Source organism: Chinchilla lanigera, unplaced genomic scaffold (genome assembly GCF_000276665.1).
Source record: "Chinchilla lanigera isolate Chin_1 unplaced genomic scaffold, ChiLan1.0 scaffold00016, whole genome shotgun sequence".
NCBI classification, from domain to species: Eukaryota; Metazoa; Chordata; class Mammalia; order Rodentia; family Chinchillidae; genus Chinchilla; species Chinchilla lanigera.
In genome coordinates, this window is record NW_004955417.1 from 20,928,430 (window position 1) to 20,992,153 (window position 63,724).

The following is a 63,724-nucleotide window of genomic DNA, read 5'->3' on the forward strand; positions in this document are numbered from 1 at the left end:
TGTGTAAATCACAGAATACAAGGTGGGAACTGTATAGAATAAAAATCAGAAAACAACTTTCATCTGAGTATAGTTAAGGAGAGTGCACTACATTGAAAAATTTATCTAAATTTTACTGTAGCTGTCTTTCTCAAGGGAGAATGGCATAAATCACCATTTATGCTAAAATTTCAATTTGTCCCATGCTGTAAATACTTATCTATATTTAGCTATGTTTATATATGTAAACATAAAAGAACATATTGCAATTTACATATAACTACACATATAAGGATATACATACATATATATAACATTATCTTATATATCTGAACTATACACAATGAAATTTATTTTTTAAGTTGATGATACAAATAAAATTCAGTTGTAAGTCATGTTGAAGGAGCTAATTTGAGTTATAAAACCAGTTGTTATTTTTTAATCATTTGTATGTTATTGCAAAAGCATATTTTAAATAGTATAGCCAAAAATATATTCTTATAAAATTTCTGTTCCCTCTTGTAACTCAACATTCAAACATTCGAAGATTAAATTTCATAAAATGACTATTTTGGGAAAACTGAAATACGAAGATTAATTTTGTAACTGTTTCAAGAACTCAGCCAGTTGTAGGATAAAATAAAGATTTCTGATATCTTACAATCTTGACAGTCCAAATATATTTAAATATAACTCAACAAATTCATTTTATTTTTGGCACTAGTGAGGAGAAGCACGTGTAAGAGTGCTAACTATTTCAATAATATAATATATGCACAGCCTTAGAAGGGAAGGTTTTTAAGTTCTTACTTAAGTATGTGAAATTATTGCTGCATGAATTCTAAAAATACAGAACATGTATCGATCTACCTATCAATTAGTAACTGATCTCTCTTCCTCTCTGTCTGTCCCACCTCTTGCCCTTACTCTCCCTCTCTCTCTCTCTCTCCAGTTGCTATACTTTGGTTGATGAGTGGTCCCGCAAAGGCCCACGTCTTGATGTGTTGTACCCCATCCCATGCTGCTCTCCGAAAATGCTAGAACCTTTTAGAGTTAGAGCCTATTTGAAGAAAAATCATGGAGGCCATGCCTTTGAGTGGAACACTGAAATTATAGACAATACCCCTTTCTTTTTTGCATCCCGGCCACCATGAAATGAGTAGCCTTCCCCTATCACACAGTCACACCATGATGTGTTTTGCTGCTACAGGCCCAAAACAGTAGTACAAAATGACCATGAACTGAAACATCTGAATTCATGAGCCAAAACATATTTGCTTCCTTTTATCTCAGGTATTTGTCACAGTGACAAAAAGTTGAATAACAGCCTTAATATACAGTAAACTTAAAGTGAATTTAGACTGATAGTTGCAACTCAGCTACAGAACCACTGATGTCCTTATAATGCTGCTTTGCTTACTCCTCACTTTGGGAAACCTAAATCAACCTTACCCATTCATGCAGTTCAGCCTCAGAGCAAGTGGCTACATTGTGGGATCCACACAGAGTTCCGATATCTTTGGGCCTTTTGTGGAATATTATGTTACTTGGTGTCCTCAGTTTCCTGATACATTGAAGTGTAGTGGATTTACAGATTATCTGGCTTTAATAGGCTTTTAGAGTAAGAATAAAATGATGATTGCTCATCATAATTTCTCATTTGAACTAAAACTGTTCATTTTTTTATTTTTACAGGGATAATTAACTCATGGTTTTCAGCCATCCTTACCTTTTAATATATATTTTAAAGCTACACTCTTAAGTACTACTAATGTAGCATAATTTTCTGTTTATCTATGTGTTACACATAGTGTATCTTTAGTGTCATCAGAGAATACATTCTGGGAGAACTTGAACTTTTAATTTTTTCACTTGTAAATCCAGGTTATAGCACAGTTCATGACTGTGCCAGGGTGCAGAGACGAGAGATTACTAGGAGTCAGGACCTAATTCAAACTCTGAGAAGACCCAGAGGGACTGCCCTTAACCAGGACCCCTCAGCACGAGAGACTCTCTTAAAGACATCCCTGAGTCGAAGTTTCTATGGTTTTTATTAATAGAACCACGAAGAAAGGATAAAGGACAAAAAATGAATCTGGGCAGGAACTCATGTAGGGAAAAAGGGAAGGACAGTGGAAGGTCAGGGTGATCTGTTACATCACTGACCTTAGGTGATAAATCAGAGTATGCGGAGGAAGAGACCAGAGCATTCATCCCATAAGGAGATGCGTTTTTATCCTGTTGGGACTTGTGGCCTTATAGTCTATTATTTTAATCTCCAACCAGTACAATGATATGATTAAGAACTGATCCCAGAGACAGACAGTCTAGTTTTCAATTTTAAATTAAGCTTAAGACAATTTCTCAAGTTTTCTGACTCATGAATTCTTGAACTACAAAACTGAAATAAGAACAGTATTTAATTCATGAGCTGTTATTTATTTTAAGTGAGATATTATTTATAAAATATCTTGAAACTATTCATTGAACATACAAAAGATTATATAGTTATGTCTTAAATAAACCTTAAACTCTAAAGATATATTTAGATTTAAGTAGTGGACAAGAGAATGAATGTATTTATGTAGCTTAGGAGATTTTGAAGATGACAAATTTCCTTTCTGAGCATTTTAATTGGTTCCCACATTATTAGAATGACAAAATACCTTTAGGATCCATCAGCTGTCTTAGATATAAACAGCTTTCTCAAACATGATCGCAAAATTGTCTTTCTTTCATCAATTCTTTCCATTGATGTAGCATAATTTTCTCATTTAAACATATTAAAATATATGTTTCATAGGACAATATTGATAAAAATATTTGAATGTGGAGAAGCAGCGCAATACTATTTTCATTTAAAAAGTCTTTAGGTTGTGAAATCATCATTTTTACTTGTGTATCCATTTATGTAAACTAAAATATGAGATATATATAGATGTACAGATATATATAATACAAACTCATTAGCAAATGTTCTCAGTATGTCACATTATTAAACACAATGTCTTATTTTTCTTTTCAAAAAATTACATTATATTGAAAATATCATCAAGTTACTTCCTTTTCTCTCAGGAAGTTAACACCACAATTATGAATATTAAACTTTATGTCATATATCGGTAAGAATTGTCCCTTTATTAAAAGATTCATATTACATTATGAAGTTCACTGATTCACTTGTCCTTTCTGAATTATTCGTGAATTACACGAGCTCCTTTAAAGGTCAAGTTTTTTAATGTCTTTATAGCCCAAAGCTAAGTTGGTTAAATCAACTGTTATGATACATTTTCCTTTTGCTACTTAGCCGTGAATGATGTGCACATCGTTTGCTGGATATTATTTGCTTTGTTTTTAAGTCTTAGATATGGAAGTGTTTCTCTTAATAAAATTTAGTATCTGATGGTCCATAAATTTGTATCTCTGGATGTTGAAATTACGATCTTGCATAAGGATTTTATTTTTAATGAAACTTTATATATACACCTGGACTTTCTCTTTGCATAATTATTTTCATTATGTTAGTGGATATATATTAATATTCCTTACCCCCATGAAACTCTTTAACTATTCCCTATCCCCAAGAAACTCTTTACTTCTTTAACTATGTAGAAATTTAGCCAAAATGTATTTCAGAGGGCAATGACATTCTGAAACTCTTTGGACTACCTTGAGATACTACCAGGTTATAAACTAATTTTGCTAATGTGGTCCCTGAGACCTAAAATGATATGATTAATGTGCTCAATAATAAGATTTATGTGAAGATCAGTCTATGATGAATGGAATAACTTAACCTTTCAAGATCATTCCAGGGCATCCAGTCCTATTGCACTAGATGAAATATTATTAACAAATAGTTTCTAAAATATTTTCAAAAACACATATTGATTTTTATTATATTCATATAACTCATAACAGAGTAACCCTCCTGCACCTTATAAGTATAATAGTTTGACAATTTAAAAATAGTAATCTGAAGGAAGTATATGGTGAATGAGAGCGCAAAAATTTTGGAGATGCTACCAAGGCTATCAAAAAGAGAATCAGGTAAAAAGAGAAAAACATTTCATGATGTTGACCTCATTTCAAGCCACATGCTATACTACATACCACAGAAGAAATAATTTGTAAGCTGTAGGATTTTTCTAAAGAAATGGTGTGATACTCAGTAAGTAAAAACGAAAACACAAGTTCATAAGAATGAAATGTTATAAGTAAAATTGTGTAGAACTTCATAGTAAACTACAGGGACTTAGTGTTTGTACTAGGAAAAATGTCTGGAGTAATTAAAAATTGGATGACAGAACTTTTCCTTGGTACATCCTTCACCAGAACCTATCATTTCTTGAAAGATATTAGGATCCTCTGTATGTTTCATTTGTACACAAAATATCAAATAAGTGAGACAAAACTACTTGCACAATAATAGATAAATGGAAAAGCATAGCACATTGATATAATAAGTATTTCAGAAAAGGGAGAGAGAATTTATCTTATTATGCCAGTAAGTAATGTGATTATATGACAAGGTTCAGGTTGATGATACTGTATCTGAAATATTTGGGACAAGAATTATTTCTTATTTTGTACTTTTTTAGTATTTGCATTTGAATAAGGAGATATGTTGGGAATGGAAATGAAATTTAATACTGAAATTCCTTTTATGTGTTTGTTTAATGTGTACTTTATTCATACAGTCTGAAAGGAATTTTATACAAAGTTTTTAGTATGGTTGTCTTGTGAGGTCAAGTGTAAACTCTTTGAGTTGTTTTAGCACATTATCCTTAAACGTTTGGAATTTAGAGCATTTTGCATTTTCACGCTACGGATGTTCAACCCAAAAACTTAAAAAATATGTGATATAAATTTTTTTTTAATGTTAAACTGAATTGTAGAACATACACAAAGTAGGCTACACCCTAAACATTTTAAAGGCATCTGAAAATTCATGTAGCTAACAGTATTCTTAAGGTTCATTCTCACCATTTCTACTAAAGAAATGTATTGGAGAGATTATCCAGCACTTTAAAAAGATCCTAAAATCATAAAGATATGACAGAAATAAAATTGTCTCTATTTTCAGAAATGTTTGATCATATATAATGAAATTTGAACAAACATAAATTAAAAATAAGTGAATTTATTATGACATAGAAGCAAGTCAAAGTAGACAAATCAATTATATTTCTTATACTAACTACAAAATATACAAAAATATACTAACTACAAAAATATAAAAAAAAATTAAATATCCACTAGGAATGGTACCTTGAAAACAAACACTACAAAAATTTCTAGGAATAAATTTAATAAAAGCTCTCCAACATCTCTATGTGGAATATATTTTATAAAACATTGCTAAGAAAAGTTTTACATGTTCTAAATAAATGAAGGGCTAATTAGTTTGATGTTTTTGTTGTATTCTGTTTGGGTTTTCTTTGGTACTAGGAATTGAATAACTCAGGATCTTGTGCTTGCCGGGCCAGCCCTCTGCCGCTGAGCTATATCCCTGACCTAGGATAATTAGTTTTTACTTTATCTAATAGTATTGTATAGGGGAGTTTCAAGAATAAAACAGAAAGTTTCCATATTCTGCCACTATATTTCGTTTAATGTTTCTTCTAATGGTGACCTATTCTACTTCCGTGGAACAGATAGTAATGATATTATATTGTTAGCGAAAATCTATATTTTGTTTAGATAGCCTCAATTTGTCTTAATGTATGTCCCAGGATTCTATCAAGAATACTACATTTCATTTGTTCTTTCTCTCTTAAACTTGTCTTGCCAATACGACTTTTCAAGGCTTTCCTTGTTTTCAAAAACTTTGGTAATATTGGAGATTATTTTTCATATGTTTTGTAGAATGACCTTAGCTTGAAATTTCTACATGATTTAAATATCTTACTTATTTTCCAATTATTTTTTCATTCAATCACTGATATCTAAATGGATTTGTACACATTAATTTTATGCTACAGGCATGATCCAATATCAGTTATTGTTTTAACTTTTAGTCATAGTACAGTACTACAGGATTATTCTGTGTCATTTTATCCCAGTGCTGGAATCAACATTTTCTTTTCTTTTTTTTTTTTTGGGGGGGGGGGTTGTTTTTTTTCCAGTACTGGGAATCGAACTCACAACTTTGCACTTGCCAGGCAGGAGCTGTGCCGCTGAGCTAAATCCCCAGCCCCTAAAATCAACATTTTGTTAAGGACCTCTGGTCCCTCATATGGAGAATAGTTTTGAAAGTACAGATACAAGCACTGGGGTTGCCCTTTAGTACTTGGTTATCCTTGTTTATTGGAGTCTGTGTGTGGACAAAGCTAGAAAATATTGTGTATTTATTAGCCCATATGAATACATATATCGATAATATAAATATTGTATAAAATATTAAATTGTACATGAGAAAAATACACTGATTTCTCAAATTCTAGTCAATTATATAGAAATAGAATTTTAAAATCTGTGAATACATAAATACTTCAAGTAATTGCTCATACCAAACTTTTAAATCTACCACTACTCCCTATTCTGTCAGTACAAGGTTCCCTGCACAGGGAGTTGGTATTCAAATACCAGAATTTTCAGTGACTTCCATTTATTCTTCCATGATTCTTAACCATGTTCCCTAAAACTGTCATTTATGGACTGGAACTAGCTTTTCAGGATGGTAATGTTCTTTTTATAATAACTATTGCATTTCTTGGTAGAATAATAAGTCTTAGAATCCTAGAAATATAAATTGAAAGCTGCCATCATATAATTTTGTAATGTGGCAAAATAAAATGATAGAAGATGCATTCTAAAAAGGAAGACCAAAGAAAATATATCATTTTGCCAAATATTTTTTAAAAGTATATCTCTCCTGTGTAAAACTGAAGTAGGTTCACAGTCTCACTGCCTTGAACGGGAAAGGGTTTTGTGAACAACAAAATTTCTTAGGTTGCGAGTCAAAACTTACTCTATTATAATCTAACACCTTGGGGGAGTGATAACTTTTTTTTTCCTAGCTATAAAAATAAACTATTTTTAAGTATAAAAAAGAAAGCAAAAAAAATGTAAGAAATTCATATATAATCTAAATCAGAAATACTTTGTATCACTATTGCAATTCATTAGCAGTCTCATTTTTCCTGTGTGTGTGTATGTATTCATGTACACAAAGAACAAATACTTTGATGCCTAATACTTGATTACAGAAAAATCACAATATCAACATCTTTGGAAGATTCAGATAGACCTACTTAGCTTGAATTATATTTAGATTAAGATGTTATAATATAGGATTAAAATTATAGAAATGCTTAAAATGATAGAGGATCTGGGTATTCTACCAAGCATGTATTGTTCGTGCAATTTTGTTCCTAGTTTTGCTTCCAGCCATTTTCTGCATTGTGAAGACACTATCAGAGACGTATAAATTATATACACACCTGCAAACCTTTAGGCAATGCTTTTTGTTTTATATATACATTTCTTCATTTGTCTCATGAATTTGGTAGACTGTAATTATCTTACAGCGTGAGTCAGACTTCTGTCTTCATTGATTAATTCCTCCTAAGTTGCAAAAGACCTCGCGAACACTATTAAGCTAAATTTATGATTTTCTTCCCTTCAGAAAGCAGGTACAATGTGGGTGTTCTTCCTCTGTGCTTCCATGGCACCTCACACCATCCTTCATTTTAGCACTTATCTCACCTGCTGTAATTATTTGTTTGCATTTGTCTCTCGCATTAAATAATGATCCCATTAAAGTAGTACCTATTTCTTCTTCACCCCTAAATTCTTGGCACCTAGCAAAATTCTTGGCATACAGTAGACTTCAGGAAATAATTGTTAAATGAATGAAACTACCAAATCTCTTAAATCACTGTCACCAGCTTTAATGGCACAATTTGTAAGGCAGTGTTGACAGAATAGCTTGCTTTCATTAAGTTGTCTTTAGAGATTTCATAGCTGCTCTACACATACTGAATCACTCAAATTTAGCAATCTCCATCCAAGCTTACAAATTGTTAAAGAACTTGTCATGGTATTTGTGAGCTACCTAGGTGAATAATATGTTTACAATAACTAATTGATTTCTGATTGGTCTGTATCAACATAGAAAGAAATAAGAACATTTACTTAACCCACTTAGAAAATTACACTGCACCTTCTTTCTATAGTGGTTTTCAGACCCTTTCTACATTAAAGAGGTGAATTCGAGTAAGATGATCACTAATACCTGATGAAATGCTGTTCTACAGAAGAAAAACACCTTTAAAATTTAAAACGTATTATAAAATAATTAACCTACTTTAAATAATGGTCTATCCCAGGCATCCAATTTAATAGCTACAGTGTTCATGTAGTCAGCTTTCTATTACAATAGCAGGTACTTAAATAATTTTGGCATCTTTGATTTTGCTAATGCTCAGTGCATATTGAAATCTACTGTAGCTATTACAGGACTGAATGCTATATTCAGTTAGTCACTGTGTTGCTATAGTGACAATCAAGTTCTTAAGACTCAGAACTATAATACTGAATGATTTTTCATTGTAAGAATGCTACATTAACTTTACATTAGTTTAGCAACAGCATGTCACATTATAGGACTGTGAATGACAAACATGACATATTTTACATAGTCTAAGAAGGCTAGCCAGGAATTATCAGAGGATGCCTTAGTGTGAAAGGAACAAATGCAACTGCAGTTCTCTCCATAGTGGAAATGACTTAGATATAGAGCTGGAGCTGGATTATGTAGGTCAGTTAAATACAAAGAATGAAACTATATAAGTCAAACTCGTTTCATTTAGAATTACGATATTTAAGCAGATCTGGTTGATTAAAAAGTAATTGAAAGTGGGATATTTGGAAGCTGAATGGATCCCGGTGGTATTGGTGGGACGATAAGTACATTGTTCAATTTACTGTTAGATTTCAGACAGAGTTAGGCAAATTTTCTCTTTGTTCATATCATAGTTAATTTGGGATTATATAATAAAAAATATTTTATTGTTATGAATCTAAATATACATAGTTGCCTCTGCTGTTCAGTTTTCTACTCCTTTATGCAAATGTGACACAAACATTTCCAGAAGATTAGACAAGCTCATGACTGCAGAGACAAAGAACTATACTGGTTGAAGAGTCAGTAATTACACTGAAGGATAAAAATAAATTTTAAACTAATTATTTTTTATTTGTTTGTTTTTGTTTTTCTTCTGGTACCGGGAATTGAACTCACAACCTTGCGCTTGCCAGGCAGGCGCTTTGCCAGGCAGTCGCTTTGCCACTGAGCTAAACCCCCAGCCCTCTAAACTAATTATTTTTATATTACAAAAAGTAATTCTAATTTTTGTTATGTTTATTTATCACCTAGGGCATATGGTGTAGCAAACAGTAAAGAATATACTATAGTTAGACTGGTAAACATACTTTTACCTTTCAAGTAACTTTCAAAGAATGGTACTTAGATTGAATGTTACTTAGATTAGATTAGTTACAAAAATACTAATGAATCACATTTCAGAAGGAAATCTTAAGCACCTCCCTTTCATGCCCTGATACAGACTTGATGAGTAGCTAGAGCCACTATGTTCTAAAATACTAAAGCAAAAATATTGCAAATAGGTAAACTTTATATGGTAACTAACAGAAATGTATGCATGATCGACTTAATTATAATGTATTAGTAGCATTGTAATTTAGCCAAAATATAGAAGTAGACTGAACTATATTAATTATAAATACATTTTCTCCTGATTTTGTAAATACTTATGTATATGGTGTCATATATGTGTTTTAATATTTCAATATTACTATAGTTAATGTAATATATAAATAAAAACATGTATATCCAAAAAATGAAAGGGAATTTCCACTTTATAGCCATATCCAGTCTAATCTTTAGCGACTAATTTATTAAGTGTCTGCAGTTTCAGCATATTAGTCATTTCCCTTTGTTCGAACAGTTTAAGAAGGAGAGGTTTATTTTCACACATGTTTTCAGATGGTTGGCTCAATCCGTGGTTGACTGGTTCCAGTGCAGAAATGTAATGGTAAAGAGTACAGCAGAAGAAAGCTATTCAACTCATGTCAGCCAAAAGCAGAGAAAGGGACAGGAGTCAGAGAAGGGAACATACCCTTTCAGATCACAGCCCAAGTCACCTGCCCCTTCTGCTGAAGCTCTATCTCCTAGCAGTACACTCAGCAATAAATTTATCATCATACCAATACCCCCATGATCCAGTCACCTTTCAAATGGCCCTGCTCCAAACACATGTGAATTCTGGGGGGACATTTTAGAGCATAATATAAAGTTACAGTCCTGGACCTCAAATTCACATGTCTCTATCAATATGCAAATTGCATCAATCCATGTTTTACAAATCACCGAAGACTTCACAATCATAGTATTGCTTAAAAGTCCAAGTCCAAATTCTTGGTGACTCAAGGCAAACTCTTAGCTGTGATCCACTGTAACACCAAAAAGAAATTTGAACATTTCCATCATACAATGTCACGGGGTAAATATTTCCATTCCAAAAAGAAGGAATAGGGGTATAGAAAAGAATCAGACTACAATAAGACCCAAATCCACCAGAATCAACACCAAATCCCATAGCTCCAATTCCAGGCCCAGAGACATTTTATATGAGGATGTAAAATCCAACGGGCTCTGGAAGTCCTGTCCCTATGGCCTTGCAGGGATTGTATCTTGCATGATCTCTGTCTTGGGCTGGCTGCACTAACAGACATTCCTCAGCAGGTGTTCCTTGTTTTTGGCATCTCCAACACTCTGAGATCTTCATTGCACCTCCTGCTTCACTCTCAGAGTCTCATGCATCACCCTCCCTGGGACACATTCTTAAGCCTCCAAAGCCTTCCACTGAAATGTAGTTAGAAGAATCCATGACCCCACAACTCTTGCCTTCATCCTTTCTGAAAAAGCAGCACCTTATAGATGAAACCAATGTCTAGTCACTTTCTTTTCAAATGTCCTCAAGACATTTGCTATTGTCTTGATGCAAGCACTGGGTTTGTTTTTAATATTAATCTTTTAAGTAGCCATAGACTCCTTGGTTCCAGGTTTATAAGTTGTCTTAGTCATTTCTTCATCTCTGGGACAAAATACCCAGCATCTGCAACTGAAGGGAGAAAAATTGTATTTTGGTTCGTGTTGTGTTTTCAGTTCGTAATCAAGCAGAAAGAGGATAGCAGAGGGCAATAATAGTGGAAAAGCTGCTCATGTAATGGCAGCTGGGAAGCAGAGTAAAGGGAGGAGATAAGGAAGGAGATAAACCCTTCCAGGTCAAGCACCCAGTGCACTGCCTTTTCCAACCAGGCTTCTCGTCCTAACAGCACACTCAGTTCCTGATCTCCTTAGTGGGTGACTCTACTGTAAGTGTCCCTGCCCATGATCCAATCACCTGCCAGAAGCCTTGCCTCTAGGCACATGAAAATTTTATGGGGCATTCTAGATCTAAACCTTAACATTCTTCCCCTGAGCCCCACCCCACTCCAAAGATGCATATGTCTGCCCTTCTCTGAAATGCTTTAAATCCATCTTTAAGAGTCTTCAAAGTTTTATTAGTTCTAGTATCACTGAAAAATCTGAGATCAAAGCCCTCCTCTGAGTCTCAAGGCAATCTCTTACCATGAGTCCCTGTTAAAAAAGAAATTTTAATTACAGGGTAAACATCCTTAGTCCAAAAAGAAGAAATAGCAGGATATTTTAAAAAGCTCAAAACACAATCAAAACCCAGCAAGGCACTCTGTATCTAGCATCCAGAACAAGTTGTACTTAGGTATCAGTTCTAAATACATTCAGCATCCCTGCCCCTACAGTGTTTCCACTTGTGGACAAAAAAAAAAACAAAAAAAAACAAAAAAAAAAAAAACATTTGGGGGTAACTCTGCTCACTGTTGACAGCTTTCTTCATCAGGCAGTCCATACTCCTGGCTTTCCCAACTTCCTGGGGTCTCCACAGCATTTTCACGTCACTCTCAAAGGTTAATGTACTGCACTATCAGAGTCAGACTATCTGCCTTCCTCGCAGGCCTTATGAAACATGAGCGAAGTCTTCCACGATCTCACAGTTATGGCATACCTGTAAAGTGAGGACTGTATGGATGATGTCAAGATATGCTACCAGCTGGAACAGTAGTCAGGTGCCTTTGTATCATGGCTGCGGAGACCTCTGAGCTCTTGATGGCTGAGTACTCTAAAACAAAACCTCAGGGAACCAATCTCTAGGTGGGCACGGTGCCCTGGGAATCTCTTCTCGAGGCAGGCTTTTGAAGGAGACTTTTACCATTTAACACTCACAAGCCTGGGGAAGGTGGACCTTGCTGATTTATGAGACACTCTCAAGGCATCTTTCTTACTGTTCTGATCCAAAGTGCTTGGCTACTTTTTAATGCTAATATATATGGCACTACACTCACCCATGCCTTGACTTTGTAGGCACTTTCTGACAAAACTACAAAGATTTTCCTATCAGCTCTTTGCTCCTTAGGTTCATGGTAAATCTGGAGTAAAACAGCCAGTAGTGCCCAGGCAACAACATGAACATTGAGCTGCCTTGAAAATTTCTCCATCAGATAAATTAGTTTACTACCATTAATGTTAGTCTCCCACAAAGTCTCAGGACATAGGCAAAATATCAACAAATTCTTGGCCAGAGCATAATATACATTGTCTAAATACCAATGGAGTCCTTGATCCCAATTGAAACCTGTCAAGCCTGGCTTTTACTATTTGTGTTTCTTTTATCATACCACTTTTCTTGTAATAGACCAGAGTCTTCCATCAGGCTAGGGCTATCGCCAGACATCCTCATGTTAATGGATGAAAAGTTTATTTTGACTCACTTTTGCAATCCATGATTGGCTGGCTTCAAAGCAGAAGCAGCATCATATGGAGCATAGCAGAGGAAAAGCTCATCATGTCATGATGACCAGAAAGCGGAAAGTGAAGGATGGAGATAGTGAGAAAGGTACACTCTTAAAGGGCCTGCCCTCTTGAACCTGATATTCCAACAAATTCCCACTTCATAATAGCTCCCTGAGCTCCTGAATGCATGAGCCTGGGCTTTATTGTCTGCATTCCCACCGATATTCTGCTCTTCCGTACTCCAACCAGAATTATTCACCTAGCTCAGTTTATAGCACTCTAGGGTTTCTCTACCTGGCATTTTCAAAACTTCCCAAGCTCCCTCCACAAAGCAGTTCCCAAGGTTTCCAAGACAGTTAACTGCTAAGTTAATTTAGGTAAGAAATGCCCACCTGATTGCATTAGCATGGTTCTGGTTGTGGCTGGATGGATTTACTGAAGATGGAAAACCCAGCCTGTAGTGGATTACAGAGATTAATGACACTATCAAGGATTGGAAAGATATAAGGCTGGTGGTTCCCACCACATCTCCATTTATTTCTCTATTTGGCCAGTGCAAAAAAAAATGGATATGTCTTGGAGAGTGATGATGGATTTGTGTAAGCTGAATCAAGTGGTAACTTCACTTGCAGCTACTGTACCAGAATGTTTTGCCTGAGCAAATCCACTCACTTCCTGGTACTTGGCATGCAGTTATTGATTTGACTAGCACCTTATTTGCCCTACCTATCCATAAGAAACAGCGTACACAATTTGCTTTCAGCTGGTAAAGCCAGTGATACACATTCACTGTCCTACCTCAGGTTTATATTAACTCTTCAGCCCTGTGTCACCACTTGGTTTGCAAAGAACTTGATCACCTTTCTCTCCCACAAGATGTCAATCATACTAGTCCATTATATCAATGACATTATTTTGATTGAAACAACTGAGCAGGAGGTGGCAACCAATCTGGACTTGTTACTTAAGCATTTCTAAGTGAGAAGATGGGAAATAAATGCAGCTAAATTTCAAGGTCTTACCTCAGTGAAATTTCTAGAAGTCCCACAGTGTGGTACATGCAAAGTTATCCCTTCTAAGGTAAGAGATAAATTGTTGATTGTGGTTCCCCTGCGACAACAACAATAAAAAGGATGAACAACACTTAGTGGGCATATTTTGGTTTTAGAGGTAACACATTCCTCTCTTAAGTGTTTTACTCGACCCATTTACCACATGACTGAGGAAGCTGCAAATCTTGAGTGGGGCCTACAATAAGAGAAGAATCTTCAACAGGTTCAGGCTGCTGCCCAGGCTGCTCTATCACAGGGGCCATATATGATCCATCAGATTCAATAGCAGTTGAGGGATCATTGGGAGTTAGAGATGCTATGTGGAGTCTCCGTCAGGGCTCCATAGGTGAATTGCAGCAGCAATTTAAGAATGTGAAGCCAGTCTCTGTTATCATCGCAGATAACTATTCTCCTTTTGAAAAACAGATCCTGGTCTGCTACTGGTTCTTAAGGAAAATTGAATGCTTGACCATGCGTCATCAGGTCACCATGCAACTGGAGATGCCCATCGTGATCTGGGTATTATCTGATCTACCGAGTCATAAGGTTGGACATGCACAGCCACAGCCCATCATTAAATGCAAGTGGTATATATGTGATGGGGCCAGAGCATGTCCAGAGGGTACAAGTAAATTTCATGAAGAAGTCACTCAAATGCTCATGGCACCTACTGCTGCAATATTGCTTAACCCAGCATGCACCTATTGCCCAATGGGGTGCATGCTATATTGGCTGTCAGTGGACAAAAGGCTAGTGCCTGGCTTGCAGATGGTTCTGCATGTTATACAGGCATCACCTGCAAGTAGACACTGCAACATTAGAACCCCTTCCTATTATGCCTGCTGACAGAAAGAACTTACATGATTACTTACTTTAAATTATCACACTGTAATTCTTATGATCACAACTTCTTTTTTAAATATCTAGACCACAATTCATTAAATGACAAGTGAACCAATGAATCCATAGAGTCTCATTCATAGTTTGTGAGTTCTAATGAATTCTCCAGAAACGTAGGATGATACTTACACAAGCAATCCAGATGGGGGACCCCAGGGATTTGAACTGAAGCAGGCTGGTTAGTAGATGAGCAGAATCCTGAACGCATACAGACAGAAGCAAACCCAGAAAGAACTACCTGAAGGCCTTTAACACTGGAGTGGAAAGTAGGATTTAGTCTTTCTTGCTCAGTTTGGCAGCTTCTGTTTCCCCTGCACTGAATCGCATATTAAGTATATTTTACAAGACAAAAATGAAAAATAAGCAATTTTATAATGTGAAAATATCAATAGATGAAGAGTGTTTGATGTGAATCAATGTAGGCGGCTTTCGTTAACATTCTAATACTCATTCTTCCTGATGGACGTGTTGATTTCCTCATATTGAAGATGCTAAGTGATTGGGGTAATTAAAATTTCTGAAGCTAGAAACACTGGCTTTGAAGTGGTACACACTGCCACTCGGTGATGGTTTCCTTTCCTCCCACTCAAGTGTTATTTCCTCTTAGAGTCTCTACATCGATTGCTGTGCTTTGAGAATGATAAGGGTTTGTCTTCTCAAAGAATCAGGTGTTCGAGTGGTCCTCATCAATGTGGCAGTGAGACAAGGACTGGAACATTTAAAGATCGGGGCCTGTTACATCGCAGATTGAGAATGTCCCCCAGGCATTCATGTGCTTGTGGGTTGGACTTTTGGAAGGCGGTTGATCCTTGGGGATGTGATAGCTGACTTGCTGTTTCGAGGTAGGGTCTGGTTGGAAGAGCCAAGTCCCTGGGTGTGGTGTGGGGGTGACCTGGGAGGGTTTATTCCATCCCATGCTTCTCTTTTCCTTCTGTGCTTCCCGGTCGCCATGACATGAGCAGATTTCTCTCCTCAGTGCACCTCCGCTGTGCCATTTTCTACCTTGGAGCCAGCCTGCCATGGTCTATAACCATAAACCCAAATAAATATCTTCTTCTTTAAATTATGAGTGTCAGATATTTTGTCCCATTGAGGAGAAAAGTGGCTAGGACTGGGCCAGCAGAAGATTCTTTGGTCCATGGTGGTGATGGCCTCGGAGGAAGTGCAGGACTCCAGACTCGTTATTTTCCCGTAGGGAGATGTGCTCTCCTTCTCACACCTCCTGGCACCATTGCCATCAGCAGCTCGCTGGTGCAGACATGGGTAGTATCCCTTGCAGATCTTCCACAGGGGTATTTTACTCTCAGAACCTAAAAGTTTAACTAAAGAAACCCTTTTCTTTACAAGGTGAGCTTCTTCTAGCTAATTAATTATAGCAATTATAAAAGGACTAATATAACTATCATGCAAAATATACAATTAAAATATGCTTTTTCATTAATATATGATATTTATGTATGTTAATTTTAGGGATTATAAAAAATAAGGTAGTAGTCTTAGAACTCTTTCAACATATAAACAGCCATATCTATAAGGGTTTTGTTTTTTTCCTTTCATTGTTTTTGTATTTTATCTTTGTCATCTTTGACCCATTTCCTAAAGGTGATGTATATATTGAAGAAATTCATATTTTTAAATGATTTATAGCCCTAGGAATTTTTTGCATCTTGAAAAACTATTAAATAGCATGAAAGATTGCATGCAACATTGTTTGTTTCATCTTCTTATTTTGTAATTATTTTTATAGCCAGTTGTTTGGTTCACAAAGCTATTGAAGAGATCATTTACCTAGTTTCAGTATTGTCAAGTATGTAGTCCCTATAACAGAAAAGCCTATTTAACAATCAAAACTGAATTTATTAAACCTTTGTATATTAAATGTAATGTGGATAAAAACAGCAGGGTTCCCTGTCTAAGGCTGTGATTTCTGAGGTGAAATTTGCAACTGAGGCCTTAGGCCTGAGCATTCCTCATTCTATAGTAACTCCGGATTGCTGGACACAGCAAGTGTGAGTCTTGAAGGAATTTCAATGGAGGATCTGTTAATTTTGATAAATGAATTCATTTTTGTTGGTTTATTATTTTAATTTACTGGAGAAATAGTTCCTAAAGCAAGAAATTAAACCACATTTGCCACTTCTCAGTGCTGTTTTTTCCCACTTAGTAAAAAAGAGTGCACATATTTTCAGCATTTTTTAACATAAGGAAATGAAAATAGGTCTGAGCTCAGTACTGCTTCCCCTTGGGTACAAAGTTAAAGAAACTAAAGTTTTTTTTTAAATTATTTGTGATCCTCTTTACCTTTGCCTCAAGGAACCAACTGAAATTTTCTTTTTTTTTTTTAACCTGTGATTTTTCTTTCCTTTGTCTATTGCAAAACACTAAAATATAATCAACACTTGCAATTCTTATCTAATTAATCCAGGTAAAAATAATATTCCTTTTCATTAAGGAGTCCATGAGCATTTACTAGTGTAGCTCATCTTGCGTCATTTTGTTTCTATTTAGCTGTGCTCAAATAATTTACATGGCCTTTCTGACATCTAGCACCTTTTCAGCACCTGGTCTCCTTTCAGTCGGTTCTGTGGTTGCCAAGTGTCTCATTATCCCCTCTTTCAGTTCCCGTTCAACAACTGTTTACACTGCCTTTATTTTATTTGTGTTGTAATTTTGCAATATTGGGCTCTTCTCAGTGAAAGAATAGCGGGTTTACACGCAAAAGCTGGATTTATTCATATTTTCTTTCTTTGCACTAAAAGAGACCCTGTTTATGAATTATCAAAAAAAGACTACTTTAAAAAATTTTAATTGTAACCCTCAAAGGGAACACATAATGAGGATGGTTCCATTAAGCTGGTTTTTATTATACAATAGAATGAGTAGTTTCTACTTTTTGGAATGTAAGATAGATTTTTCTTTTTTAGTTCTTTCAAAATATGAGAAGTGCCTGGTGTGGTGGTTTACACTAATAATCCCGGCACTTGGGAGCCTGAGGCAAGAGGATTGCCATGAGTTAGAGGCCAGCCAGGACTCCATAGTGAGTTCAAGGCCACTCTGAACTGCATAGCGAGACCCTGTCTCAACACAAAATATGGGAAATATTTAAAAGATTATTATTTTTAAAAGATTATATTTTTAAAACTTGGTAATTTAGCTTAACAATACAACATGTTTTAACAGAAAAATAATATAACGTTTATCCTATATTTGATACTTACAATTTTAAACAACATTTCTATCATCTGTCTATTCCACATTTTCATTTTAACCCTCTCACACTTGAATATTTGCTTTGTGTAATATTTTTAATTTTATACACTTGAATGTCAATTTGAAAAGTAAGTGCAGGATATATTTCTTTTCTATTCATCTGAATTCTAAACTAAGTTCATCAGTATTCCTCGAACTTAACTTGCATGTTAGTTTTTCACTGCCTTGACAGAATTCCTGAGAAATTCCACTTAAAGGAGAAGCTTTTAGTTCCTGCTTTCTGCGGTCGAACTCTGCGGTCTCTTGCCCAGTACTGTTTCTGGAGTGAGAGCAAGGCAGAGTATTACGGTGTGAGACAGACAGTGTAACCAAGATGCTTGCCTCCTACTGGCTGATGTGAAAGAGAGAGCTGGCCTTTCTAGTAAATCTCCTTCCTAGAAACACACGTTTGAATCCATAAATGGGTTGACCCATTGACGCGTACACAGCGCTCAAATCTAATCACCCCCAGAACATCCCACCTTGAACATCGCTGCATTGGGACCCTTCAACTAACTCATGAGCCTTTCGGAGACCATCAAGATCCAAAGCACTAAACTCATCATGTTCTTGCTGTGAAACAGGGACCACACAGGGTACGTTAGTCACTCTCCCATCACTGGGACAAAACAACTGACGAGAGCAATCTAAAGGAGTAGAGGTTTACTTTGGCTGGGTTCAGTCCATGGGTGGTTCTCTCCAAAGCAGAGATGGCGTGGCAGAGGGGTGTAGAGGAGGGAAGACACTCAATCCACAACATCCAGTAAGCAGAAGAGAGAAGTGAGGAGCTCAGGACAAGAATGCAGATGGATACACCACTGATGGAAAGTGCCCTCAGGAGCCAATCCTCTAACAAAAATGTGACACTTTGGGGAGACAATTCAGATCTAAGCCATAACATGGTGGGGAAAATCTCCCATTCCACCTGGTGGTTAATTGAGGTGGACCAAAATTTATTTCTTAATGGTAAGCTTAAATTTTAAAATTTAAACTATAATCAAAAGCAAGTGTAGCATACACCTAATTAAGACAGTATGAAGAGCACTGATTCATACAGTTAAACCTATGCTTTACTCCTACTTGGGAGAAAGCACAATATAAATGCCCTCCAGGGATTATACATACTGCTTCCTAGGTGGCGGTTTCCTCATCTGTGAAGAGTAGTATCTCTGTATGGATACTGTAACTTTGACAATAGCACACAGTATCACCTGCTGTTACTATAGCAGCTGCTGAATGGTGCAGTAAGTGATAAAGTGGGTTAATATCATGGTCATGGATCCTCTTCCACACTTCATTTGTGTTAAGTAGATCTCTTCATTTGAGGCAAGGTTATGTACCAGTCCATACTGTTAGATCTAAGACTCATTCATATGAGGAAAAAAAATGTCACCAGGCTTTCCAAAATTGAAGAGGCTTACTAAAGTCAAATTATACCCAAAAGTCCAATTTCTCTCTTTGAAACATGGTTCCAAAATAGGACCCAAGCATTTTGTACCACTGTTAGTTAGATAACTCTAGTCAGTTGTTGTCCATGCTGTCGGGTACATCCATGTGTATGTATGCCTGCTGTGAATATATTAGAGTCGCTGATTCCCAGGCTGGCTGGTATCCACCTCCTATTGCATTGTTTCCTGCCCTTTCTTTACTAAATGTACTTTGGTGGGCATTTAACACAATTCATTCACATTTTTGCCTACTCCTACTACATCCATCTTCATCACCTGTCCACAAGTTCCTTATCATCAGTTTTCCAATCTTCAAGCCACCTTCCATTGATCGACTCTTCTCTATAATTCATGATTCCATACTGGCCCTCCACCCACCTCTTTGTTTACACACATGAGAATAGTTACATGTTCTTCCTGAAACTCACTCTATTCGGATAAATTTTGCTCTCACTTTATGCAGAGAAAATCTGCATAAAAAACTCTGCAAATGAGACAGAGTAACGTAGCTGCAATTCAGGTCTTGACTGAATTGACACATCAAGCCTGCTCTTTCATGAGCCAACTATGAACTTTCTTCCTCCTTAAGCTCAAAGACAGACACTAGAAAAACTGTAAAGAATGCTATAAGACTCTGAACCTCCTGCTATGACCTCTGCTACTTGTTCTTATGATGGAATTATTACATCTATTTTGCACTTGTTGCTGAACTATATTACAATTTGATAGATTTTACACAACTACATTTATGATGAACAGTGTCAACTGCATGATTGCTTGTTGTTTTCACTAAGATACTCATCTTCCCTGAGAGCAGATAGCATATTAGAAGTGAGTTGTTCTTCAGAACCCTATGTTCATGAAACTGATGGCATGGGTTTGTCCAGAACTTCAAGGTCTTGCATTGTGATTCTTTCCCTAAGTCTTTCTGAAAACTCTACATGGCATCATTTCCTACTACATATACACCTAACTCTGTAGGGAGCACCAGGTCCTACCCACCAAGAAACTAAAATGCTTACTTGATGAAGCAACCCATCCTGTTTTGGGCTAATTCAAAATTAACAACATTTTCATGCAACAGGATATAGTTGGCAGCCCTATACTTCAGGGTGGACTATATCCTCTCCAGAACCCAAAGAGACTGACCAAGTGTTTTGATTTTTGTTTTGCAGTATAAAGTTCAAGTTAAAATAATTCATCTTTTGCATTGGTGAGGATGTTCTGACATGCTCCTAATCAGTAAACACTAAAACCTGAATAGATGTGCCTGACATCTCAATCTTCAAAGATTTAATCTATCACCATCTGCGGAACATGTGCCTTACTAATGCTATACATTTCAGCGATGGTGATGACTCGCTTCAGTGTTCTGTAAGACATTAAAATGGTGTGGATGTTTCCAATACATAATTTTAAAGAGGGAAAGAGAATCAACATAACCAGAAGTAAAACACTTAATGATGTTGCTAATTATAGAAGAACACAAATTTTTTCTGATATTTTGAATGGCAGAGACAGAGTAGAATGTTTTTGTCAAATGCCATATATTCAATGCATATTTAGCACACCCTAGAAGGGAGATAAAAACACTGACCTCAGACAGGCAGCGATGTATTGAGTTTGAAGTAGCATACAATTATTCACTGGCATCCACTTGATTCCTCAGAAATCAGATTGGTCATTCAAAAATATTAGACTCAATACCCCCAAAACTGTTTTATCTACAAATGTGATATCAGTCTCTGACAGTGGGAGTAATAGTTTTGAGAAGGTTCAAAAATTTCCCCACAATCTGGACTTTTGAAATCTAGGTTTCCGGGGCTGGGGATTTAGCTCAGCTGCAAAAGCACCTGCCTGGCAAGCGCAAGGTCATGAGTTCAGTTCCTGGTACCGGAGAAAAACCAAAAAAAAAAAAAAAAAGAAATCTAGGTTTCCAAGAACTTCTAGAATTTGGCAGATTAGATCTTCTTAAGTTGTATGTTGAGTTTCATTTTTTAAGTTTCAGACATTATTACATTTAAGCCCTAGGCTTTAGTGCTCATTTTCTCTACTATCCCTGTATCTATAATGAGTGTTTTTTGTATTATGGCAAAGAGAGTTTCAGGACATCACAGCCAGAATTCAGTCTCCTGTTACTCCTATTAGCCATTTATTATGTATTTATTAAAGATATTTTGCGATAGTAAGTAAATTCCAGAGTCTTCATAGCTATTATTGCATATGTATATATATAAAACTATTTTTGCTTCAATGTTAAATTTTTGAGAAAGGGTCTCACTAAGTCACTAAGTTTCTCAGGCCGGGTTCAAACACCACTATTCTCCTGTCTCAGATTCCCAGAATACCCTGGGATTACGGGTGTGAGCCACCATATTTTTTTATTTTTGCTTCTAAAACAGGGCCTCACTATGTTGCTGAAGTTTCCCTTGAATTCCCAGATTCACATGATCCTTCCGCCTCGGCCTCCTGAGTGTTGGGACTACAGGCACATTCAAGTGTGTCCAGTTTGAAATTATTAATACAACATACATATTAGTGTAATTACTATGGGAAAGCATTCCAGTCCCTCATTAGTAAGATGTATTGCAATTAGAGTCTCAGGTAATGTCTTCATTTTACTAATTATTAGTGATGGATACCTCATTTCATCTGGACAGTCTCATAGCTGCAAAATCTCCTTTTGTCTTCTGTTTTCTAAAACCATGTTTATTATTAACTCCTGCAGCAATGAATCTCCAGAAGCAAACTCTGAGATACATTTTAGGTTGGAAAATACTAACTTGAGACAACTCCAAAAGCAAGTAGGATTACAAAGAAGGAAGTCATATTGTAATATAGATACTAGAAACATCATGTGTTTGGAAGGCCATTGTGCTGTCGGGGCTCATCGGAATGGATTCTTCCAGCCACAAGTTCATTAGCAGAATGTGCCATTAGAAGCTTGGGTCTGGTAGCAGGTGGATGACTGGGAGATTTAGCTACAAGGTTGTGTTCTTATTGCCAGCAACTCCCTTTTTCTATTTTCCAGGTGCCATGGAACACCTTTTCCTCCATCGTGGCCCTCTATCCTCCTGTTTCTTCTCTGTCCAACCAGCACAACTGGACTGAAAGTATGAACCAAAATTAATTTCTCCTTTAAGCTATAGGTTTTATCACAGAAATGGGAAAGTAACTAAGACAGATTTGGGTATCAGAAAAAGTGATGATTCCTACAACTATACATGATCCTATGGTTTGGAAGTTTTTGGAACTAATTTGTAGGAGGAATATGAAAAGGTTTGTAGATGTGGGTTAGAGAAGTCTGAGATTGCTGTAAAGAGAACTTGGTAAGAGATTCTGGTCAGAGGTGAGAACAGAGTTCTGATAGGAATGAAGACACTAATGGTCAGATTCAGAAGGTTTCTATTAGGAATAAATACTCCATTGGCAGGTATACTAGAAGTTATGTGATTTACATAATGGAAAAAAAAGGTATTTTTTTTACAATGTTTTAAGACTTCGCATGAGATTAAGATTAAGGATGATGGATAAATTTTTCTGGCAGAGGAAATTTCAAAGCACCTCAACATTTAGGCTGTGGCATGAGTACCTCTGGATACTTTCAATCCTAGCTACCATGAGTACCAAAAGGAAATAGATGTAAAGACTTTTCAATATTACCAGAGAGGAAGTACCTGCAAAGCTGGGGTCATTGAGATGATGATTGCTGAAAATATTAGCATTAAAATAAGACATGTATGTTACATCAGCATAGTAAGAGAGATAACTTGAAGGTATCTAAGGAATCAGGAACACCTCACCCTTCACAGCTCCTGGGAAAAAAATTGTAAAGTTTTCCTTTAAGAAGGGACACCTGGGCTCCCTGCTCCAGAAGGATCACCTAAGAAATTTGCTCCATGGGATTTATTTCACAGTGCTCAGCCATTCAATTACTCAAAGGGCTCTTTAGCCACATTGCAAGAGGGCCTGGCTATTGCTTGAGCTGTTGGTATACCTTGGTGTCATCCACCTAGTATTTCTTTTCCAGACATCAGAATGCAAGCTTGTTGAGTCATGGAAGTTTCTACCCATATTTCAGAAGGCCAGGAAAGCAGGAAGTTTGCTCCTAACAGTAATAAATGAAGCTGTGAGAATTAAACCAAAAGTACAGTGGCAACCCCAGCTAGTTGGAGAGGCCAGGAACATAGAATATCTGCTTATAAAGGCTGCAATCAATGAACAGAGCCACTCAAAGAAAAAGGCCACTGATTCTATATTTGATCCTCCTGCCCCTATCTCTCTGACCTACTTCCCCTGTTCTGTTTTCTGGCCAGCATGAATTAAGCACCTGTGGTTCACCACAACCTCCTAACGTGATGTTTTTGCCTTGGAGGCTGCTGGCCAGAGCTGAATTCCCCATAACTGCAAACTTCATAGAATTTCTCCTTTAAATTGTGTCAGAATTCATGTCTCAGGAAGAAGACAGATGACTTTTACATAATATACACAATTGTTGATTAATTAGTTTTACTGTATTTGACCTGAATATTTCAGAGGCCAGGAGGATTTCATTTCCAGAAGTTGCATATGTAGCAGTCCTTTGCTTAGAATTGTTTCATGGTTTATCTAATCTCACAGCTGTACAATGGAAAGATGAACTAAAGCTACATTGTGTGAATCTGGCCAATTTAACCAAGCCTGGAGCAGGACATCTAGAATTCCACAACCATATCACATATATTCAGAAATGTAGAACTTGTTTCTTACTGTATTATTTTGCAAGCCTGGCAGTAGTTAATCTATGAAGACTATTCTCACCATCCTGAGATGTGCATATCATATATTCATGGAACAAGCACTTATTATGTGTCCATTAAAGAAGTGGTTTTGGAATCACTGAAATGTCTAAGAGAAAGCCTTTCCACAAATAAAATCCTTCTTCCCTCATGTGAGCACTAGTATTACAATATAGCAGAATATCTAATGTTGTTTTTAATTAGACTTCCCCAAAGCAGATTAACTTACTTTGACAAATGAAGATTTCAAATCAAATATATTTTTGTTTCAGTTTTATGGAAATTAAAACAACTTTATTAGTAAAATACACAAAACTTTTAGAACAAATGAAGACTGTAGTTGGCTGTTTTTAATTTTTACAACACTGAATAACAAGTTTATACTTCATATTGTAAGTGAATTTTATAAAAAGTCCATATATGTAAATTTCTCTGTTTCTCTCTCTCGCTCTCTGTCTTCTCTCTTTCTCTGTCTTTCTGTCTCTTTTTTATATATAATGGAGATATAGACAGATAGATATAGATATAAAGAGAGAGATATAAATATATAGATTGATGTAGATATATAACCATTGTGTTTTGTCAATTTGATCGAGCAAAATTGCTTAGCAGGCCCACAAACTGAGAGGGAAAGACAACAGGTTTGTAGCCTGGATAGAATGAAGAAAAGAGAAAAAGAAGGTGCTGTGGTATTTTGAAGAGTTCCCCACTTCTGGAGTAAGCGCATCCTTGTTTCCATGGTCTCTGGACATCAATCTCTTGGTCTCCAGTTCCTCAGCTTCCAGTGCGGACTGACACTGATAACCTCAGTGACTTCTAGGCCTCCGAGCTGGGATGGGCGCTGAATCACTGATCCCTTGGAATCTTCTTGGCTACACAGTAACTGGGGTTTCTGGATCTTCAGGGCACAGATGGCTTCTGTAAACTCTTCTCCTGATGATGCTCTAAGCCTGTTTGACAAATCTCCCTACATAACTGTGTGTGTGTGTGTGTGTTTATATATATATATATATTTTTTTTTTTTTTTCCTTACTGGTTCAGTTTCTCTAGAGAACCATAATGCATATCTGTTTAGCATTGATTTGTAGGCATTGTTTATTTGTTGGTTCTTATTTGTTTAGTTTTTACCTCGAAGAAAATTGTCTCTAGATTTGCTAATTTACTGATTTATATAGTCATGAGTTTCATTCTCTGATTTTTCTCTTAAGGATTATATCTACCAATCATTCAAGAAGCCTCTCTCTGAATAAATTACTGTACATTTATAGTACATATTCAGGTAGATACTATTTTGACCTTATAGAGACAAAGGGACAGACGGTTTTTCGTATACATTGGCTTCTTGGCTAGCCTCTTTCTATAAGTTTGATTACTAGTGTTATATTTAGTTTCTCTATAGTTGAAAATATGCTTTCTTAAATTTAAAAACGCTGCTAGCCTCAATGTTATTACACTTCGTTATTCACATTTGCATTTCTTAACCTGCACTTTATGCCAACCAGTTTCTATCTCCCACATCTTACGTAATGCCACAACCTACCTTTTCCCATCTCTCCCTTCCCGCTTTCCACTTCCTTTACAATGCTTTGAATTTCTCTCTGATCGCTCTGCACACGTCTGAGAACCTTACAACAGTATACGTAGTACTTCTCTCTGCATTCTATTTTTGTACTACTATTTTTACATCTCTTCTATATACCTTTAAAATTCCCACTTCAAAATACTTTTCATTTTAAAAAGCTAAGTTTGTTCAAAAATTTTCATAACATTATTGTCATAGTCACACCTTTATGTTTCAATTCAAATGCCCTTTCCTTATCTATGCATTTCTAGTGAGCATCGTTTCTGGTTCCCTGGAAAAGCACTTTCATCATTTCCTATATTTCTGTGGTGATGCTGATAAATTTTCAATTTATTTGTCTAAAAAGTTCTCATTTTTTCATTTTAAAATTTCAGTTAACAATTTTTTCCCATTGGCATTGTGTTGCTGTATAGTCAGTTTCTGTCTAGGGTGACAGGCCCCGAGAACGAGGTGCCTGCAGATGAAAAGAAAAACAAGAGAGGCACAGTTGTGGGATCAGGGGGCTTCAAACTCTTGGACTGAGGCCCTATTACCATTTTCCATAACCTTTTATTGAGAAAGAACAAAAGCAGCAACAGGGCAAATGGGAGGAATAATGAACAGGATTAGCGAGGACAATACAACTTAATTATCACAGGAATGAGACTTGACTTAGTTAGCCATCATGTTTGGCATATCTCAGCAAAGATCTAGCCTTGTCCCAGGGGCTTTCCACAGGGACACAGGTCCTGCTCTCATTTCCTTTTACAATAATGCTTGTGCTAGACTTCCTCCAGAATCAATCACATGGCTTGGCCAGGCCCAAAATCTCAAAAGGTAATACATTAAAAGATAAATGAAAGAATGTCCTCCACAGCATTGGAAAGACGGTCTGTTATTTTGTTCTAGTATCCAGTTCTATATTCAGAAGTCTGTCTTCAATTTCATTCTCTTTTCCCTATGATCTATTTTCAGATTTTTTTTTTCAGCAATTTGTATATGATTTTGTGATTTGGGGAAGTTTGTTTCTCTTTTTATTTCCATATTTTAAAAATATATTCTTAATGCTATTCATTTGAATCTATTTGTGCCTCTGTAGTGTATCTTGTTTACACTCTAATTCAGGATTTTACAAAAGTCAGTAAGTTAATTTATTTCCTCTAATAAATGCATGGTTAGATTAACCAATAAGAGAAACATTACATCTGCTGATGCAAAAAATAAGCACTAGTTTAATATTTATGATTATTATACCATAGAACAAAGGAAAATGTGTTAAACTTGATAAAAGTGTTTGATGAAAATATAATGCAAATAATACAGTTATATGAAGGAAGTGCTTTTAATTTCAAGTATTCCCATGGTATCTTTTTATCACTGTGCTATATAGATGTACACATGATCTAAATAAAATAAACATCACCCTAAGAATTGAAATGGAAATTATAAAGATGTCAGGTCTTCAGTTACATGTACCCTTTGCACAATCTAGAAATCAGCAAATAAAATCTTATTAGAGTACATTAAGAAGGAAACTTAGAGTGGAAGGAAGAAGTAAACAAATGATGAGAAACATGAGGGAAGAGAAAAAAGGAGGGAAAGAAAGATGGAGGAAGGATTCCCTACTTGAATAAGCAAGGATAATATACAGTAAAGTGAGGAACTTTGATAATGATAATTAATTGCAATGATACTTTGATAATGATAATGATAATTGGCCATTGATCACACACACTATCTAAACTAAGGGGATTAAACCAAAGATATATTTTTGTGCTATCTCATTTAATGTATTGTTCAAGTCATCTCAATTTCTGTGACCTTAGCTTATTATTTATTAATATCTGAATGATACTAACATCTCACACTTATACCTGGTGGCTACAGACTTAAGTGCCCAAAGAATACACTCCATAATGACTTCTACCACCTCTTTAGCAGAAACTAAGGATCATAGTTTTAGATTTCCCTGTGCTTAATAAAAGATGCATTATTGAAGGGTCCTCCATCACCCGAGTTTTTCCTAAAATGCATTTAAGTCAGGTGATAAATAGATACCTAAATAAGGGATATAATTATATTACACTCTAATGAAGCTTTGAGCTGTGGCTTAATATCAAATCTTCAGATGCTGGAGCTTGACTGACCTATAAATATACTCAAATGCATTGGCTAAATTAAGAAATGTTTTTGCTGTTACTAGTCCTATAAAGCAATATCTAGTTAACTCAAATAAACAGTTAACTAATGTAAAAAAAGGAGCAAATAGCTGAGTCTGAATAGTATACTCAAAGCATTAAACTGTCTCAAGAAGCCTTTAACCATGTGATAGCTAAGTGATCTTGGTTTTGTATTTTTCATTTTACTGATATTGATAGCTTACTGTTTTTCAACACTTATGGATGAACTAGATTGTGAGTGATACACTTCAGGTAACTGTAGTTCCAAACTACAGAGTACATACTTCAGAGGAATCCAATATTATTTTCTGTTCAGGAAGAAGGAACACACTCATTTTATGTAAAATAGACTTGAAAATAACTGAAAGCACAAAATCATAGGCATTATACCACCTGACTTCAAAATATACTACAAAGCTATACTAGCTAAATCAGCATGGGATTGGTATAAAAACAAGTAGCAGAGTAGCCTGGAATGGAGAAGCTAGAAGAAAACCCATGTATCTTCAAACAAAGATGCTAAGAAGAAGAGTAGGAGAAAGGACAGTCTTCTCAATAAATTATACTGAGAAACCTGTATACCTAATGCAGAAAAAATATATTAGAACCCTATCTATTATAAGTTACTAAAAAGGATTGATAGTTTAAATATAAGACCTGAAACTAGGATGTTAGTAGAAGAAAACATGTGGTAAAAGTTTTATGACACTGCGATGAGGAAGGATTTTTTGGAAAAGACTCTAAAAGTACAGGAAATACAAGCCAAAATAGAAAAAAAACGGTACTATAGCAAACTAAAATTGAGCTACTCAAACCTCACAAGCACAGAAAAGAAAATCTTAAATGGGCAAATAGAGTTATAATTCTTCTACAATATCAATAGAATGGGAGAAAATATTTTCAAATTGTACACCTGACGAGACTAGAAATGAGAATATATAAAGATGTCAAACAACTCAAAACTCAAAATCAGAAACAAAAACCAAAGATAGATATTTCACTCAAGCCAATTATTCCCTTTCTATGTATCTTTCTGAAAGAGACTTTTTATCATGCAATATTTGAACACCCATGTTTACAGCAGCTAAACTCATAACAGCTAAACTTTGAAGGAAGCTTATATGTCCACAACAGGTGAATGATAAAGAAAATGTTGTACAGTATTTATACACAATGGAGTAGTACTCTATCATAAAGATTGACAAATGTGAGTCATTTGTAGGAAAATTGATGAGCCTTGAGATTTAATGTTAAGTGAAAGAAGCCAAATTCACATGCTTAATTATCACATGGTTTCTCTTATATGAGAAACTCAAAATAAATGACAAATAAGAAGAAATAGGGTGATAGACTTTTGCAAATAAAACAAGTGGACAAAGAGATGGAAGGAAGGAAGAGGAGGCGAAGGGGACGCAAAGTGATCTCAGACATTTCATGTACATGTACCTAGTCCCCATAAAGAATGTACTCATTATGAACTGCAAACATAAATCAATGATAATTTAGAAATTAACAAAAAATAAGCTGTAGATATCAATAGGCATTGGTCAAAGGAAGACATGCAAATGATTAACAGGTACATAAAAGTGCTCAACATCGCTGATCATTAGACAAACGTACATCAAACTACAATGGGCTGTCACTTCACTTCAGTGTCAATGGCTACTGTCAAAAGAACAAAAGATAATGAGAATAAATGAGGATGTGGACAAAAGGAAACCTTTGACACTGCTGGTACACATGTGGCACACTATTGACACTATGGAATAATGTATGGAGGCACCTCGAAACCTAGAACTAAAACCACAATTTGATTTAACAATCCCACTACTGGGTATATACCCAGATGAAATGAAGTCAGTCTGTCAAAATACATCTACGCTCTCAAGTTCACCCAAGCACTGTTTTAAGTAGCTAAGACCAGGAAACAACTCCAGCATTTATTCACTGACTCATCAATGGATACTGAAAGTATGTACAGTGTGTGTACATATACACAAAGGAATACTGTCCACCCATTAGAAGGAAGGATACAGTGTTGTTCTTTCTGATGGTATGAGTTGAACAGGCAGTATAGAAAGTCTAGTACCACATGATTTTACTCCTCTGTAAAATTTAAAAATAGGGATCTCATAGAATTTCCCAGGGGCTGAAAAGAAGGGGAGATAGGAAGAGATGAACTAAACTTGATTATCGGAGAGTACGTTGGGCTGCATAGCAACAGGAGTTCTGTTTGCAAACACAATATTTAAATATTGGTAATAAATTCTTCTTTAATCTGCTTAGTTCATTGAACAAGAGATTTAGTTTTTAAAATCTTTCAGAATAAATTTTTTCAATATACTTGAAACATGCATATTTGAGTTCATAAATAATTTCTTTAGATGATATTTGGAAATTGAATTAGAAAATTATTAGATCAATAAGAAACCCCAAAGGCCAAAAATTTAAATTATAAGAGGTTGAGAGTTATGAAAAACTAAATTCCTTCTTGAATAATTAAGATGGCTAGAATTTAAGGCAAATGGCACGTTAGTTATGATAGCATTCATAAAATGCAGTAGAATTCTATATGTGTGCAGTCAACATTTGAAATAGAAATGATGTAGAGCTTGATGTTATAGTTATGCTACATATCCAACGACTCCATTTAATGGGAAACTTTCATAAAAAACCTTATATTATATGAGTCCTATTGTATGTAAAGTCTAAAATAGTCAAAAGCATGGAAGTAGAACAGAGAACGTGCGTATGGGGGTCAGATGGAGAATTTGTTGCCCAGTGGTTATAGAGTTATATTTTACAAGATGAGCAAGTTACAGTGATCTATTGTACAGCATAGTGCTTATGAGTTACAAAAAGGCATTATGCACTTTAAACTTGTTAATAAAGTAGACCTCATGTTGTGTTCTCACCACAATAATAGAGGAAGGTGAGGGATACAGGATACACTTGAAGGTCATAGATTTGCTTATTATCTTAATTGTGGTGATGGTAGTATCAGTCAGTGTGTATGTTCATGCTTATCAAATTGCACACATTAGTTATTTGAAGGTTTTGTATATCAACTATACCTCCGTGAATTTGGGAACAAAATAATTTCATGTTGTAGAAAATAAAAGTAGAAAAATAAAATAGGAGATAATGTAGCAGCACACAAAAAATCCTTAAAGAACAGAAACAAGTTCGATGGAGAAAAAATTATAGACACATTTTCTTTATTACCTTTGAAATTTAGAGAAGGTGGGTATTTTAAGTTAAATTATAATACAAATTTCAAGGGAGATAAAAACTAGATGAAAGGCTAGGGGAGAAATTCAAAGTAAACAGAGATGACAGGAATGAACAAGAAGAAGGTAATCTTCAAAAATATATTTAGTAAAACAATTTTTATGCAGTTTAGTAGATACCATTAGTCCTGCTGTTAAAATCAATTAAATCAGTATGAAAAAGATTTGAAATTATTGCAGGTGTCTCTGAACAAATGGATCTTCCTAATCAACAGCAAGAAAACAAGCCTATGATACATGAAATATGTGTCTGGTTAATAAACACACAATTTGAATCTTACTTCTCCCTAAATCCATCTTTTTAAATGGAACAAGGTATAAATACAAAGGCATTCACGTTTCATAAGCCATCTTTGAGTATAACCAAGATATTTTGAGTAAAAAATTGTTGTATGTTATCATATTTTCATTTCCTGGTTTTTGCAGATAATACTAGTATTGCCATTGAAATTTTATGAAATCAGTTTGGAAACATATACCATTTTCGCATCCCTGTCAGAGAACAGCTGTTATCTCAGACCTCTGGGTTGGTAAAAGATAAAAGAGAACTCAAGAAATTCAAGGGAGAGATCAGGTGGTCCTTTGGGCAGGGGAAAGTGGAGTTTCCTTAAGTTTTAATGAAATTTCAATGCATTTTTTATCATAGACTTAAATTGTAAATGGCAATTGAGTGTTTTTCACTAATGCCACCAGATTTTAATTCCAGATATATAAGGAGGCAGAAGGCAATTGGGCTGATCAGAGACTAGGAAATCTAAAATCTATTTATTATTTCATTAAAATGAAACTGTGTTTCACAAATTATTTTTAAAGACAGGTTTGCTAAGATAAATTATATTTAATGTAATTTTCTCTTGCTTTAGATTATAAATTTTTGTAGTACAGGTATCACATCTAACTGAGCTGTTACAGTGTTCCCAAAGTTAATCTCATGCAAATTCAGAGTAGAACAGTGGCTTCTTGAGACGGGGGAGACAGCAAGAGGTGTAGCCAGAACCCAATCAATGGGCACAATTGTTAAGTGTCTTGGTTACTTTTCTCTCACTGCTGAGACAAAATACCTGACACCCAGAATTAAGGAAGGAGAGGGTCTATTTAGCTCACAGTTTGAGGAGTTTTCAGTCCTTCTCAGCTGGCTCCAAGGCAGCATGGCACATGGCAGAGGGCTACAGTTCATGGCAGGTGGAAGACAGCAAAAGCAGCAAGAGCAAAAAGGGAGGAGCAAGCAAGTAAGCCTCTTTCCCGCTCTTATATTGTATGCAAACTACATGCCCCAGGGCAGGTGTAGCACTCACACCCATAATCCCAGCATTGGTTGGTAAATCAGTCATGAACACTAGAAGCTCCCCCTCATTAGTGCATGAGGTTTGGGAGGGGTACATCCAGACAGAAGCCATAACATTAAGGAATACATGCTGGTATTCTGTGTCATAGCAGAGGGATTATAGTCCGTAACAAGGATACCTAAAAATAGCTATCAGAGAATTTTGAATGTATTCCCCAGAAAAAGATGATGAAACTTCAAGGTGATGGATATGCTACATACCCTGATTTGATCATTGCCCATGATATGCATGAATCAAAACATCACTTGGTAGTTCATAAATCATATGTTGATGAAAAGTAATGAGCCCGAATGTGTAAATAAATGAAACAAAGCTTTACAAAACACACTTACAATATCCTCTGACCATACATTGAATACAGGTCAATATCTGCATAATTTCTCCTTTACCAGATATATAAATTGTTTACTCAGTCCCTAATTTATAATCTAGTACAGTTAAAAATATTTGTGTATTTTTCTGTCTCTCACTCCTCAGGGATTTAAAGGAATACAAAGAAGCACCAGCTTTTCTGGTTATTATGCTCTTTATTTGGACAGAAAAAAAAAAATAACCTTTAGAGCCCTCAGTTCCTCTGTGTGCTAGTGATGCCTATCCCAGAAGGAGATGAAGGATTCAATGTAAATACCACGTACAGTCCCTTGATTGTCCCTTAATGGTAGCGTAATTATTATTATCACCTTCCGTGTGGCTGTTAATTACTAGGGTAAGTTCTGAACTTGCTGTAGAGTTTCCTCAAACTCCCTTTATAGCATGAAGAGTCTGTCCTCTCTTTTGGATGCTCCCAGTGTTTCTGCCTGACTGCTTTCTCAAACTTTGCTTTCCCTCTTCTGTCATTTGCCTCATTTCCCTTGCATGGAGAACTCCAGGCACCAAAGGAACCCAGACCCTTGTCTATCACTTCTGCAGCTCTGGGACCTTCCCTAATGCCATGTATCCAGTGAGGTGAAGATTCTCAGTTCCACCAGGCTGAGGTGAATGAACCTGGGCTCAGGCATTATCTGGGATACAGAGTGATGATTTTCATTTCGGCCATTCATAAAGTGCCATACATGATACAAAAACATCTATTCTATAATGGAAATCTAAACACATCTTTCCAATTTGTCAGATGAAAATGATCAGTTCTCACTGCTGTGTTTAAAAAAGGTAAATATTTAAACAGTAATTAAGGGAAATCGACTTCTCTTTTTTCTATGTAGAAAGATCAATTGCTAGCCGCTCTCTCCAGTAGTTTGTGAGTGGTGGTAGAAATTCCACTTTGAAAAAAAAATGTAAAGACCTCAAAAAAAACCAGATTTTTTTTCTAGTATGTTCCAGAGAATTTGTTTTTATTGGGCTCAAATCCTAAGAAAACTGACTCTGCACACCTGATTATAATTTTAAATCATTATAGCTCTTTGAAATATTAGATCCAAGAGGGGTAATATGTCATAATGTGGGTTTTCAAACCACATTAAAATATTGTTTGGGGTTGCCAATATTTCTCTTGCCTGGGAAAATAAAGTAAAATAAAAGTTGTATTATCAAGATTTTTTTCCCTGTTTTTTAAGTTGTTCTGTGTTTACTTGGTAGGGAATCTTACCAAAGCAAACAATTCATTTCATCCATATTCAGACATCCTCCTACTTTTTCATCAAGTGGCAGGCTCACACAGCATCTCACACATCCTCTCCTTGTGGCTAAAGTGGTTCCACGTGACAGCACAAAATGCAGAGTTTAATTTAAAAGAAGGCAATAGAATATTGGCATCAGCCAATTGTTGATGTCAGGAGAAAAAATGCAATAAAGGCTTGCCTATTACTGAAGGAATCTAAAGGTGATTTGTGAATCCCATCCACTGTTGGAAAAAAAAAAAAAATCATATAAATCCCAATGCCATTACCAACAGCAGTAAACAAGTTTCAAAGATTAGGTAAAGTCAGCACTTGAGCCCAGAAGGCTTAAAGAGACTTTCAAGATGAACTGAACATAACGTCAGAAAATCTTCTGAAAACTAAAGCACACCATCAAATTTGTTTACCTTAAAATGAGGTGAAATTAATGAATGTATAATCAAATATGATTTTGCATGCTAGGTGACATAACTCAGAAACTATGTATAAATATTTTAAATAAAATATTAAACTATTCAGAAGAACAAAAGAATGGTTGAAATCATCAGCAAGTGACAGTGTTTTGAGCAAACAAGATAGATCTGATATCTGTGTGGGATGTAGGACCTGTGACACCATATGGGGCCTGCCCTATGCAAAGGCCTCTGAGCACTGACTTTTTATCCTTTCCTATATTAAAATCCTAATCCTCAATGTGATTTTATTAAGAGGTGAGGCCTTTGTGAAGTAATTAGGTCGGAAGAGTGAGCTTTTATGAATCTTCATGAATGAGAATACTACCCTCTTAAAAGGAAAAACCAGAGCTTATTCCTTATCTGGTCGCTACCAAGTGAGGATATAATGCAAAGATAGTTGCCTGCTAGTGAGAAAAAGTGCCCTCATCAGATCTCTTGGTACTTTGATATTAGACCTCCCAGCCTCAGTTTTGTGAAAAATAAACGTTTGGTATTTAAGCAACTATACAGTAGCCCAATCTGACTGAGATAAGACTTTCTTGAAGCATTTCACGCACCTAGGTAACACAACTTCTGATCATGGCCACTGAAGACCGGAACCGACATTGGAGACCAGGGAGGCGTTGTTAATCTAGCGTGTACTACAGCCTATTGGAGCTGATTTACACAGTGGAACCATGCACAGCAAATAGCGAGGTTGGTAGAGAAGAGGCAAATTCATTCTTAAAACAAATTCTTAGTGATTTCAGCACATGTTCAAGTTGGAAATCACTAATGTAAAGCCCTTGCTCTCAAGAGACTTACCTTCTAGAGGTAAATTACAAACAAAAAATTATACTCAAAAAATAAAATCTTCACTAGACACAAAATGTAGTATTTATAGGAAAAGGGGATAAGTTACCTTGCCATGTTAAGTGAAAGCATGTTTCATGAAAAAGTCACATCTGAGACAAATTGTAAAACTGATACAGATTTTACCAGGTAGAGAAGAGCAAAGGAAGCACATCATGAAACTCATGTAAATCCAAATGTACAAATAAATGAAGAAGGATTTTGTGTGCAATTCGGACAGACATTCTGAACAATCATAAAGTGAAAAGAGAGGAGATAATTAGTAGAAAGAAGAGGCATGGAGAGGAAGGCTTAGAAATCAAAAAAGAAAATTTAGCAAACACTAGATAATGACACAGAGATGGTTAAACCAAAACTTACTTTTTAGATTCTCCATTTTCTTATTTATATAATAGATGCATTAATACCTTGGTTCACGAACTCTGCTGTTTGGGATCAGTTCGGATTGTGAACAGAACTGCTTTAGGTGAAATTTTGCTTTCTTTTGTGCATCAGATGATGAACACAATCTGGGCTATCGTCCCAAGGATCTTACAATCAATTAAATTTGTGAACCAAAGTACCACATCATTGAAGCAACAATGCATTGTGAGAATTAACTGAAACTCCAATCATGGAGAGTGTCATATGAAGTCCCTACAAAGAACACCCTCATTTCCCTTTCCAGATCAAAAAAAAAAAGAAAAGGAAAAAGAAGATAGGAAAATGGAAACGTCAGTGTAACATAACATCTCATTTTAAAAGGAGTTTAGAAGTGTTGTGAAAGAAATGACAAAATTTAATATTTTCTTATATTTTGTTTTACAAAATCCATTATTGCTATTGAGCACAAGAATGTTGTAAAATATTAATATTTCAAAGAGAAGAAAAGTCTGAGATGTCAAAGTTAACCCCCCTCTTAAGAATAGGTGATTTTTTGATGTTTTCCAAAAAGATGATTTGCCTGGAAGAAAATATAATTTTATTTGAATTTTTATTTTGGTTACAAATTCAGAGCTATGTTTGCCAAAATTCCTTATAAATAAATAAAATGCATTTAAAAGGCAGAAAATCATCCAATATAATTCATTTTGAAGAAATTATTATCTGTTTATATATATATACAAATCTGCAAATTAACATTTGCATGAGGTGATTAATTAAGCTAAATTCAGTATGTATTCTTGACTGCCTACTATAGGCCAGGTGCTTTAGTAGCTTTAGTAGCTTTCATAGCTGCTATATGTTGATATGAATGTAGGTATGTTTTAGCAATAGATATAATCTAAAACCACACACAATAAGGAAAATCAAGGATTGCATAAAATATGTAAATGTCAGAACATGCAAATAGCATGATTTTCTGAAAACTATATATAATCTATTGATATTGAAAAACTGAAATCTCAAAGATGTGAGATGAATTATACAAATAATGTAAATTGCTAGGATTAATTCATTTTAATCAATCCACAACTTGGTTTAAACTAAGCAACATGATGCACTTTTTTCATTTGCATTTTTCTTTCTTTTCTTTTTTTTTTCTTTCTGGTACCAGAAATCGAACTCACAACCTTGTGCTTGCCAGGCAGGCAATTTGAAATAATTAATAACATTGTGCATAGCATGGTAATCTGGAGTTTTAACTCAACATGTAAAAATAAGATTAAAAACATGATGGAAAAAGGTAAAAGTGCTTGGAAACATAGCAGGTAAGCTCATAGTTTGCTCTTGGTATTAACCAGTAACAGAATGCACTGGAGAGGAAAAAATATTTGAACTAGATTTAAAATCATGAAGGAATAAGGAAAGGGTGAAGACACATTAGAAAGAGAAGATAACTAACTGCCAGCAGCTCCATAAAGTTGCATGACGTGAACAGAGAATGGTGAAAATTTTACCACTGTGAAGATAGAGAAGTCATAAAAGAAAGTGCAAAAGGAGGTTAGGCTACATAGTAAGAAGGCTTCAACACCAGGTGCAGGAGTTTAGATACCATTCTCTATGTGACAGAGATCATACTAGAGCAGTGGTGGAGAACACTTTAGAGAAGACTGCCAAACTGCAATTCAAAACCCGTTTATTTATAGCAAAGTGCCAGTGCTACAATTAAAGGAGTACTGTGGTTTTCGTTTAGAAAAAACAACTCATACACTAACATCTTTTGTCTAAAAACGAATAACATGCATGCCGTACATTTGCCACCACTGTACTAGACAGGTTTATAGGTACCTTAGCAGCCTGGCTAGAATCCTTTTGTAGGAATACAATGAGGTCAGCAGTGAGAAGGATGGAAAGTGGGATGGGCCAGGAGACTGAACATGCTGGTTGTAACATCCCCAGTGAGAAGTTAGGAGAAACTAATCTCAACGAGAAGCCACGGAAAGGAGAAAACTACCTGGTAGTAACCGAATGCAAAGGATCTTTCGAAAACATACTTAGTAATGCTGACAAACAAGCACCTTAGTAATAAATGTTGTATCACATGGGTTCTGTGGTCCTTATTTCAGAAAGGAATGATAGAGGCTTTTGCCCATTTACCCAAAATAAAATATCCTTTAAAATAGCAAGACAATGGCATATTGTTTATGTCTCATCCACTTCTATATTTTCTTTTTTGCCAGGGAAGTTATGCAACATTTTTGTCTTCTCATTTATCTTCCTTAATGTACAACATTATTCTTCAATTGTTTTTGTTTCCCTGATTTTTATGAGCATATGTACAACATCTCTATATCTCCTGACCCTGCAAATTTCATTTCAGAGCATTGGTGACAGGGGACACTGGAATGAAGGTCATCTAGAATACTCTTCGGTAGAATTCAAGATAGAAGAGAAAAACCAAAGAAATGGAATAGTCAGTGTGGAAGCAGCCAACAGAAGTAATGAACACAGCATATAAGGAACATTCAAATGTGAAGTTATTTTAGGGAAAGTGTAACTATAGCGTTATTATGAGTTTGCAGTCTTTTAAATTGGATCAACTTGTAAAAATCCTCCCATAGTAACAACAAATTAGTTTAGGATGGGAAATTTTCTAAGCTAAACTGGCTTAATGAAGATGGATGGAGTATGCTCAGCTTTGAGATTATACTTGGACAGACTGTCTCTGACAGTAAAGTATCAATTTATTAATTGTATTATAGATCAGATGTTCAAATCATCCACAGCTACATAGGTTTGTAACCATGATCCATTAAGATAATCTTATAATGAACTGGATTTTTAATGTGACATGCCTCTAATGAGCCATAAACAGCAGCAGAGAAGATTCTCTGTAATTTATTCCACAAGCGCATCCATATCGCAAACCAAAAAGTAAATTCTTCATCTTCAATGACATGCATTTTTCCACACCTTGATTCTGCAATGATTTCCAATTATCTTACCTGTTACCATAACCTGAATATGTTCATTGATATTTGGAATGGAGCAAGAAGCTCGGGTAAAGTCACAGTGAGCTCACTTCATTATTATTTTGACAGCAACTACGTATGGACAAACATTTGTAGAATTTAAACAAAAACAGTGAAGAAGGAAAATATTGTACTATTTTGTTGTTCTTTTAGAGAGTGAAAAACATTAAATGATTTTAGGCAGTGATAAAATTATTTTTGTAGTGTTGTATAATCATAGTAGGCATCAAGCTGGATTAGAAGGAGTTAAATTCAAATTAAAGATGATTTAAGAGGCTATTTGATGAAGGAATCAGAAAAAAAGTGGCAGAAAACTGGAAAATGATGAGAATTAAGTATCCTAAAACTATTCAAACTTTGGGTGATACTATGAACATATTGAACTACTTGAGTCAGTTGAGTGAAACTCCTACTTAAATGGACTAATAGAGTTCACAAAGATAGTGCATGTTTGGAGAAGGTATATATTAGTATATTATTCCACTAGACAATAGCCCAAAGATTGTAACAATTACATTATATATTTTAATAATAAAGAAACCAATACATTTACTTATGTAAGCATGGAATCATCTCATATGTGACCACCCGGATGTACCCAGTAGACATACTAATAGCAAAAAGTTAGGAACAGAAAAATAAGTACTAATGATCTCAATTTTTGTGGAGGAGAAATGCTTTGATCTCATAGAAGTTGAGGGTAGAAGAGTGGTTAGTACTGGGCTGACCCAGGCGGAAGTGGGGTGGGGAGAGTTTGCTGAAGCATGCACTGTTGGTTGGAGAGCAGTCCTGCAGTGCTGTGACCCAGTAGGGAGAAGGTAATCAGCAAAATGCACTGTATATCTCAAGGCAATGAAAGAGGAGAATCTGAAAGTACCCACCATAACGAAATGATGAAAGTGTATTGTGATGCATATGCTGATTATCCTAACTTAATTATTACCCAATGTATGCATAAATCAAAAAAATCTCACTCTAGTACCTATGAAAATTCAAAAGTTAGGCATTGAGGAAAGATAATGCTTTTTGTTTTTTTTTTTTTTTTAAGTAGAATCAGTCTGTGCCACAGACTTGCTGACATGGAGACTGATATATTGCAAAATATCTGGGTCATTCACACCTGGAATCCAGGAATCTGTGTGATGGAGGCAGTGACAGTGTTCGGGAGGAGCAAGTGGGAACTTAGCGCCCGCGAAACCTGGTTTCCTTCATCAATGAATTTTAAAAAGTGTAATAATTTCCAGGGTTGTGACTTTCTAGCAGTTCTTCAGCCCCAGTGTGAGGAATGCTTGACAGAGATTTTATATACATGTGTCCAAATGGAATGGGTTTTATAGAATTGGAAATTTGTGTATTAAATGGAAGTTTTAATTGCTATAGTCATTGTTGTTTTATTTATTTAATACACTGATAACATTTTAAAACAAAAGAGAAAAATGTGTGCAAAATGATCCCTTTTATTTTTCTAAAATGAACTATAAGCTTTATACATCCAGAGTTATGTTTGACTACATGTTCTAAATGAAATTCCTATAGAAAAGTAAGGATTTAACATTCCATCAATGATCAAACAAATAAGAAATCCACACCTAAATGCAGCTAAAGTAAACAAAGGCCTTGGAGTTACAGCTAAATTGACAAAACTAAAGATAAGATTTCTCCTTTCCTGGTTATTGATAAAAGCATAGATAAACTGCGGTAAAAAAAAAAAAGTCCTAAAGCAAGCCCAAGTAATTCCCCCGAGTAATATTAAGTAGGATGTGAAATATTAAGTAATATTAAGTAGGAAGACAAAAATAACAAAATAAATTGAGCCAGTATGTCTAAGAGTTACAAAGATGTATGACAAATATAGTCACTTGCAATAACTGTGTATATTGCTTCTTTCAAAAATAAAATAAAAGAAATGTTTCTGTGAAATATAAAAGGAAAGATAATTTAGAATAACAAAGCTACACACTTCTCAAATGATAATTAAAATACAGTGATGAAAGAATTCATAAGATTGAAACTATAACCAAATAAGTTGTTTCACATACTTGAAAAGCAATGGGGACATAATGAGAAAGTATAAAAGCTATCTTATAAGAAGATTATAGGAAGAAATATAATCAAAGAGATGCACTATTCACATGTAAAATGAAGGGGCTGGGGATACAACTGGGTGGTACAACACCTGTCTGGCAAGCACAAGGTCCTGAATTCAATTCCTGGTACAAAAAAAAAAAAAAAAAACCTGGCAAGCACAAGGTCCTGAATTCAATTCCTGGTACAAAAAAAAAAAAAAAAAACTTAAAATGAGGACATATTTTTCAGAAAATAACAAGGAATCTGAATCATATACAGAAAGATTTTGTTAAAAGCTGTAAAGAATAAATGCAAAGAGAATAATTTAAGAAGAGCACCAGTCAGATAAGAGCAATTAGATGGATATAAATCTAATAAGTAGTTAGGTAGGTAGATAAATAGACAGACTCATAGGTACAGTAGACACATGATAGTGTAGACTACTAGATAAGTATGAAATATGCAATGTAATCTTTAGTAAAAAATCATTGCAATATAACATTGCAAACCTAAGAAAAAGGGATGGTGGTGAAAAATAGACATTCACAGATATGTGTGGTATGGATTATTCCCCACAGATCTGTATCAAAAGCTTTTATAAAATGTGATATGAAAAGAAGGAAAATCTAGAGTTAAAATTTTATTTACAAAACGTATTGGAGTAAATGTACTTTGTCTACACACATATATACCTGTTATATTATTGTTGCAAATAAAAAAGCAATAAAAGATGACAATAGCTTTCTTTAACGGAAGGGATCTTTTCTAAGTTTTTCTATTGTTATGTTTGTTATTAATGAAATATCCTCCCATGGATATGTCTTAATTATGTAATACAAGTAATGGTCATTCATATATGAAAAGTGAAAATTATAAAGCTATGATAAAGGAAGGCCTCAAAGAAGTAGAGGGACTGTTAGGGGACAGGGAGGGAATGAGGGGAGTGAGAAGAGAGAAGAAGACAAGAAACGGTCAAAGACATAGTACACGATCAAAGCACGACATAAGCAGGTATGGAAATGTCACGGTGAAATTCACTAACTTTTACATATAATATGCATTAATAATTATGATCAAATGATTATTCAAAAGCCAAGATAAAGTATTTATATTTAAGTAAATATTTTATAAACTAATTTAGACTTTTGATTAATCTTGATGATGGATGTTACAAAGGAAAACTTAAACATTTTCCTCCTTTTTCCATTTCATGAGGGTGAGCTACTTTTTCTACATGCACACACATGCAAGCACGCCCCCACACATGTCAGAAATGTAGATACTTAAAGTCTCTCAAGGGCTAGACAGGCTATGGTTACTAAAGGAAAGCACGTTTCAATTATATGATAACATTCAGGGTTTGTTTTTATTCTTTTTCTTTTGCAATTTGTAATAAGAAAAATTGAACAATCATTGTATGTCACACATGTCAAATGGTTGTTGTGATCGTCTGTGTCTAAATTTTGTGGAGATAAGAGTAAAACTCAAGAGTTTCATGCATGCTAGGTAATTATTCTTTTGCTGAGCTAACCCGACCCTGGCTTGATCCAAAGTTTTATATCTTAACTATAATATTCTAAACATATCTTTTGCTTTTGGAATGTAGGGGGCAAGTAGGATTTACTGTATGTCTCAACCCCTAGAATTTATGGACAGTTTTTCCTACCTGTACTTTATTTATTGATAACTTGAAACTTTCAGAAGATTATAAATAATTCAAGTTCTCAATGTTATTATTTTAAAAACTTTATTTAAATAATAATTTCAGGGGCTGGGGAAATAGCTCAGTGGCATAAGCGCCTGCCTGGCAAGCACAAGGTCATGAGTTCAATCCCCGACACCACAAAAAAAAAAAAAAACAACCAAAAAAATAATAAATAATAATTTCACATTACAAAAGGGCTGTAATGACAGCTTTTATTTCCTAGAGACTTTGCCTCTTGCTTCATGAGGAACAGGGAGCGTTTACCAAAGCTAAGGCGACAATGGTGAGTACTCACAAAAGTAGTATTCATTGGAATTTCAGAAGCCTTGACACTATCACACCTTCTTCTCCCTCATTCGGGGTCCAGTCCAGAATACTACGATGCTTTCAGTCTGTGGCAATGACCCCATCTTTTCATATTTTCCTGAAAATGTGTTATCTTTTAATGAAGGTATGGGCTAATTTATCTGAGCCACTCATGGTGCTGAATCCAGACTGCTATGGAGATATATTCAGGACTGTTTTTCTCGATCAGACAATGATGTACTGTCACTTATTTTCATGTTTAGAAGCCAGACAGATTGAGCAATAAATGGTTTCTCATATTGGCAGTAGGGTAACTGCTCTTCCTTTATTAGATTGAGGTTTAGTTGTCCCTATAATTTTCTTAAAAGTTTTTTAATATCCATATTTTCACATTACCTCAAATATGTCTGTATATATACATATGCTTATATATTACTTTAGAAAGATATATCTATATCTATCTACATATATGTTTATATTTCTATCTATCTATCTTTTTATCTATCTATGGCTTTGGTGGTAACAGAGGACAGAAGTAGAAATCAATGATCAAAAAAGACTGAGTGATATTCAAAGGAGTGGAATCCCAAAACAAAACAAATCAAAATAAATCAATGAAGCAGAAAATATAAATTGACTATAATCAAAGTTACTTTAAAAATAAAGAGAGATTTACACATGGAAATTGTTCACTGAATACTTGAGAATAGTAACCAAGAATAATGATCTCTAAACTTAAATCTTCAGTTCCTCCTTCAAAAATTTCAAGTAACTTACAATATCTTTTGAAAATGTATTTTAATTCAATAATTATCCTAACTTCTTGGTTTATTTGTGCTTTCTCTTGCCATTTTAAGAAATTCAAACTAACTTGTAGTTTATTAAATTTGCTATTTCCTTCGAGGTATAGGAATATGACTTAGTAGGTAGGTTTTCTGTTTAATGCCTCATTTATTCCTATTTATGTCTTTATTTCTGATGCCCATGGCTCAGGCGTTCATCTGTATGTAAGTACATGCATGTGCATGTGTGTGGCTTGTCTGTTATTCTTTTTCCTTGATAGCTGAGATAGAAATTCCTTCTAGTATTCTTGAAATCACATAGCTGTGTGTTGGTAGACTATTTTTGATATTTGTTTTTTATGTATGGATTCTTATTTGAAATCATTTAATAATTAAATTTTTCCAAAAATTCTAAAATTTTAGTTTGTATTTCTGATTACATGTAAGTTTTTCTTTGCAGAATTTGTAATAAATTCTTAGGGGAAAGGTCTTCATCATAAATCTCAGGATGGCTGGAGTTTTATTTATCTACCCATTGAATGTGACTGTGAACTGCTTATTGTTCAGGGACTCTGTAGATGTGGTGGAAACCAGACTGAAGAGCAGTCTATGATAAACTCCCATATTGGTCTTTGCCTTTCAGTAGATCACATCCCAAGACTGTGTGAACTTGACCATGGATTCTCCCCCACACTCTCCATTCCTTTTTCTGGCTGCAGCATTCACAATATTTCTTTGAGGCCCTGCAATTTAGCAGTACACTTTTAAATTCCTCTTAATGAAATAGAAAAGCTTGAAAGAGGGGAAATAGGAGCATCACACTTCCTCAATTGTGACAAGGCTCTAGCGAAGTATTTTCTCTTTAATATTTGATGTTCGTTTATGAGAAGGCTCTGGTATGTTTCTCAGCAGCTACTCTGTCCCCACTCCCTGACACAGCCATAGAGAATACATCTCAGATTTTCAGTGTGAGAACTGCTTTGGTTCTTGAAGATAATCCATGGAAGTATGTATGCTCCTGCCAAGGGGTGCTGTCCATGGCTATGGGTCCCAGCATCCATCTCTGTTACTTTAGTCTATACTGAATTTTCTGCAATAATGAATGTACATATTCATGGGTCCAATTTGCTCCATGTAAGGAGATCATCACTCTACAAGCCTACTTTTCCAAAATTCAGAGGATGGTTTGCCTGAACTCTAACCTTATCTGATGGTTCTAAACAAAGTCAGTGATTTCTTCCACTTTCTTAAAAACTCCAAGCTCATTTCCCCCATTTTTCAAACTTTTCCCTTCCTTATTTCTTTAAATTTGTTGATCCCTCCATTATATCAGGGGTCTTAAAAACAAGTCATTATTCCTATATAAAATACTTTTAGTTAAGGTTATTCTTTACACTTTAGAATATATTTTGATCTTTGGAAATATTTACACATACTTACTGGTAATTATACATACATACTTACTGTTTACTATTTGTGCTTTAAAGGGAGTTAGTCCTGGATCAGGGAAATAGATCAGTGGCATAAGTGCCTGCCTGGCAAATGCAAGATCCTGAGTTCAACTCCTGGTACCAAAAAAAAAAAAAAAAAAAAGGGAATTAGTCCAACACTGCAATAAAGCACTGTAGTCTACAAAATCTAAAATAAACAGTCAGAAATGCTGGCCAAATAAGCCAGAGTAAGAATATAAAAAATTAAGTTGAAAGTTTTAGCCAACAAACTTGAGTTTTGTCAAATACAACAGAACTTGTAGCATAAGAAGCTTCAGGATATGTGTAGGGAAATCTAGATTCATTCCTCCTCTGTATCTATCCACTTAGATTATACACTACTTACAAATTAGAACTGAAAAGTTTTAGTTCATTTTGCTGTTATTAAAAATTGTTCCATTAGAAAAGTATATTTTATGATTATAATATGAAACCTATGTCATTGCATATGTTTCTGTAATTTGAATAATATTAATTTATGAAGTTCAATTTCAAATGAGATACAATAACTTATTGAGAATACTACTTCAGACAAAATTAATAAACTAAGAGGGAACATTTAAGAAGTACAGAGATAATTCAGCATGTTAGGGCTGTCAATGTTTTATCATCCATCTAGTTTCTGTACTCACAGAAGTTTTTAAAAGATTAACTAGATCCAAATAAAATGATTACTTAATTTGACCATCTGAAAATTGCTTTCATTTTTTGGACAATTTTGTCAAAATTAGAAAAAACAACAAACTTGATTGCTATTTGTTAATGAACTTTCTTCAAAGTTGATATTAATTTTTTACAATATTATATAAATAAAATATTTTTGACTTGTCAAATCCCAATATTTATTTCATGAGAAACTGAGAGAGAATATGCAAGGATAGTGTCTTGGTTACTTTTCTCTCATTGCTAAGACAAAATACCTGACACCCAGAATTAAGGAAGGAAAGGTTTATTCAGCTTACAGTTTGTGGAGGTTTCAGTTCATACTTGGCTGGCTCCAAGGCAGAGTGGCACATGGCAGAAGGCAAACGCTCACGGCAGCAGAAAACAGCAAAGGCAACAAGAACAAAATGGGAGTGAGAACAAGCCTCTTTCCTTCCCTTGTATTGTAGGGAGGCTACCTCCACCCAGGGAACGTTTAGCACTCACATAATCTCCATGCCCTCCCCTGCCACAGGCTCAGGATGAATGCAAAGTAAGCACCCTGGCTTCCTTCTGAGTCACATAGTTAACCTTCCAAACTTCTCACACTGACGAAATGAAGAACATCCCAGAGGGTAAGGGCATGTCCTTTTCACCCCAAGATGCAGAAGTGCTGAGTCACTTAGCCAAACCACTAGACTCCCCAAGTTGACACATATATCAACCATAACATATAGCACATGGTCATCTTTGCACTTTCTAATACCTTCTTTCTTCATTCTTGGCTGATAGGTTGCACATCAAGTTTGAGTACACAGTCTTGTTGTTTCGATTGTAATTATTTATTTAAACATGGGTTTATGTATATTTCATTGTGTTCATTTTTCTGCCTTTAAAAGTAGATAAGAGGGGCTGGGGATTTAGCTCAGCGGCAAAGCGCATGCCTGGCAAGCGCAAGGTTGTGAGTTCGGTTCCCGGTACCGGAGAAAAACAAAAAAAAACCAAAAAACAAAAAAAAATAAATAAATAAAAGTAGATAAGATATATTTGAAGATGCAATTAAAACTGACTTCTCAATATAATAAAGGATGCTAATCCTTCTTCATAATGAAAGAAGTGCACATTATAACCATTTGAAATACAATTTTAACTATCTGCAAAACTCCAAAAATTTAATAAGATATTCCATAGTCACTGTTAAAATATGATGGGCTATTAATTCATTATTTTCATAGTGTGTAAATGAAAGGAAATCAGTATACATCTTGTTGTCCTTTTTCCTTTATTTTTAACCAAGTTCACTCAGTTGCAATGGAAAATACTCTGTATATATATAGATAGATAGATAGATAGATAGATAGATAGAAGAATTAAATGATTTCAAAAGCATGATGCTAAAGACATGTACAACCCCCAACAGATTACTTCACCCCTTCACATTCTCTCCATTCTGAAAGAAATGTCTATCAAGAATTTCAATTGCATACCTGTATTTCTACCATTATCAAATCTAGAAACAAAACCTTCTCCAACTTGGTTGGAAACTATTACCTGAAGCGCAGTTTTGGAGAAAGAAGCCTAGTACCATTGTATCTAAATCAGATGTCCTGACTTCCTGATACCTAACACACAACTCTGTATCTGAGACAGATGAAAGGCTTACACCAGCGCACTATGAATTGCAACCTTCTCAACACAGTAAAACAGACATTAGTTTCATATGTTAACAATGTATCGTGGATAGAGCTTTCTCAGAAAAGTCTAAGGAGGATTACTGAGTCAATATCAATGCGAAGAGGAAGGGAAGAATTTCGCAGGAAGAAAGAACTCAGCAGTCAGCAATCCACATGACAAAGCTTGTGCACTGACTTTGGCCTGGTGATTTCACTACTTCTCTGTCTCGGCTCTGTAATGGAGTAACATAGGCCCCAGCACTAGCTGACAAACAGGCAAACAAAATTAGACATTTCCAACCGCCCCAGCCAGTCTTTCCAAGCCCTGTTGTGCCTCAGCTAATGTAAAATATGCTTTGGTGTGATTTTGTAATAAAATAGTTACTCAGTGAAATGGCACAGATTCATCGGAATTAAATCTTTGAACAGATGGGATATTTTAGCTGCCCTCAACCCTGTTGCTTGAACAATTCATTTTCTAATTAGTGATGTGGTAAAAACATTCTTTTGAAAAGGATATGAGCTGAATACATTTTCAGGCTGTCATAAGAAAACCCATGAAACAAAAGAAACTCAGGAGGCAGGGTTTTTTTTTTTAACACTTACTTTCTTTCAGTGGACATTTTAAAAAGCCAAGAGTAATTTCCTACATTTCAGCATGTTGTTTACCCTTTGTAGTTTCATTGTGAGGGTAAACAATTGGCTAAACGCAAATTAAATAGAAGAAGCAGTCTTTTTAAAAATTTCCTTTGATAATCTGACCCTTTTATTTTCTCTTATCATCAAACACATCTTATTCCCTTTCTGTTGCCCTTGTGTGTGTTTTTTTAGCTAATGTTGAGTGTTTCTCTTCTATTTATCTTTTCTACCCTGTATTTTATAACTCAACTTGTGCAAAGAAATATAATAATAAAAGTAGAGATCTCTTTTCCTACTTAAATGGATGCATGATAAGATCTACAATTTTAATAACAAAGAAAGGTAACTTGTTAAGTATTGCATTTTGAGTATAAACCAACAAACATGTACTTTCCCAGCACAGACCTAAAAATGTTAATAATGTATGCTGGCTAAAGTGACTTGTCACAGCTTTTATGAAAGAGTTCTCCTCTGTTATTTAGGAAATATCAAGTTTAAAGGAGCTCTTTTTAGACTCCACACACTTGGACATAGACTGAATTAAAATAAGTGTTTCACGTTTTTGCGTATTGAAACTGATCATTGTATCCCATCTGTATGAGTCACTAGATTAGTTTCAGAATTCATTTCTATGCTTTTTCAAACATGCTGCTTTGCACGGTTGGGTCAGTTTTACCAACCAGAGCTAGTTAGGTCTTTATTGCCTTGTTGATATTTTTACAGCTTCTGCCCAACGCTCTTTAACTCTCAGTCATCCTTCGAGTTCTCCAAAGACATTCTTCTTTCAAATGCCCTTGTCTTGTGCAAGCTCCTCTGGTAGCTGAATACCCACAATTTCTCCTCTGAGATTTGGCTGAAACTCACTTGTTTGGAAGATTGTTACACATCTCTTGTCCCCACCATGGCCCCTACCAATTTCACCTTTGCCCTTTTGGTTCCTACAGTCCCTTGCTTTCTCTTAGAGAGTTTCCCTGTATCTTTGGTGTTTGTCCTTTCTCCTTTATCACAATGAATCTAGGGCTTGTCTAAGGGTCAGAAGGACAGAATGTTAAAGACTCAGAAGGACACAGTGCTTGGAATGTAGTAATATTCAATGTTCATTTATTGAGGAATATTCATGATGCTTAATTTTAATAATTGCTTACTAAGTGAATCAGTTAAACAAAATAAATCAGTTAAACAAAATATAGCCACTCACTGAACTACAGTTAAACAGCTCACTAACAAATATGATTCTTCAATAGACTATAATTTTTCTTTTTCTGTTCTTCCTTTTCTATTTTTCCATTTTCCTCCCTCCCTCCCCTTTTTCTCCCTCCCCCCTTTGTTTCTTCTTTCTTTTCTTTTTTTTTTTTTTTTTTTTTTTTGAGATGGTTTCACTCAAGCTGCCCTAGGATTCCTGGGCTCAACTGACCCTCCCACTTCAGCCTCTCAAGTAGCAGGGATCCCAGGCATGTCCTATCACGCCAGGGAGAGTTACAAGTTCTAAATGTCTTCATGCATTTGAATTAGAGTCCTCCACTGAACATTTCCTTGCAGTTGACGGGAAATCTCCAGTAGACGTCTCAGTAGTGTAATGCATCCTTCAGGGTTGTGTGATTATTTTATTATGAAACAAAAACTTTTAGCAATTTTAATAGCACTGTGAAATAATTTATTTTCCAATCATGTAAGTACACAATTTCCTTTGTTTTACTGCTTTCTATTGTGTTTAATTAATATTTAATCACTTTAAAAGTTTGTTCAGTGAATTCTACTAATCTTGACAGCTTTCACTATACAAGCTTGCTTCCTCTTCTAAGGAAGGTTTTAAGAACATTTGCCTGAAATGTTTATGGGCCCTAGAAATGCATAACTCTGGAAGAATATCTCCTGCAAAGTTCTGAAAAGCAAGTAACATACAAATTCACTAAAATTTTGTGCTGCAAGGGTGCTTGGAAAGCCCCTTACTGATATCACTGGGCTGAAGATTTTCAAATGGCGATGAGATGCAATGAGTTCTACTTTAAGAAAAAACACTCTCAAGTTTTTGGATACTGAAACATTGACATCTGCTAGAGTAAAAATAAAAAGACATTATTCCAGGAGTAACGTGATTTTACTTCCATTGGTAAAAACAGAATTCATAAAAAGATACATGTTTTCAAGTAAAAATGAATGCCACTTAGGGGCAATAAGTTTTAATGCCAATTAATTGCTCCTTTCTCTGTAGGAATCATGTAAAAACAGTCTGTTAAGGAAGACAAGAAGAAGGCAGGCCTGTCTCTCTAACCAGAGCAGAACATATGAAGTTGCATGATTTTTTAAATATCTACCTTAAAGTTTAATTATATATGAAGTGTTCTTGCCGTGGCGTGGCATTAAAAAACAAAAAAACAAAGAACAAAAACTTACCTAAAATGTATGAGTTTGTTCAATTTTAAACTTTTACCTGGAAATCAGTCTCTTCTATTTATAACTGTAGAAATGATTTCAGATTGCATAAATCTTGCATTCAAGAAATATTTAGAAAAAGCCAAGGATGAGTACAATTCCAAAAATCTTACTTTTGAGCATTTAAAGATGTTTTTTCTGATAGTTGAAAATAATGTTATTTCTCTGTAGTGGACAAATTCAGTGTTCAATCTTTTTTTTTTATTTTGATACTGGGAATCAAACTCAGGATCTTGTGCTTGCCAGGCAAGCCCTGTGCAGCTGAGCTACATCCCCAGCCCTCAGTGTGCAATATTTTAATCCATTTTGTAGGGTAACTTAAAACTAGGCTATCCCTGCAATCATTGTTTTCATGCTATAGATGAAGATATTGCTATGGCACTTTAGGTATTTCTAGAGGTCGTATGACTCAGAGACTGGTATAGCCCTGATTGAAAACAGAACTTTTAATGCTTCTAATATTCATCCACTTCTTTCTTTACTTCATCTCATTTTAAAAGACCAGTAGGAAAGTGCAGAACCAGGCATAGAAACACGGGCTCTACTTGGGAAGTGGGGCAACAGGGCTGCTTAGGGCCTCTCAGGAATTTCAGGCCAGCCTGGGCAACAGGCTGGGATGGTTCCATCTCAAAAAAATATCCTATATATCTCTATATCTCCAAAGCTCCATCACTTGATAGCTCTCTCTCTCTTTCTCTCTCTCTCCTACTCTACTTCTCTCTCTTTCTCTGTCTATCTATATGCAGATATATTTATGCTGATTTGAACATTACACATGTTTACATATATTAAACTATCACATAGTCATGGTACCCCATTTATGAATACAATTTTATGTGTTAATAAAAAGTCAACTAAAAACAAAATGAAGCTTAAAACAATTACAAAATGATATCTGTGTATTTTCCCAAGGTGAAGAGTATCAAAAGTAAAGTACTCACTGACTCTTGAAAAAAGTAGACCATACTGTGTGTACTTTTCTACAACATATATTTTTCTATTTCTACATTATTTTAAATTTTCTGTTGTAATCAAAATAAATTGTCCTCATTATCTTAAATATATCAGCATTCCATAGTATAGAATTATAATGATGGGACTTTATACTATTTTCTTCTTTTTAGATTTTTTTAAAACAAAGCCTCACCAATTGATAAATTTTATTGTAATTATTGCCCCCTTTTGCATTTCCTTTGCATTCCTCTATAAAATGATGAACCGTTGCAGTGAACTTACTTGCTTTATCTCCATAGGGGTTCATATTTCTAATACCTTTAGTTACCTGCTATTGACAAATATTAAAAAATTTGAAGTTGTTCCTAGTCTCCACTAGTAATTAAAAGAAACAAATGGAAAGATAATTCAGAAATAAAAGGTACGGAAGTAGATAACTGCTTTACCCTTCCATATTTTCATTTGTAAAATTATTGATGAATTGAGAGCTTAAATGAAAGGTATTTTTGACAACTTCAGAGCACAAGTGAAGAAGGAATATATGGCAATTTCTATTCATTCATAGTTTTTCTTTTTTTTTTTTCCCCGGTACCAGGAATCAAACTCACAACCTCGCGCTTGCCAGGCAGGCGCTGTGCCACTGAGCTAAATCCCCAACCCCCATAGTTTTTCTTAATACCTGGCTCACTTCATACTTACAGACACATTTAAAATAACAGTAAAGTGGGCTGGGGATAGAGCTCAGCGGAACAAGCACCTGCCTTGCAAGCGCAATGACCTCAGTTCAATTCCTGTGTAACAAAAAAAGAAAAGGAAATTATATATATATATATATATATATATATATATATATATATATAATATACTGTGTTTTCAAAAAGCCAGCAACATCTCCATAAGAAGCATAATTGAGAAAGACAGACACTACATTTTAAATATCTGAACCATTTGTAGACATTTTGTAGGAAGAAAATATTTATTTGAAATGCTTATCCAAAAGGCTCAGAAACAAAACCTTTCCTCATGTCGAAGAAAGTCTACTATACTTCTTAGATTTGTATTAAATTGTTGATTTCTGTAATTCATAGATACGCCATGCATGTGTATGCAATATTGAAATCTAAGCTGGCAGAACTTCAGAAATATGGTTGAAAGAACATATGTACTCTCCAATTTTATTTGTTTTTGAGACAAGTTTTGCTAAGTTTCTAAATTATCCAGGCTGGGCATGATCTTAAAACCCCCAAGAAAGCTGGGATTACAGCATTTGCCACCACACCTGGCTAATTGATGGACTTTTATTAGATTACCCTTTTTACGGTTAAATGTGTAAAATCTCATTTCAATCATAAATTTAAAAGTAACCGGCTTTTGTTACTGTTACACTACCCGACATACTTTTAGTCCAATACTAATTTCCTTACACCCTGTGTTATGAACTGCCTTATTGCATAGTTATTTGTGTATGAACAATTTAAATATTTTTAAAGTACTTAAAGGTAGAGACAGTATAATTTATCTATTTTTATTTCACAGTGCCTGGAACTACCTTGAATGAACGAGTTAATAGTTATCAACAGGTAGATTTACTCAGTGATTTAAAGCAGTGCAACTTAAAGCCTTGATCCCTCCTCCAGAATTGTTAAATGTTCTCTCTGAGACTTTTCTTTGATACAGGGGGACCCATGTCCCAGGATACAGATTTTAATAAGAACCTTGAGTAATTTGTTTTCAGAAATTCTCATATGTTTGTTTAGAGAAGTTATGAATATATTATGAATGATTTCCAAAGAGTGCCATTTTCATTTTTAGCACATCTTGACTTTCTCTGTCCCTAAATTCAAGCTACATTTAATACATTTTTCATAATTTAATAAAAATTTAATAAAACATAATTGTATTGAAGTATATATTACCTAAAATGTTGTAATATTTAAAATAAGAGCTAGTGTCTTGTGCTTACTGAGAATTATCACCTCATTCTTAACAAGGAAAACATATAATTACCTAGGTCTGCTTGTATTTTGAAATAAATATTCTGAGTATATGAAACATATATAATATGAAATACGTATGTATTATATTTTAAATTAACATGCTATATTTAATAATAAATGAAATTATCAAGCAAAAGTAAAATATATTATGTAGCTATAAAGTTCATTATAAATATATATAACTATTTCTAATTTATTTCTATCCAAGTCAAAATTGATTTCTCTGCTTTGAACATTTTTAGTCAAGCTAATACTTTCAAAACTTAAAATAACGTTGATATCTTGTTTTTTCTATTATAAATGTTGTAGAGTTAAAGGTAATCATTAACTTAATAATACTTGAGAAAACTACCTGAATTAAAATAGAAAAAATTTAAACAATCTGAGATCCGCACAAAATTTTATGTCTTCCCATTATTTCTACTTATTTGTGCATTCTTCAACTTATTTCAATGATATCTTACAATTTCTAGTGTACAGATCTTTCACTTTCAGGCTCAAAATTATTATTAAATAAATAATTTGAGACTTAAAATATATCAAATAATTAAATTTTACTTTACCTTTATACGTTCCAGCTGTATTACACTATAACTGAAAAATAAAATTGCACATATTTAAAATATATGTGATAATTTTATATACATATACAGTAAAATTATTACCATAACTGTCTGACTACCCTGTTTTGAACCTGTTTCATGTTTTTGTTTTTCTCTTTAAAATTACAAAAAGGAAGTGTGGAAATGGCTTCACGCATTGGTATCCACAAGCAATGCTTTCCCACCTCCTCAGACTTGCAATGGGTCCTTCTGGCAGGGTCCCTTTAGCTGCTCCAGTCGTACAAGCTCAGCTCTACAAGCCTGACAGAAAAGCAGATGTCCAGCTTGGGAAGGAAAAGAAAAAGAAAGAAGCTTTGTTGTAGGCTCTCCTAAAATTTGTAAGTATTTCTCTCCGGGATCACTTTTCATCCAGTAGGCACCAGCAACGCACTGCTCTCCTACAGGAAGAAAGCAAAGATTACAGGATAATAGGTCCCCTTTGATCACCTGATGCCAATTATCCGGGGCCCATGACCAATGCTCTGATATAATGGCAAAGAGTCTCATCCAAATATTGCTTTTGTCACTGCTTACTTACCACTCATAGACAGCGCTGATGCTGTGAATTAAGCAATGTCTGCCTCCAGGTAAATTTAACAACATAGTGCAGCACCAACCTCCACACGCCATGTGCCACTTGATTTGTTGCTCATTTGCAAATGGCTTATTGAAATCTCTTAATATTAATATTCAATACACCCTTAGTTCTTGTTTCTAAAATTCTAGAGCTGAACGGAGCATAAGGCCAGGCAATTGAAATAATCCACACTTTCTCTTTCTGATAAATGTGTTCATATGCCCCTCCTTCCCACAGGTAACTGCTCAGGTGTATGAAATCTGCCTTTTAGCCTGGGCTTTTCCCTTATCCACTGGAGAATGTTATCATCTGAAGAATAATCTTCAACACATTCCAGAAATGAGGCCACCATGAACAATTTTGCTGTGCGTCCCTTAGGGCTCAGTAAAGACCAGTTCTCCCCTGCTTACAATATCAATGAATAGCACCCTTCTCTGGTTGTAGCTATTGAGTAAAATCTCATGCAACTGCTCCAGCACTGCCTAAAGTGCAGACCCCCCAAAACCAGAGTTCTGATATGAAACCCATTTATTACAACTGCCTGAATTTGGGGTTGCAAAAAAAAGCAATCAAATCCACAAACACTTACTGCATTTTCCCCTAAGTTCTAACTACAGAAAGTTTCTATTTTTCTCTAAAGCTGTGTAACTAATCTTTTCTTAGATTTTCTTGGCTATTAAAAATATCTCCGCAGCCACATATACAATTTTAATACCTACACATAAACAGTGCTAAAATAAAATATCAACAGCTCCATTCAGGATATTGATGAAGTTCCTAGTTTTCTGTAAGATCAAAGTCCACATAAAATATCCACCTGTGTAAAAATAACCTCTCCCTATCGATGAAGTTCACCAGTTAGAGTCACTGACAATGTCTACATTAGTTCAGATAAGAGCAGAACTCTCGAAATGGGCAGTGTAATATAGGACTGGCCTTGTAGGCTGCAAACATGAAGATCCTACATCATCTTTATTTCTCTTCTTTTGCTAAACAGTTGCTAAAATTTAACCTGCCTGATTAAGGCTCCCCTAGAAGTTTCCATTCTTGTCTTGCTACCTAATCTACTCCTTAGCAGCTTATCAGAGTTCTTAGCTTAATATATCAGCTGCTAAATTTCTCCTAAATTAAAGTTACTACAGTCGGCCTCAAAACAAAAGACCTGGCACAATGCAGAAGGTAAGTCACACGGGAAATGCAGCAGATATCAAAAGCAGGACCTGGGGAACCCCAGAGAGTGGTGGGAAGAGGTGCTCCCCCCAACAGTTGAAGAAAGAAGGAAGGTAATCACATCATGGAGGATTCCCCTTTGATACTCCTCTCAAGGAGTGAAGTAGCTCTCTCAAGTGGATTGCTCCAAAGTAGGACCTACTGTGTGTTTGTTCCCTTCTGCACACAGCTGTTCACCTCTCATTTTTCTTCCCTATTATGACACAACTTAGGGTAGCCCTGGTCTGGAAGCTGATGCCACGCTTTTAGACTCAGGACCAAATAATAATCCTCTTTTCCATATGGAAGAATCATACCTTGTATTTGCCTGCTTTGAAACTCCTTGCATTTAGTGGTTAACACATTCTGATATGAAAATTTCATCCCAGTACATGTGTATTATTCCCAAGTCATGTCTGGGAATGAATATCAGTGTCAATTGCTTTGTTACGTGCTGCTCTTTCCAGCCAAAATGACTTGTTTGGTTCTTACGGTTTTAGGTACTCATTAGCCCTCCGGGAGTCAACTACTAGAGTATCAAGGTACTCCTGTAAAGTGCAATCCTTTGGGTATTTTATATAGCAAAGGAAAGGAGAACAAGATACAGGCATTACAGGTGTTTGGCTCCTGATCACCTAGTAAATTTGAGCTTTCATTAGTATTATTTTTAGTCATTAACTGTTCCTTTCAGTAAACTATTAGACATCAGCGGGACAGTTATCCCAGCTATCCTGCTATATACATACAAACATACATACACACATACGTATACTTTTTCCTTTCCTTCTTTCTTTTTCTCCTTTCCCTCATCCCACTTGTACCTTCCTTTGAGCAATTTCTTTCCCTTTCATAATATCTATTGTATGTTTTGGGTTTTACTCCTTCAGGTTCTTTCTGACTAATTTTGCGTACTTATATCTGGTAATATGAACACCCAACTTGAAGATAGCAATATGCAATGTAACAACCATTTGTGAATTCCTACCATGTCGTCTAGTGAAACTCTGTATCATTTCTAAGGTCTTTTTGCTTTTTTTTTTCTCTTTTTTTTTTTTTTTTTTTTGGTTTTTCTCCGGTACCGGGAACTGAACTCACGACCTTGCGCTTGCCAGGCAGGCGCTTTTGCCGCTGAGCTAAATCCCCAGCCCCACTGTTTTTTTTTTTTTCTCTTAATGGTTTGATCAATCTTGCATTCTTACACCCAGTAATCTGAGCAACTTGCTGAAGATAACAATATGTGATATAACAACCACTGTTAATCCCTATCATTTTGTTCTGAAACCCTGTATCATTTTTATTCTATTTGTTTTGATTTGTTTTTGTCTATGTTGTTGATATTTTGCTGTTGGTCTTTTTTTATTATCCTCTTTAAAATAAATAAATATTTTTAGTCTTTATGATCTAACTCTCAACCTGAATCAGATTTAACTATGTTGTGAGCCCCATGACTTTTGTCCATATAATCCTTCTAGACTTTCCAAAGCCTTTTTCACACTACGGTAAGGGGAATAACTCTCCTTAACAAGTCGATCCAGAACAGCAGTGTGAAGCAACCTGAACAAGACACTAAAACAATTTACCCCTTTACTACTTAATTCAGAAGTTTACTCTAAATACAGTGAGCAGAATATTATTTCTTTTGTGCTTGGAATAGCATATGTTAACACAAATAATGCAAGCCAATATAATTCATAAATTAATGCAATGGAAACAATGTGCATAGTAGTAATTATAATAAATGTTGTAAATGCATAATTGCATGTATGAGTTGAGCACAAGCTGTGGTACTTAGCGAAGCAGAAAGTTTGTTAGGGAAAGCTGCTTGGTGGAAGGAACCTGGGACACTGGGTTTCCACGCAATTGTACCTCACTTCCTGCATGTGTGTGAAATGAACACAATTTTTAAGTAATATTTTGAAAAAAATAGTTTCCTTTTTTTTCTTTCATGTATCCCTTTGCTTTAGTCACAAAAAGAAAAGAACATATGTTTGACAAACTACAATCAATAACTCTATAAATTAACTTCCTTTTTCCTGTAAGGGAATTAGGCATAAGCAAGAATCATGTATTTGGAGTAAGAGAGAGAAATACTATTATAGGAATGACAATTTATTGAAAACAGCTGAGATTGGTGTAAGAAAAGCCTAGTGGCACTGAGAATAAAGTAGGGTAGATTTACTGGGATCTATCCCTCATCTTGATAGGGAAAGTGTATAAATAAGAACCTTGCTTCAGGGTTCATGTGCATTGCCTTTTCTTTTTACAATTTTAGTAAAGTCTGAATAATTTGCATTCACCTAACAGAATATAACTGTTTTATTCATGGAGAAGTAATATTTGAATTTGATCAATATTTCATTTCTTCCTTTTTTATGGGAAGACAGAATGTCTATCAAAAGAAATGTAGGAAGAATCTATAAAAATGTGCACAGTACATACTGGTTCAGAATTTTTAAAATGGGGCAAACATGTCAGTCCTTTTTAATTTAAGCATAAATTCTCTGAGAATAAATTTTGAGTTGAGTGGAACAACTTTTGCACCTCACTGGAGAAATGTTTAAACACCAAGTGGACTCTCACCCCCGCAAGCTGTCTGTGGATATTTGTAACTGATTACATAGAGAATAATATCTCATTCTTGCTCCCTCTGGCCAAAGAACATTTGCAAGATTTTAGCAAAATGTAAGTAGAGCTAACCACCTAATACATAATAGCAAGTAAACTCACACATTACTCTGCATGAGTAAAAGCCACTAATAGAACCAACAAGTTAGTTTGTCTTAAAATAAGCATCTCTTTTGTATTCAATAAATGGGAATACATTTACTATCTTTCTAATTCTATATAATTACAGCAGATGGGGATGTTTTTCCTTAGATTGAGAACTTGGCATTCTCCTTGTTTAATTTGGCTCAAGACACCACATTTATAGGACTGCATTCCAGGCAGTGATTTCCTAAAAGATTCCCTATTGAATTTGAAGGCAATTATGTTAAACATTCCACCCCAAAATTATAATCCTAACCCTAAAAGTTATTCCTTGGGCATAAAACAAAAACATAGAACTTTTACTGCATTTTATGGATCATTGAGCAGAATTCTGTAAATTAATACTCAATGGTAATAACTCACATAGAAATTTAAATATCAACACAACTAGTTTTAACTAAAACCCAAATAACTTTAAGCCTACAATTAAATTGTGTGTGGGTTAAAGTCACTGCTTTTTCCTACATGACTGGCAGGCAAAAGTCCTGCAGGAAATGCTGAAAGAGGACAGAGAAAATTCAGAACATCTCCGACAGTTATCTGCAGTTTGCTCTTTTGCATCGGTCCTGGGTGGTGAAGGGAACTGAGACACACATACAATTAGTGCAAATTACAAAGTCAATATAGAGTTTAGAGGACTCACCAGCGTTCATGGAGAGAGCAGAGCCAGGCAACCTTACAGGAACTTTCTAGACAACCAGGAAGTCTAAAACAAGGCAACGGCTTGCTGTGACACGTTTAGAGTCAATACTTCAAGCTACAAAACGTCTCAAAGCTTGTTCAGTACAACTTAGTATCCAAGAGAAGATGTCGCCATGGGAACTGAGCCAGTGACTTACCAAGTTTGGCTGATATTTGTCACTCTTTCTGAAGAACACGCACACTTGTCGGGAAAACAAAACAGAAATAAGGGCAGGAGAAATTTCGAGAAACAGTAAATGAAAATTGCAGAGTTAGGAGAGATTCAAGGGTTCAACCTGAAATTAGATATGCACAAATTATGCATGAGCTTAGTAAAAGTGGTACTCCACCTCAAGTCAAGGGTGAGAGTGAAAAATCAGGGCTTTTATTTACACTGGCTTACTGTGTATTGTGTGACAGTCTTACATTGGATGAGCTCTGCAAAGAAAATAAGTAAGAGCAAAGGAGGGATAATAAGCAAGATGAAAAAACTAGTAAAACTCAAACGTGTACTAAAAAGGGAAGAACAGTCTTTTGCTCCTAAGTTACCATTTTTTTTTATTGTACATAATACTTTATTTTGTGTGGAACCCCAAAGCTGTGAGCTAGTTCCTGCATGAGCAAAATCACTTGCAAGCTGAGCATAATTTATAAAACTTTGAATAGAAGGTGCGCACAGCTCTTTCTGCAGACTAAAATATGCTCTGATCTCATTAAGAACATTTAAGAAGTAGTTATTCAATATGAAGACATTCAAACCTATAAAATTCTGTACATTTTTTCAAAGTTAAAAAAATGCTAACAGCTGGTAAGGCTCAAAAGCACATCTTCCATTTCTTCTAGGAAATGGCGCTTTGGAACTGCTTTGGAAGATTATTTGGGATCACCTTGCAAATCTAAATATAATCTTAACATATGATCAAGTAATTGATCAAGTGATAGTATTTATATGAGCTTTCCCAACTTATTTGAAAAATTATGTACACACAAAATCTATAGTCCATATAGAAGTTTTATTAAAAATTGTGCATACTAAAAATAGTCAAATCTTTCTTTAGATCAACTGTTACAAATATTTGGTTCTTCCATATAATGGAAGAGTATTCAGTGGTAGAAATAAATGAGCTATCTTTCCACACAGACATCTGTTAAGTGTTTCTTACCAGTGAAGAAAGGCACTATCACAGTTCTATATAGTACTGCATGTTATTAAATTTGTGTAATGTTCACAAACAGACACGGCCATATAGAGAGTAAACTTCTCTTTGTTTTTAGAGTAGGTACTGATTTCTTAGGGACAACATCAAAATATCAGCAGCAAAAGAAAAAAAGCAAGCTAAATTGAACATTACTAAAATCATGTACTCCTGTTTCAACAGACACCATTAAAAATAAAGACACCTCACATAATTGGAGAAAATACTTGGCAAAAATCTAAAAGGGATTTTATATGCACAATAGGTTATAACTCTTATAAATCAGTAATTATAATACAAATAACTATGTTGAAAATAAGAAAAAAAAAAAAAAAAGCAGACATAGCGGTATGCATCTTTGATCCGCACTCTCTAGGATGTTGGAGCAAAGGATTACAAGTTTGAGCCCAGCCTGGGTAACAAGGGAACTTAGTGAAATCCTGTGTCAAAAATTAAAAAAGACCTGGAAATGTATCTGAGTGTGAAAGCTCTGGGTCCAATTCCTAGTACTATATTAAATGATAAAGAATGTAAAACAAAGTATCTTAAAGAGGCACTTCTTGAAAGAAAATAAATATTTGACAGTCAAATGATGAAAAAGTGCCTAACATCATTAAACAATTGGGAAATGCAAAGAGGAAGTGAAGGTTAGATAGAGAGGAATGGGATCATGTTCATCTAAGAACATGTAAGTACAGTGAGGTAGAAAGTCAGCCATGATATATTACCTTCCCAAAGACTGTAAAAACAATGAACATTATATAGTATCACTACAAAATGGTAACTATCTTATAGTGTAACTTAATTTATTGTAAATGTCTTTTGTATTTTATGTTTTTGGCCTAGTAGTCTGATTGTTAATCTGTTTATGATAATTGATTTTATAATGACTTATTACAAGATAAATCAATGCATCTTATGCTGGAAGATAAAAAAGAGGTAAAGAAAACAGGAAATGAAGAGTTGAGATGCTGGGTGTATGCACCAAATCCTTATAATGAGCAGGATGATTATATACTGCAAATATGTATGGATAAAATTAAAATTCAAAGGGTAACTATGTGACATAAAAGCATACATGTTCTATGATTTAAAAATGACTGAAAATTCAAAAAAGTACAATGATGTATATAATTATTTTGAAAATTAAAAAGATAAAGAAGCTTTAGCAAGGATATGGAGAAGTTACAACTCTCTCATAGTATTGATGGCATGTGAAATGATGCTTTCACTGTGGAAAATTGTCTGGCAGCTCCTCAAACTCTTCTTCAGTGAGCACATGACTAAGAAAACCGATTTTCAGAGAAGTGAAGACATATGCCATGCAACATTCTGTACAGGTACTGTATTCCCAACAGAATTATTCAGAGGGACAAAAAGTGAAAACATCCCAAAATGCACATCAACTGATAAATAAGAAAAGGTAGATCCACACAGTATGGTATAATTTGGAAATAAAGAAGAAAATATGTAATGAAATAAGCTGTAATATATATGATCCTCAAGAGCATTACTCTATGTAAAATAAGCCAGAAATAAAGGTCATATATTGTGTGCTTCATGTACATGAAATGTACAAAAATGCCAAACCTATAGAGATGGAAAGTTGACCAACATTGCTTAGGGCCAGTGTAGGTGTGTGGATTTAAGAAAGTGATGGGTGATGGAAATTCACTGGTGATGTGGCAGGTATTTTGCGTGAGTAAAATGATCTAAGATTAGATGATTAGATGATTAGTGACACAAATCAGAATATATACTAAATATCTCTGATCTTCACACTTAAAACTTGAATTACATCTTAGTGATTCTGTCCCTACTAAACGGATTCTCTAATGACTCAGATTAATTTGAAGGCACATCCTCCTCTGAACAATATTATGTGATGACACAAAGATTCACAGATTATGTTGAAAATTACTCAGAGAAATACTAAGCTCTGGTCACAAACCCCATCTAAATAAAAGAAAAAGCTGGTGCTTCTTTCAGATGAGCCAAAATAATTGATCAGCACTGCACCAGTTAGAAGATGAAAAGTGTTTAAGAAAATATCACGGAAACCTCTCCAGCGTGATGTTCAGACATAGAGAAAGTACATGGTTTAAAAAATAATTGCACTGGCACAATATTGTACATTAACAGTATGATTGATCGACTAGTGAAGGTAAGTCATGGTTGACAGTGTGTTGGACATTGGGGAAGTAATTAAAAATCAATGCATCAAAGTTCACGTAGTGGGAAAGGTGTAATTATTTTCCTAACAGGATTCCACCTTTATCCCAGCAAAATATTCTTGAACAGGGACATGGGATATGGACCATGCCAAATCCTTGGAAAAGCAACCCTGGTATCACAGAGGACAGCGAGTCCCATGGCTGAGGACTGTACAGCTTTTGTTCTGAAAACAAAAAATACCTCAGTGAAAACAAAGCAGTGATTTCAGACAAGCAATAGTAACTCTGAGTTCTGGCTCTCTAACTTAATTCCCATATGCATAACAGACCAGATCCTTACGGTAAGATTAACCATGAGGCAGTGCACCTATTGCCATGCTAGCTGCTCTTGAGAAAGAGGAAAATTTTTCATACGATTTAAAGGACTAGCGAGTATGGAGGAATGTAAAGGATGACAGTTAGCAGTTAATTGTTAGGAGGTGGAAGCTATTATGCTCTCATCTGGGTCTTCCAATCTAAGCATTCATATTTGTTTAGTATTAGTAAGGCAGAATTATGCTTATTCTTTAAGCTCTCTAAGCATCTAAAAATGCAAAAACAGTAATTTTACTTTGTTTCTCCATTATAATTTATTTTATATTACTTGATATGTTGTCTCTGCCTTTGAAAAGATGGCAAATTCTTCTCCACTGGCTCCGACAGAAAAAGGGCTCTAAGGAATCCTTGAGTAGTCCAAGAAACATTGACTGACTTCAACTGATGTTCCTTTCAGTTAGCAGAATTGTTTCATTGCTTATTGGCAGTAGTCAATGATAGGGAAAAAGAGACT

General features: G+C 35.1%; 1 long non-coding RNA gene across 2 annotated transcripts; it reads right to left on the reverse strand.

Moving 5' to 3' along the window:
• Positions 1 to 9,953: 9,953 nt before the first annotated feature.
• On the reverse strand, positions 9,954 to 59,573 carry LOC102027640. Of its 2 annotated transcripts, XR_001233472.1 has the most exons (6): positions 59,488 to 59,573; positions 54,475 to 54,687; positions 54,251 to 54,281; positions 45,324 to 45,424; positions 13,900 to 13,987; positions 9,954 to 11,129 (listed from the first exon to the last, which is right to left on the reverse strand). It is a non-coding gene; the product is annotated as an uncharacterized LOC102027640 (long non-coding RNA). The 2 variants fall into 2 exon arrangements; XR_260486.2 differs by lacking the exons at positions 54,251 to 54,281; positions 54,475 to 54,687; positions 59,488 to 59,573 and adding an exon at positions 46,312 to 46,344.
• Between the last annotated feature and the right edge of the window lie 4,151 nt (positions 59,574 to 63,724).